We start from the raw sequence: 72,089 nt of genomic DNA on the forward strand, positions 1-72,089 counted from the left end.
TTACATTTACCAAGGTGGGAGACTTCATTATCAACTCTTCAGGGCAAATGCAGTTTAATCTCAATGATCGTGACATTCTTTGGCACCCCAGCTTAACACAGGTAATACCTACCAGACGATTGTTTGGAAAATGTGGTCCATAACGGACAGAATACAAAGAATGGTTTTCAATTAAAAGCGAGTGGATTATTCAGTTATCAATGCTTGGGAATGTGAGGGATATTTCCTTTTTCCGAAGGAAGAGGAGTGCATCAGGTTTACACTCCAGGCCCAATCTGGGAACACTCAAACCTTTTGTCTTAATCCAGGATCGCTGTGATCATTTTAACTATCCAGGTACAATCTGGGAACAATAAACCCTTTTATTTTAATCCAGGTCCGCTGCCATCAGCTTCACTATCCAGGTACAATCTGTGAACAATCAACCCTTTTAACTTAATACAGGATTTCTGTCATCAGCTGCACTCTTCAGGATTTCAGTAATTAGCTACAATCTCCAGGCACAATCTGTGAACAATCAATGCTTATTTTTAGTAGTAGGGTCTTGTTCATCAGCTTCCCTAGCCAGGCAAACCTTATATTTAGTAATAGGCTCTCAGTCACCAGCTTCAATATCCAGGCAACCCTTATTTTTAGTAGTAGGCTCTCGGTCATCAGCTTCAACATCCAGTCAACTCTTATTTTAACTCAGGATCTCTGCCATCAGTTTTCCTCTTTTAGTACAATCTGGGAAAGGTCAACCGTTTCTTTTTACCCAGGATCTCTACCATCAGCTGCACTCTCCAGCAACACTGTGGGAATTACTATCCGTTTTATGTCAAACCAGGATCTCTAACATGAGCTTTACTTTAAGGGCGCAATCTGAAAATAATTCAAACGTGTTTTTTAACCCAGATTTATATGATCATTTTTGGCTTTGGAACATATGACTGTGCCTGTACCACATGTGCCAAAGCATTGGTAAGACAAAAGAGACAATGAAGATTAGATTTCGAAGCAAAATACAGTTGGGATGTCAACTGGTAATGGCCTGAAGCCAAACTTAGCAAACAGGGATGGGTTGGTTTTGCAAGGATTCTGGTGGACCTCCTGCTTACCACCTGTTTTCTGTTCATTTGCAACGTGATGGGCTGCAGTGCAGCTGTACTTCATTCTGTTTCTTGGACACTACTCCCAGGATGGGCAGAGCATAATGATGGACGGCACAGTATGCATCCTCCTGACTCACAGTCTAGCTCAGGCCTTCTGTGAAATTTACCCTGGATGTTGCCCGAGGCAATTAGGAGCCATTTATACATCTAGCTGCCGCTACGGCAATGTAGTAAAGACGCAGAAGGATTCGACAGTAGGGATGCATTTCACAGTGCACCTACAGAAGTCCCCTGCATTGTGCTAACAGGCACACAGCTACCCACCACTATCATGTGTAGAGCCCCCTAGGAAGCAATACACAGTGATTTAAAAAGATTCAAGCTACTCTGCGGATCAATAACGCAGACCTGCAGTGTATCGGTCATGTCCAAAGGTGTGCCAGAATATGCAAACTACCCCCACTCTAGAGTCTATCTAGAATGTAGCCTAGTGGGCCAGTGCCGTGATAAGATATTATATGATGTCATTCATAACGCGCCTGTACACAAGTTTTTCTAGGCGCGACACGACAAGGGAGGGAAAACAGAGGCAGGACAAGACAATCAATCTTACTAGGCCATGTGTCATTCAGATCATGCAAGTGCGAGAACGAGAAGTGCAATGGGAAAGGGAGGGGGAAAACAGGACAGCAATGCTCTGAGTAAGTGCAGCCAAGGCAGCGTGGCTCTGGGTAGTGCAAGGAGAACAAGGGACTGTAGGGTTACAGTTACAGCCCCCAAGTGCGTAGTAGGCCCGGAGGCAGTGCAAGGGAGACTGATCAAGAAACAGACTGGTAACCAGTGAAACTCTGAGGGTAGCAAAGCAACCAGTCGGTACAGAAGACAGGTCAGCAGGGGAGGTAGAGAGAGAAAGCAGAGGAGAAGAGGAACGTTTTGAGCTGCTTCCGTTGTGCTTCTGTGGTGTTTGCAAGGATCCTGGGCCCAGGACGGTGGCCATTATTGTCCACTTTTTGCTTTAAGCATGGATTATTGTCTAAGTTTAAGTAATAGACTTCGTTCTCTTCTATGAAGCAGAGCATGTTGCCTGACATCTCTGGAGTCAGGGGAGTACACAGCTCCCTGGAAGTTGTTTCTTTCCACGCCCGTGTCTTTACAGGTAGCCTAGTGAGTCAGTGCTGTTGTGTTTGCAAGTTTCAAGGGCTCATTGACGGGCTGTCATTTCTTATCACTGCTCCTAAACATATTTTAACTTTTCTTGCTCTGTGCACCCATTGCTCTCTATATTAGGAGGCAACTTTCTCTTCTGCACAGTTCTCCCAGTGTTAGGGCAGAGGATTTCAAATATGTAAAGTTCCCCTTGAAACACTCAACCAATTCCTAGAGACCATCAGGCTAGCTTGTTACTGCATCCTTGGCAAGCATCATGTGTGTGACAAAATGGATTCTGCTGTGAAGATGTATAATGATGGGTAGGGGCTAAAATGCCCATTTGACCCTCATACTGCTACAAAGCAAGAGCCAAAACAGACATAAAGGTAAAACAGGCACAGTTAAGAGAAAATCCTCCTTTGTCTTTGGTGATTACGTGGGCCGAGGGAAGGCTATACCCTCAAGAGCGGTGTGAATGTGATTCAGTAGCGACCCAAACAGCAAGGTATAACAGTCCAAATAAAGGGGATGTCCAATCAAGGTTCTATATAAAAATAGTTTAATAAAACACAAACTGCAAAAATATCTAAATGGAAAAACACTACACAAAACCCACCCTGGAGGAAAGAACAGAAAATAAGCAAAGATAGCACAATGCAGGACTCTGAGTAATGAATCAGGGATGTAAAGGAAATAAACCACAATTTTCTTTAAAAAGAATATGGTTTTTGAAAGTAAGAAGAGATTTAGTGACCTAACCAGTGTCTAGGACCGAAACTGGACGGAGGGGGCAGTTAAGAGTCAGTTGCACCTCCTTAGTTTACATGTTTCAAGCTGTTATACAAGCAGGTAGGACCAGGCTCGAGGATTGTACGTTGTATTTGATCCAAGCGTAGAGCAGGCACACAAGCTGGGTCCAATACAGGAGCTCAGTAGTTCGAAGGTGGCACTCAAGCAATACGGGGCAGAATGCGTACTAGGGCCGGTTCAAATTCAAACGGTTTCGAGAAGGGTATACCTGCTGGTTTGGACCGATGAGAGACACTTCAGCAGTTTGGTCCAAAGTTGAGCGGGGTAAAGTCATTTGGTAATAACCAGGAGGATGTCGGTGAGTGACATACCACTGGTTTGAATCAAAAAGCCAGCAATGAGCTGTTGATTCGAGCTGTGCAGGTGACAAACTCAGTGATGTACGAAGCAGCATTGGGGTAGTTTGATCCGTGCAGACATGTCAGATTGAACAGTTTGTGTGCAGCAGCTGCATGGTTCCTGGCGGCGAGCAGATATCAAGGCGAGATGACGCAGAAGTACATTGTGGTTCAAAACGGTGCTTGGTTTGGTGTGGACTGTGATAGCCACCAGTGTCAGTCCGACCGTCCAGGTGACAGCGAGGATGCTGGTGACTGGTTGCACATATAGATTTGAGCATTTTGAGGTGGAGTTTGAAGATGCTGTTCGAAGGAGTGTCCCAGTTTCTGGTCGACTGTCAATTTGGATCGCAACAAATGTGCTGGTGGTTCAACAGCAGTACAAAGGCTGATGCTGCAACAAAGATGTTCTGGTTTGAGCTGAGGCAATGACACACCCAGCTGGCGTGGTGCAGCGATTAACATGTTCGAACATGGGGCAAAGCGGTTTGAGGTGGTAGAGAGTCAAAGGCAGCTCCGCAAGGTCCTGTAGGTTCTAAGACTTGGAATCATACTCGAATCACGGTTCAAAATCTTTGAACCTAATGAACCATCCTAGCTAGATTGGTCCTCTGGTTGAAGTGAGTATCAAATCAGGGTCTCAAGAATATGTTTCGGTCCTTGTTCTTATTCCCCAAAGCATTAGGGAGTATGGTCCACAACAGCAGGTGTCCTACAACACAGTGAGGTCCTGGTTTTTGTTATGGCTGGCAGAGGAACAGGCTTTGTCCCAGCAGCAGGTCATCCCCAATGGTACCTGGGGATGGTTAGGGGACAGAGCTTGCATCTGACTTGGACGCCTAGCCTTCACCCCACGGTCGTACGACTTTGGAGAGATCAACTCTCAAAACAGAGAGGGGTCAAAGACCCCTTCTTTTTTAAAGGTAAAATTCAACAGGTAATTGGACCAAAACTAGCCTGCCTTATTGGTCCAATCAATGTTCTTGAAAGAAGGGGACTTTGTTCTGCTGACATCACACCCAAAGTGCTTTGCTCTAGAGTTGGTGGAGAGGACATAAATGAGAAAGAGAGGCAGAAGTCGTTGTGGAAGTTGTCCTACATTGTGCAGATCCCACTTATTTAATCTAAGCCAGCCCCCTTCGCTTCTCACTAGAATCAGAATGCAACACGCTGGTACGAGGCTACTCGCTTTGAATATGTATGATGCTTTGATGCCTGGGCCCAGGGCCGCTTAATGTTGTGCAGCTGTCTCTGAGGAAAAAGTGTTACCTACCCTCACAAAGGGATCGAAGAAGAGGCATGGCAATTCAAGTTGATGTCTTGTCATTTGGAAGGCCCAGCCTTTCTATCCAGTATACACATTACCTTGCACAGCTAAGCTGGCTCACAGGAGTTAACACATTTGTGATATTAAATTCAATGTAGCTGCAATGATTATAAGGTGTTGCCAGGCCTGAACTCAGACACAGATTTATCTTTAGAGCTTACCCTGCCACCTTGCCAGCTACTTAGATGATCATAGTTTTGGTATCGGGGTGCATCTCTTAAATGTAGCCCTTGCACTGCAGAGACTCGGGGGCCACTGCAGCTGCAAATGGCCAACTGTGATCTCTGAACCTGCTTTATGCCAATGGTAGAGCAGGCGCTGCATTCAAGATACTGATGCAGCAGTACGTAGATACACACTGTCCTTTTGGGATGGAGCTCATGAAAGAGGAATCTGATCAGCAGATTACCCATTCAGAGATAGAATTACCCAAATAATATTATTAACTAATAAAAACAAAACAGCATGGGCTTTCACACCTTTGCCAAAAGGCAGTCCGACGCAATGTTCAACATGTAAGTCCCAGGCTTGAATTCCAGCTCAGCTAACTCAGTCTTTGTCCTCTGACATCTACTGAGTTGGTTAATAGCAACACCTCTTCTTTACAGCAAGACATGGGGCCTCAATCGGAGTGTAGTGGTCTGGAAATAAGGGGGCTGGTTGCACCATACCGGCACCATTTCTGGACTGCCACACTCCAACTCTGCCTTCCTGGGCTGTTGGTCTGACCTGCTTAGAAATGGTGCTGGTGCTTCTGTGTCCCTGTTCCCGTGGAATCCTATTGGATTCCTTGCGAATGTGGACTTATACTTTCCGCCGCCTGATATCCTGGTGCGACCGGGACTTGTCCCGGTGGCACCAGGATATCAGGTGGCAGAAACATTGTTACGAGTTTGGCGGTGACTTGCTGGTAGCACCAGCGGGTTTCCGCCAAACTCATAATGAGGCATATGGCGGTGGAATGGTGAAGGCAAGCACTTTATGAAAAATATGTTATTAAGAGTGTAAAAAGTTCTGTAAGATTTCATAGAATGCTTTGCAAGTGTCAGTTAACTGGTATCTGTTTTGATGCAGTCTAGTTGATTCGTACATTGACAAATGGTACAGTGCTTATTAGTGTTTAATTTTTGTAGTCAACTGCAGGACATCATTAAAAAGAGAAATTAACAGTATGGAGAATTAACAACCGACTTGATATTGTCTGTTGAGCCATGTCCTTGCTGTTAAAGGTATTATGTCCTGTGAGTTCCACCCTCACTGCATCATGCCCTGTGACACCCACTTCAGACCCCTCGTTGTGCTATCACCTGTGTCTTGACACCTATGTGGACCCTACCACTGTGTTATCACATTGGTCCTCCCCCTCTTCAGACTGCTTGGCATGTTATCATCAACCTTTTCATCCATCTTCTCCTTGTATGACCACACACTCTGTGGCATTATAAACTTCATCCTTCATGCCCCAGCCTCATACCACTTGCTCTTTGTTATTATCACCTGGGCCCCCTATCTTCTCCTCCTCAAACCCATACCCATGTGCTATTTGTATCTGTGTCCTCAGACCTCTCACTCTTTTGTATTATCAGCTGTGTCCTCCATCCTCTCCTCCTCAGTCCGTTCACTGTGTTTTTGCCATCTGTGTTCTCAGTATTCTATGCAGATGCCTCACTCAGTGTTATCGCCCAAGTCTTCCATCCTTTCCTCGCATATTTAATACTGTATGTTACCATCAACTGATTATCTCGTTGCTTGCTCCTCAGATCACAGCACTGTTTTATTACCAGCTTTGGCCTCCATCTTTCCCTCCTCATACTCCTCGCTATGTTATTATCATCTATGCTTGCATCACCCCTCCAGTTACTCTTTGCTCTGTTTTATTGTCACCTGTGTCTCGATAGCCCCCTCCTCAGATTCCTTGCTCTATGTCTTCATCAGATGTATCCCTATTTCCCCTTCCACAGATTCCTTTCTCTTTGTTATTATCACATGTTCTCCATCTTCTCCTCAGACCCCTCATGTTATTATTATCGCCTGAGACATCCATCCTTTCCTCACATTTGTTTTGCTTTCTGTTACCATCTACTGATTATCTCATTGCTTGCTCCTCAGACCACTGCTCTGTGTTATTATGAGCTGTGTCCTCCATCCTCCCACAAAGACCACTCGCTCTGTGTTTATCGTCACGTGTGTCTTTCATCTTCTCTCCTCAGATTCCTCGCTCTGTGTGCAGTGAGAGCTGTCCTCCTGGATTCTGGAAGGTCATTCAGAAGGATCGGCCAATATGCTGCTATGACTGCGCCCCAAGCCCAGATGGAGAGATTACCCACTTAAGTGGTAAATTTGATACACATTCCTTTGTGTAAAAATGTACTTATTTAAAACCTCCAATGGGAATCCCAGTTAGTACAGTGCCAGATCCATTGGGCACATCTACTTTGATGAACAACCTGCACTTTATCCAAAGACTTCAAAGAGCAGCGGCTGTATTTTGAGAAAGGCTTCAATTCCTCAAATGGCCTTTGTTACACTTGGTGAACTTGCGGCCAGGCTTTCTTTGCAGCTTCATCTCTGACCTTTTATGCAAGTTCCCAGGTAGCAGTTTTGGTGTTCCAAAAACAACCAGCACCACAATTCAGCTGCTGGGTTTATTCAGCAAATAACCTAGTGCTACTTTGGATGGGGTATTCGATGCAGTTTCATGCTGAGTCTTTGGTGCAAACTGAAATGTAGCCGCAATGGTGTGGTAATAGATCCATGGCACTACAATTCATAGGTGGTCTGATTTCCATGTAATAAACCAATGCTAAGCTTTGGGACCTCTCAGTCCAGAGTATTAATGATGCTCTGTCCAGGTCAAGGCCTCTGGGCAGTTACTGAAATGGTGAAGATTTACTTGTAAAGCATTTGACCTGGTCTTAGTGCTGTCTGCAAAGTCTCTGGATGCTGGATGGAAATAGGCAGGCAAGAGGGATGCATCATGAGCCGAAAAATGTCCCCTTCCAGGGTGCACATTCGCTCGCCAGCTTTTAGGAAGGTTAAGTTCACCAACAGGTTGCAGACACCACTTACACAATGTACACACAGGGGTCACAGACAGTGGTCTCGCGGCAGAATGTCAGGGACTCGAGGCCTGCAAATTGTTTGCTATTGAAGGTGGACAACGAAGAAAGCTGGCATTAGCACACTCTGGCAGAGCTTTGCCACCAGAAAGGAGTCAGTCAGTCATACAAACCTGATTTGGCATAAGCCTTGAAAGTGCATCGCATTTGAAAGAAAAACATGTTTAACATTAGTAAATGGATAACACAATTACAAAATTAGCACCTTACGGTACAACACATAATATATAAAAGTAGTTCCACATACTTATGGGGAAGCCAGTGACCTGTCTATGTATCGATTTCTCAGCCTTATTGCAATACAAATATAGATTTGTAAAACTGCTAAAACTGTCACCTCTCAGGCAGCTAATAAATATTTCTAAGCCAACATAATGGTTCTAATACCCATATGCCTAAACAGGGGGAACAGGCTCTTCTGCCTAATCTTCTTGTATAACAGGGTCATTTGTTGCCGAAACACACCGACAAACAGCTGGATGGAATTGGACCAGGTCAGAAACAACTTGGGCACAAAGCATTGTTTTGAGGCCTGTTTGTGGTTTGGGCTTACTCCATCCAGTAGTTATATTTTACATTTGAGGGAGAAGTGGGTGCCCCCTACTCCAACACAGATAGCTATATCTCAGATAAATTGCAGAGAAGCCTGGTTTTTATAAATGAAACAGCCGCCGTCTTTCTTTTTACTCAATGCAAGAGATAGCCGTGGCTATAGCCGAGGGTATCACAAAATTAAATGCATTAAAAGGCCATTTACAGATCAAAAAACATGCAAAGGCCATGTTGCCTAATAAATGAACCCAAGTTACAAAACCACTTAGAGCAACATAGCCTGAGGGTGCCGGCCCCTTCCTCGTTTTAAATAGGCAGGGTTGGCCCCGGTTACTGCATGGATGGGAGACAGTACACAGTCCTGGATGCCGTGTGTTTTCTTAGTTTTAAATATCTCATAAAACAATAAGACAATGCACTTGATCCGCATTACTTTTCTTTAAACCGTGCTATTGGCAGTGCTTAAATGTATATCACCCAGAGACAATTTGTGTTGCCTTTTGCTGATTTTAATTCTGGTATTTGTAGTCACACGGTCAAGATGGGGGCAATAATGCCACGATTGATCACTTTTTGCTTAACATAGCTCTATACGGAATTATATGTTTGAGTGACACTGTGGTATGTGTATTTTTCAATGTATCTTTATAAAGCAGAATATGTTTTGTCTTATCTGCCAATCTTTATATAAACTTGCTTTAGCACTCCACTAGGCCTGAAAATTAATCCCCATTATTCTTGTTCTTTGGCCATGACAGTCCTTTGATTTCCTCCACCGTGTCATGTTTGGGTTTCACCCCATGCCCTGAAACTTCATGACCCAAGTAAGTCACTTTGTCTGCACTGAAAGTACATTTCTCACAGGCAATTGTTAAGGCCACCTCTTTCAGAATGTCAAGCGTTCTTCTCAAATGCTTATCATGCTCTTCCAAGTTCACTCCACACATTAACACATCGTCCTGATAAAACAGCATGCCCATTTCATTTCCCAACAACCTGTGCATAACATTTTGAAAGACGCTTTCCGCCATGACAAATCCAAATGGCATCCTTCTGCACCTGAAAAGCCCAAAAAGAGTTGTAAAGGTTGTTCAATCCATCGAGTCTTCATTTAGTTCAGTCTGGTGATACGCCACGCTTAGGCCTAGAGTTGAGAATATTTGAGTGCAAGCAACACCAGCCCAAAGGTCATCAGTCTTACCGATCCGTTGAGATTACTTACCACAAATATCAGGCTAACTTATTCAGAGGCCTCCACCTTCTCCACAATCCCTTCCATTGCCATCCTTGAAATTTCTGCTTCTACTTCTTTGCGTAAGGCTAAAGGCACCATCCATGCTTTGCAAGAGACTGGGACTGCTCCTTGCTTGAGTCTTATGCCCTTATGTCTTATGTACAAAGCCCTTTAGACATCCTAGTTTTTTCAAAGACTTCCGGAATCCACTCCAAAACCTCCAGTGCATTGTTGATCACCTCAGTTTTTTTTAATTCTTAGTGCCGCGAGATACCACATCACTGAAAGATTCTTTCACTTTTTGTCACATTTCTTTCTGCTCGCAGACCATTGTTTCTGAGTTGCCTTTGATGTTTTGTTTATCAAGCCCTCATCCATGCATGCTTTTTGACTGGCACCACTCTTCTCTGAGTTGTAAGGAAGGCATGGTATCAAACAGTAAGAAAGACACAAGTGGTCACAATTCAAGGGTGTTTATTGAACTTCAATCGGGTTTGAACAATGCCTATCTAATCCCAAATTTAAGAATGGGAGCAAGCTACGACCATCAAATAGTAATAACGCAGTCCTAGTGGTGTCTTGTTATGCAAAAGAAAAGTGCTCAATAAATGATATGTCCAGGATATTTAAGCCGTTGGCTTCCCTTCCCCACGTTTTCAGCACGGGACAAGGTGGCACACTCGAGCTTAGCACAATCTCTGGCATCTCTAGCACGAGGGAGTAGTTCAAAACCTCAACATCATGGCCTTTTGTGCCAACGTCTCTTTGCCATTCAAAGACTCTTTTTCAGATGGCCTGATGCAACATGAAAAACCTCAAAGTTCCTTTCTTGCTACGATTTCACATGTATGATATGATATGATATGGCATTTATAACACGCCTATCCACAAGTGTTTCAAGGCGCGATGGGGCAAGGGAGGGGAAACATTGCGGAGACAGACAACGATCCTACAAGGCCAGGTGTCATTCAGATCGTGCAAGTGCATGGGAAGCGGCCAGGGGGAAAGTGCAGTACAAAGGATAATAGAAAAAATAACAATAAATAAAAGTAAGACCAGCAGGTGGCAAGTGCAAGGGTAAGTGCAGACAGCAGGTGTCAAGTGCTGGAGGTGGGACTGTAGGGATACAGAACAGTCCCCAAGTGCGGGGTTTGCCAGGAAGGCAGTGCAGGTGTGTGTGACTTGCGGGGGAGGGAAATGGGCCCACGTCAACAGGTTGGTCAGGTAACCAATGCAGTTTAGGTTTCAGTCAGGAGGAAAGCAGGGGAGGGTGGGGGGAAGCAAAAGCAAAGAGAAAGATTTTGAAGTGCTTCCGGAACCAGAGATGATTCTCCTCGTGTTTCAGGGAGTCAGGGAGGCTGTTCCAGAGGGAGGCCCCAGCCGAAGAAAGAGATCTACCACCAACTCGTTGCTTGGAGAAGCGACTGACCCTGAGGGATTTGGAGGTGGATGAGCGAAGAGCTCGAGAAGGAAGATATTTAGGAAGAGAGAGTTGGAGGTATTGAGGCCCCAGGCCCCAGAAGGCCTTGTGGACAATGCAGAGGGGTTTGAACTTAATCCTTGCAGCCACTGGGAGCCAGTGAAGAGATTTCAGTCCTGGAGAGATACGATCCCTGGGCTTGAGGTCAAGGACAAGTCTTGCAGTGCTGTTCTGGATGAGTTGCAGAGGGCGGAGAGTGGAAATAGGCAGATTTAGAAAGAGGCTATTGCAGTAGTCCGGCCTAGAGAGAACCAGAGCTCTGGAGACAGTGAGCTTCTTGGGGAAGGAGAGGAAAGGAAGAATACCTCTGAGGAGGTGCAGCTGGTAGTGTGACTTCTTAGAGACGTCAGAGATGTGAGGAGAGAAGGAGAGTTTATAGGCGAAGATGATCCCGAGGTTTTTAGCCTCACAGGTGGGAGCAGGAAGAGGGCCAAGAGGGGCCAGCCAGAGTGTGAGTGAGGAAAGGAGGGAGCGGGTGTGCCGATGAGGAGAATCTCAGTCTTACTGTCAACACTGTCAATATTCTGCCAGGATACTTCACTTTCAGGTTCCCAGAGATCCACCAACCCACTTCCTTGCGCATCCTCCTCACCTGAGCTGTCAATTAAGACTGCCTCCACATCCAGGTGTCTTCGGGTAAGGTAGTCCTTCTGCTTCTTCAGCGGTAAGTACCTGCCTCGGGTAGAAGCCACAGTGACCACTTGTGAGCTGCAGAACTGTGGCTCCTATCCTAGGGACAGGCGAAAAATGAACAAGGGGAAAAAAGATTTCGCCTAAAAAAAAACCTTTACTGAATGAACCTCCAAGTGGCACAATAGTGATGCGGGAAGTCATTGAACCTCAGACTGCTTCCCGAAGAGTTTGTGATCCAAGCGAGGAGGAAATGGCTAAGCAGGGAATCCAAGCGGAGGAGCAGCCGGTTCCGAAAAGAAAGTTTAACCGGAAGTAGATGGAGCTGTGAAAGGAAACAGGTAGGAGGCAGAAAAAAAGGAGAGAGGATACCGGAGCGACAGTAAGAGGAAAGGTAGAAGAAAAGAACCGGGCTGGGCACCGGAGGAAAGGGTGCCAGAGCGCTAAAAAGGGGAAAGGAAAGCTTTGTGCGAAGCGAAAATGAGAGCACTAGCGTGACAACCAAAGAGAGCTGCGAGTCAAGATGGTTGCAACGCCAGGACCGCTGGGAGCGGAAGAGTAAAGTACCCCACAGCAGTCACAGCAATGCAAAAGACTAGACCGCGGAGAGCAGAGAGAGTGAAAACGTAAAGGCTATCCCTCCAACGCGGAAGCACTCGCCAAGTGCGATCGTGCATGACAGTATTCCCCCCTCTAGGGCTGTAGGACCCTGGTTTACCAAGATGTAACTGGTTAAACCTTTTCAACAGCCTGGGGGCATGGACAAAGAAAGCCGGTTCCCAAGAATCCTCCGACTCTGGATACCCCTTCCATGACACCAAATATTCCAACCAACCTCTGTAATAGCGAGAGTCGCGGATGGAAGAGACTTCAGATTCTGTGGGGTCTGTACCCATAGAACGATCAGGCTGGAATGTCCTACTACGAATGAGATCAGGCAAAAAAGGTTTGAGAAGGGAAGCATGAAAGACAGGATGAATGCGGCTGAGGCTAGCAGGTAGTTGGAATTTGTAGGTCACAGGATTGATTTTTGATAGAATGGGGAAGGGCCCCAGGAAGCGAGAGAAAGTTTAGATGGGTGGACCCATCTGGGGAGGAACCTAGTAGACATCCAGACTTGGTTGCCGGTGGACCACTCAGGACCATCCTTGCAATGTTTGTCAGCTTGAGTCTTGCAAATATTCTGGCTTGCTTTCAAGTTAGCGGCTGCTGCCTTGTGTGCTTCTGAATGAGTAGCCAATAACTCTTCAGCAGTGGGTGAGCAGCTAGGGTTCGGAAGCAGAGGAAAGATGGAACGCAGATGTATACCATAGGTACAGAAGAATGGAGTCATACCTATGGCAGAATGCCTGGAGTTGTTATATGTGAATTTGGCCATTGGAAGTAACTTCACCCAATTGTCTTGAGTCTGGTTGATGTAGCATCTCAGCTACTGCTCCAGGGTGGCATTAAGGCATTCTGTCTGCCCGTTAGTTTGGGGGTGAAATCCGGATGACAGTGCCCTTTCGATGCCAAGGCGATTACACAGTGCTTTCCAGAAATTGGAAATAAATTGACTCCCTGTATCGGAAATTACCTTGTTAGGAAGACCATGCAGACGAAATATATCTTTGATAAACACGTCAGCCATGGTTGCCGCCGTTGGTAAATCAACCAGGGGAGAAAAATGGGCCAACTTGGTGAGGGCATCCACTGTGACCATGATGCAAGTACAGGATTCAGAAACGGGAAGTTCTACCACGGAATCCGTGGTCGAGAAGGAACTGGGGCTTGTGTGAGAAGTCACAATGGTCTTCTGGTTTGATATTTAGCCATTGCACACACTGGACATGCCTCTAGATAGGCCTTCACTTCCCTCCTAAGAGTAGGCCAGAAGAAGGATCTTTCTATTAACTCTGTAGTGGCAGATCTCCCTCTGTGTCCTGCTGTAAGATGGTCGTGACACCAACTTATGATCTGTTTCCGTAAAGGACCTTCAGGGATATATAGTCTGTTATGATGGAACCACCAGCCGTCTTTCATGACATATCCTTGTTCAGGAATCTTAGCAGACCTGGGTCCTTCAGTAACCAAAGGGTCCTTAACTTGTTGTAAGAATGTATTAACCAAGGTCACAATCTTAGTCTCAGGAAACATTAGTTCTCTAGGTTGACGCTGTCCTAGGAGGAAGTTGTCTTTCCGAGAAAGGGCATCTGCCAGCGTATTCTTAGAGCCAGGTAGATAGGTGATCTTGAAGTTATATTGTGCAAAGAAGTGAGCCCAGCGAGCTTGGCGAGAATTTGAACACTCCATAGCTTGGAGAACTTGCAGATTCTTATGATCTGTGGGAAGCACGAATGCATGTCGAGCCCCTAAAAGTAAGTGACGCCATTCTTCGCAGGCTTGCTTCATAGCAAGTAGCTCCTTTTCGAGCACAGAATAGTTCCGTTGACTGGGTGACAGCGTCTTGGAAAGGTAAGCCACGGGGAACTCCTTCCGATCTTCTTCCTATAGGAGTGCGGCACCAATGGCAGATTCGGATGCATCAGTCTCCACAATGAACGGTCTCTCCTGGTCAGGTTGACTTAGGATCGGTGCAGAGCAAAACAGCCTCTTGAGCAGGAGGAAACTCTTCTTAGCCTCTTCAGTCCAGAGAAAAGGTCACAGACTCTTCTTTAGCAAGGACGTAATGGGGCGAATCGTTTCAGAAAACCCCGGAATAAAGCGTCTGTAGAAGTTAGACAGTCCAACAAACCTTTGAATCTCTTTAACAGATGACGGAGCGGGCCAATCCAGGATGGAAGAGACCTTGCGAGGATCCATGGAAATGCCATCCTGTTAAACCACAAACCCCAAATAGGGAATCGATGTTGCCTCAAAGACACATTTCTCTGGTTTGGCGAGGAGTTGGTTGGACTGCACTCTATTCAATACCTCCTTGACATGACCAACATGTTCTTCGTGGGTAGATGAAAATATGGGTATGTCATCCAAGTAAATGATCCCTGAGACAAATAATAAATCAGAAAATAATCGATCCATAAAACGCTGAAATACAGCCGGTGCATTCACAAGTCCGAAAGGTATCACCTTATATTCTTACAAACCAAAAGGGGTCCGGAATGCTGTCTTCCATTCATCCCCTTCGGCAATTCTCAATAGGTGATACGCATTACGGAGATCCAACTTGGTAAACTACTGAGCGCCTTGGACTGATTCAATAACATCTCTAATGAGAGGCATCGGGGAGCAGTCACGGATGGTAACTCGATTGAGGCCTCGGTAGTCTATGCACGGGCGAAGGTCTGAAGAATACCTTCTAGATATGGAAAAGAGTGATGCCCCCGCAGGTGATTTGGAGGACTGGATGAGACCGTTTTGTAAATTCGTGTCCAGGTAACTCCATAGAACCTGTCTTTCTGTTTGAGAAAGAGAAAACAGTCTCCCAAAAGGGACCAGAGCGTTGGGTTCTAATTCAATGGAACAATCTTCTGGCCTATGGGGAGGCAATGTTGCTGGTTTACAGTCTTTGTTTATGTATTTATTTATTAATTAGATATACATCTAGCCAATAGGCTTTGTATAACACATAAACAGACAACATGTATACACAAAATCTAAAAACATATTACATTTCCAATATATCCTATACAATACATTTTAAAATTGCCACAATCTTCAGATAAAAAACAACAATAAAATATATCAGATTAATATCATTTCCTCTCATAAAAAGCATCCATTGATCGGATATATCAGTCAACACAATGCCATTATTATAGGATTTAAAACACGTGGTTCGTAGTTCATTTAAGCTTTCACAACACATAATAAGATGGTGAAGGGACTCAACAACATTTACTCCACATAGACGACAATACTTTGACGTAAGTGGAGAACCCATTTTGACACAATTTGTCTCTAATGCAACAGTCCAGTTGAATTTCATCATAAGGTAAGTGCGAAAAGTACCTGTGTTGGGATAGGCTATAATGTATTGAGGAGACAAAACTCTACTCAAATACTCATCTAAAAACCAGCCACTGAACCTTTTAGATGCTAAATTTTGAAGGCTAGTAGAGACATAGTTCCTGGGACAGACCCATTAGACCATATGCGATGGAGCCTTTGGATAATACCAATTGTACCAATCAGCACATTACCTTCAAGAATAAGGTAGGCTTTAACATATGGGACAAAAATTGTATCAGTGGAAAGTGTCACAGCTTTCTCATACGACAAAACGCATTGACAAATATATGCATACAAATAACTTCTGATGTTAAATTCCAAGTATAGGTATTCAACACTCACATTTCGGGGTAGACGCAAGAGTTTTCTTAAAAGTTTGGATTCAAAAACCACGCCACGTTTGACAAACTTGTGACCCCATATTTCAACAGCATAGAGGAGCATTGATCTGATTTTTGATTTTTGACAAGTAGATATTAAGAACTGCAATGGCAGAAAAAAAACAATTTCTACCAATGAATACAGTCAGAGCATTTGCGGCCACGGTGCAACGGCTTTTTGATTGTAGACCACTGTTCATCCCAATTCAACCTTTCATCAATAATAACACCCAAATATTTGTAGGATTTTACCTGTTCAACTTTTTTAAGGGCTAGGTTCCACAAGTGTTTCTTAGTTCTATGTTTATTTGAAAAGACCATTATCTTACTCTTGTCAATATTAATGGTCAATCCATTTTCAGAGGAATAAGTGACCAGGGAGTCGAGCATATGTTGAAGACCCGCCGGAGTATAATCCAGTAACAGCAGGTCGTCAGCATAGGCAAGCCAACCAATAGTCACACCATTAACTCTCACGGGATTAGCCTCTGGGATAAGAAATGCTTTCATCATATCTGACAGATAAAGGTTGAACAGGATGGCAGCGATCATACAGCCTTGCTTCAAACCACAACTAGTGGCCATGGGTTTAGAAAGTTTACCAGCCGCGTTAAGTCTTATGCGTACAGAGGTCTCTGAATGTAGTAACATAACCATCTTTAGGAGACCTTGTGGGATCCCCCATGAGCTGAGTTTTTTCCAAAGTCTATTTCTAAGAATAGTATCAAATGCCGCAGAGAAGTCGATGTATGCGCAATAGACATTAAGATTTCGTGTACTCCAGGCATGCTCAATCGATGATGTGAGTAGTAGCAGATTTTGTGTGGTGCTTGATTTGGCACGGAAGCCAATTTGGTTGGAGGGAAGAATATTGTGTTCACTAATCCATACATTAAGTTCCTGGAGCAATACCTTAGTAAAGATCTTAGAAGAAACATCTAACATAGCTAACATTCTAAAGTGTGCCGGGTTGTCCCATGACCCTTTTTTGTGCACTGTTAGAATGTGGCTTGTCTTCCATGATGGAGGTATTGGACCAAGCTTCCCTATTTGTTTGAATAATAGCATAAGTGCAGCACCCCACAACTCAGGCTGCTTTTTCAGAACTAAATTACAGACCCCATCAGGTCCAGCTGCCCGGGAATTCTTAAGATTTTCAATAATCTTGACTATGTCGAGTTCGGAAGATTGACAATCCCATATAACTTCAGGTGGTAGAGAAATATTAGCATCTAATTCGACTTTACCCAGTGTACCATTTATATAATGGGCCCATACTTCTTCAGTAATACAATTGATTGTCAAATCACGTTTTTTGTGTTTCCTGAGCAGGTGCCAGATACCTTGTTTGTTGTTAGACAGGGCGACCAATGCAATTTTTTTCCACAAGTTGGTTTCACATTCGCGTTTGTGCATTTTAAGCCAATCTTTATAGTTCTTTTTAAAAATTTGAATATGGCATGCAACTGCGAACTCTGTCAACAGAGAATCATTGTTTCTTACTACATTGCGAATTTCCTTACGTAGGTTCTTTTTTGCTTCATTAATCTTTTTGTCATTCCCAGGCCTACGCGGAATAACCATATTAGAGCGTTCACCAGATGATTTGTATTTTCTAGGGTCACCCACTTGTTTCTGTATATTATGCATAAGCTCAGTAAAGTTTTGCAAGATTAAATTACCAGCATTCATGCCAGACACCCCCTCCTTAATAAACTCCGGTAGTAAAGTAGATACAAGTTGGGATACATGCTCAATATTACGACTGTGCCAGACAATTCTATTATTACCTTCATTGATGCTAAGCATCCCATTTTCATCATAGTCATGGCTCTATACTTCTTTTCCTGGAGTAGCAAATAATAAACACAGGGGTAGGTGGTCGCTCTCATCTCTCTCAACAACACCCATATCAATAACGAAGTGAAAACCATACTGATTGGTAAAAATATAATCAAGTGTGGCTGCAGATCTACCCTCCACCCTAGTGTAGTTCATAGGCACATCACTGGGAGTTAGGCCATTAAGTTTCACAAGATTATGAGTCTGTATTACATTTAACCATTTTTTGCCTTGTCTATTGGACACCGGGTGAATTTTAGATTTAGACGAGACGCTCAACAGCTCGTCCGATTGGCAGTAATCTCCAATTTTAGCATTCAAATCACCCTGAAGCTTTAAAGGGTAGCGATGGTTGTATAGTTTCAACACAGTATCAACCGTCATAATGTTCTTTGCCGTATTAGCCATTTTAGGAGGATCATATATGTTGATGACAATTAGAGCGACCGACAGCCAACTTATTTTAGCTACTAATACATGCTCGGTTGATAGTGTGACTTTCGTTATCATCCATGGTGATTGCATAGATATCAACAACCCACCTTTCGGACGGCCAAGGGGGCCCTTAGAGGCAAGTTGATGAACGGTGTTCCTATCATCTATCTGTATTTCCACAGTCAACCATGTTTCCTGAAGTGCGATGATGTTGAAGAGTGCCATACATTCGATCAAGCCCTCGTCCTGGAACAAATGCGTGTGCCCACGGGTATTCCAGGAGTAGAGCAACTGCAATGAATCTGGTCATTTGCGAGATTCAGCAAAGTGGGGCTTGAAACTCAGAGGCAACCATTGCCAATAACCTTCAGGGATGGCATCAGTATTGTTTGTCACAGTATTAGTGCCTTGAATAGGTGGACGTTTCTCATATACCGCACTTGCTTGTGAGTTGGCAATAGGAACAAATAGGATAGTAATGTTAGGCCTCTGATCTACAGTGCGATTATGCGTTTTTACAGTAGGTATAAATACTTTATGGATAGCATAGCCAAGACGCAATAGCTCAACTTCAAAACCCATGATATAGTTCAGCGTAGCTTCAGTTTCAAAACACACATTTGTAATGTATTGATTCGGAATTTCAAGTTGATCAACCAGACGGATATCACTGGAGGTGATTACCCTTAATGGAACAATGGTTTTGAATAAGCTCAGTACCGCAGCACGGTTCAGAGGGGAAGGGCACTTTTCCATATGAACTAACGTAATTTGAAGAGCTGATAGCCTTCCAGTACCATCCCCACCACTGCAATTGTTTGCATTGGATAAAGAGGCATCTACAGTGTTTTTTAAAACCCAGGCATCGGGTAATGTGGATTGATTAGATATCACGGGCATATTGGTAGGTCCTGTTGCCTTTGACGGCCTTGTTAATGGCTCAATTGCCATTACAGAAGACTGCAAGGATTCTACTAGCACACAATTAGATTTTGGAACAATCTGGATATTATTTGAGGGCAACTCATTGACCCAAGTGATATCAATTACTTGGTCACCGATATTCACTGCTTCTTCTACAAAGGGAACTTCTGACCCAATCACAGGGATGGCATTTGGTAATCCATCAGCTAATCCGATGGCTTGGTGTTTGTGCTTTTTAACAATACGCTTACTGTACATAATGGCCTGGTGGACGGTACTAGGTTTCCTTTTGACCAGTCTTTTTCAATACAGTCGCACATTGACCTTTAAAGTTTCTCTTAACGTGTACTTCAGGCAGGGTTTTTTAGGGAGAAGTACTACGCTTACTTGCACACACTTCACAACGATGCTCTTTCAATGAGGAGTGAATTAGTAGGGATGGACATCGATTTTAGTTTCTAAGTGTGCACATTTTTCAAGTAACATCGTGAGCAAATTTTCAAGGGCATTGAACATTTCATCTGAATTCATACTTGAATCCACATCATCATTTACACGTGAACCTTCACCATAGTCAGTAATAACATTGTGAGAAGAGCAGTGTTTTTCCTTAGGTGATGACATAGTGTTAAAACAAAATATAGATGGGATCTCAATGTCAAAGCCGCCATCATTCTTCTATACGGGATTGCCATTGGGAGCAATAGGATTATCAGTTCCCAATGATAATGCCATCTTAGTTGGCGGAGTATAGAATATTGGGGTAGGAGCGACCTCAGCTAAAGAAATTTCGGGATCAATGCCCATGTACTCAATATCTAGTTCCTCAAGCTCGGAGATGGATATATCAATAGTGCTCGTACCATTATTAATATGCCTCCTATGAACGATAGCGTTAGTACTACCATTGGCAGGTAAGCCACTAATACTTGTGGCCCCAAGCGTTGCGATAGTAGGGTTAATGGTGCTAGAGCTGCCTATATCAGGCACAAAATCATCAGCATTAGGGTCAAGATCACTAGGGATGACACTAGGATTGGCATTATTGTTACAACCCTTAGCCTCAGATAGATCCTCACAATTGGTATTTGGGTGGGCACCAAAGACATCGCAAAGGAGCTTGGCACTCACACATCCAAGGTCACTTGTCAGGTCAGACACTAAATCAACAGATGCCATATTTCGAAGTTCCTTATCACTGGGCACATGCTGTGTCTTTATGGTAGGGATAGTGGTTGGAGTTTTTGCAAAATAATCAGTAATAGGGTTACCCTGAACAAAACCTTTTTTAGGGCGTGTGATAATTTTCGGAACACATACGCGCCTATTGCGCAAATTTTTGTGCATAGCAATTTCATTATCATAATCATCCATTCCTATGTATCGGTAAGGCGCACCACAATAGCTAGCAGGAACAAATGCAATCCTATATCAATCTAATTACAGGACAAGAAAAAGAGAGAAAGAAACAAGGCAGATGCAAGGTTAAACGACTTAAACAGAGCGTTAATATGTGTCACTGGCTAAAACCACACCTATCTCAGGACACGCTGACTACACAGAGCACACTGAGCTCAGGGCACAGAGCCCAAAGATCAAATCACAATCACAAATCACAGTATTCAAAAAGACCAAAATGCTTAAAGTACATTAAAATTGAGTCCCTTCAGCAAGACACAGTAATCAAAGAAAAAAAGCTAAAATAGCAGGCTTTCATGATTACTGCGACGATTAAAACAGGCAGTGATGCAAACAATAGGACATATGAAATGTATTCTGTTAACATTAGATTTCCAGCCACAATCGACTCACCCCAAAGCTGCTACGAACATAAAACGATGTTCAATCATAGCCATAACAACACGGGGGGGGGGGAGTGATAACAGAGCCTTAGGGCAAGCGCTGTGGCGCTTGCACGCTTGCAAAGCAGCCAAACAGCACAACAGCCACTTCTGAGGCACTTCTCGGAGCGCGCAGTCTTTGAATACTGCCTGAAAGGGAATACAAAACTTGGGTAAAGCATGGATGCTGAGGTTGTCTTCTGGAGTGGCTAACACCGCCAGAACCTTGGTGTATTGAAGTGGATGGAGGCATTTTTTTTTGCAGTAACTGGACTCAAAACTCAGCTGATTGGTCGCCCAATCGATGCGGCGGTTATGCTTGCGAAGCCAGGGAATACCCAATATGATTGGGAAATGGGCCGCCCGGATAATGTCGAACCGTAGGTGCTCTGTGTGTTGGAATATGGTCACTTGCAATTCTTCTGTGGTGTGGATAATGGGCCCTGAAAATAGTGGAGACCCATCTACCCCTTCCACCTTTTGTCCTTCCTTGCGAGTGATACCACAGTCCAACCTGGTCTTCCCATACAGTATCTACAAAGTTCCCTGCAGCCCCGCAATCAAGTAGCGCCAAGGACTCTGCGGGGCCCTGAATGAGGTCGATAAGCACCGTGATGACCATCAGTCTGGAGTACTCTTTGATATCCGTCGCCGAGACAGACAAAGAAACATAAGGACTAAGGCTGGTTGGAGATTTCCCTTCGTGACCCGTCCCTACTTGGACCGAGGGTGTTCGTTTCCTGATCTCTTCGGTGGCAATTCTGAACAATCCTTAAGCAGATCCTGGTCTGATCCACAATAGGCGCAGAGACCTTTTTCTCTTCTTCACCTTCTTTCTTCGGCCGAAAGTGGGGCTTTGGTGGTACCAATCTGCATAGGCTCCTCCTTGGCAGGTACTGGGTAGTGGGCTGGTGGAGATGAAGTTTCACCAAATGAGAAGCCGCCTCGTTGTTTTCTCCTCTCCGAACGTCTTTCTTGCATTCTATACTTAATCTGAAGGGCCGCAGACAACAAGTCAGTGAAAGTAGGGGGTCCCGAAGAACGAGCCAACTCATCCTTAATCTCCTCTTTCAAACCCCTTCGAAAGATTGCATATTGTGCTTGTTCTGGCCAACCGGCCCCAGTGGCCAGAGTCTTGAAGGCCGTGATGTAAGAGAGTACGTCCGATGACCCTTGTTTGACGTCCAGCAAATCTTCACAAGCCGTATATGTAAGTTCTGGTCGCTCGAATGTCTGCTTGAGAAGGGTCAGAAACCCTCCAAAGTCTTGCAAAATAGGATTTGCGCCCGTGACTAACGGGGTTGCCAAGGCCAGTGCATTTCCTGTCATATTAGAAATAATGAACCCCACCTTAGCCTGGTCTGAGGCAAATGCACGGGGGCGAAACGTAAAATAAACAGTACAAGCGTCCACAAATTCCTTAACCCTCTTAGGGGTTCCGTCGAATTTCCCCGAAGATAGTGCCATCTGTGGTAATTCCTGGGGTAATGTTACACGAGCTGTGACAAGCTGTTTACGTACCGCATTCTCCACCTTTACGGTTTGTAATTCTTGAGATAATCACCCCTTATCTCTCCTTCTACTCCCCCTCCCGTTCCCTTCGGTCCGCTGACCATTTCCTTCTCACTTCACCCTCACCCCCCTGTGCCTCCTCCCGTTTTCGCTCCTTCCAACTCTTAGCACCTCTACACTGGAACTCCCTTCCTCTTGCTATGCGTTCTTCCCCCACCTTCACTTAATTCCGCACTTCCCTTAAATCTTGCCTTCTCCATTCTCCTCCTTGGAACTCCTACCCCCTTCTACTTCCCCCCTTCCTCACTCTTTTCCCCTACTTTCTCCCCTCCCATTTCCTACCTCCCCTCTTCTACCCTCCCTTTCTTCCTCCTGCCCTCCTCCTCCACTCACCCCTAACCTGTCCCATCTCCCTTTCCTCCCTTTCCCCTTCAGTTAATTGCTCTTCTCACTGTTTTATTGTGTGATTGATTCATAATGTAATTGCTTCAACAGTTTTATCGTTCATGTTTTATGTATTATGTTTTTCCATGTACAGCGCTTTGGCGTAAGGTGCTTTATAAATCAATAAATACAAATACAAATTGCCATCCAGAGTTCCTGGATTTGCTCTGCTGAAGCCATGGAATCTTATTGGCGTTGCAAACTGTCAACACCGTCAAAATTCTGCCGGGATACTTGACTTTCAGGTTCCCAGAGATCCACAATCCTCCTCACCTGAGCTGTCAGTTAAGACTGCCTCCACATCCAGGTGTCTTCGGGTAAGGTAGTCCTTCTGTTTCTTCAGCGGTAAGTACCTGCCTCGGGTAGAAGCCACAGTGACCGCCTGTGAGCTGCAGAACTGTGGCTCCTATCCCGGGGACAGGCGAAAAATGAACAAGGGGAAAAAGCTTCCGCTTAAAAAAAAAACCTTTGCTGAATGAACCTCCAAGTGGCACAATAATGATGTGGGAAGTCGTTGAACCTCAGACTGCTTCCCGAAGAGTTTGTGATCCAAGCGAGGAGGACATGGCTGAGCAGGGAATCCAAGCGGAGGAGCAGCCGGTTCCAAAAATAAAGTGTAACCGGAAGTAGATGGAGCCGTGAAAGGAAACAGGTAGGAGGCGGAAAAAAAGGAGAGAGGATACTGGGCTGGGCACTGGAGATAAGGGTGCCAGGGCCTGAAAAAGGGGAAAGGAATGCTTTGTGCGAAGCGAAAATGAGAGCACTAGCGTGACAACCAAAGAGAGCTGAGAGTCAAGATGGTTGCAACGCCAGGACCGCTGGGAGTGGAAGAGTAAAGTACCTCCCAGCAGTCACAGCGATGCAAAAGACTAGACCGCGGAGAGCAGAGAGAGAGAAAACGTAAAGGCTATCCCTTGCGTCGGAACCTGCTCCTCCCATCCTACAACGCGGAAGCACTCATCAAGTGCGATCGCGCATGACATTTACTGGCATTAAGGCAGAGATCATTGGCGGCACACAACTACTGGATAGCAGTCAGACAGTCAGAGATGAGAGAGGGAGAAGAGGTGGCTGAGGGTAGCCTGAAAATGAGCTGAGTGTCATCCGCATAGCACTGGACATTGGGGCAGATCGCTGCAATACGGTGGGCAAGAAGTGCCAGGTATTGGTTGAACAGCAAGGGAGAGAGGTTGTACCCCTGGGGAACACTACAGGTAGAGATAGAGATAGAGGACAGGAAGGACCCAAGTTGAACCTGGGAGGGTCGGTCAGAAAGGGAAGAAGTCAGCCATGCAAGGGCCTGACTGGTGATCCCCAGGTTATCACAGAGACAGTTGAGCAGGATGGCATGGTTGACCGTGTCAAAGGCAAAGGAGAGATCAAGTAAGATGAGGACGCAGGGGGTGTTGGAATCAAGGTTGGAGAGAAGGTCTTCACGGATGTTCAGGAGAGCAGTTTCCGTGCTTCTGGCAGCTCTGAAGCCAGACTGATGATCTTGGAGACAACCAACAGATTCGGTGTGAAGATTGAGCTGGGAGATGGTCAGCTTTTCGAAGAGTTTGCCTAGGAAAGGAGTGATGGAGATTGGACAATAGTTAGGAGCGCAGGACAGGTCGGCAGAGGGTTTTTTAAGAAGAGGGTGCACAAGAGAGTGCTTCAGGGGTGAAGGGAAGACTCTGGTGGCGAAGGAATGGTTGCAGAAGTCAGCCAGGGCAGGAGCCAGGGAGTCGATGTGGTCCTTGATCGTTTTTGAGGAACAGGGGTGAACCTATTTTGATGAGACTTTCACAGATTGGACTTGCCTAGAAACCTTGTCTGGGAAGAACAGGGGAAAGGCAGAAAAGGAGGGAGGGAAGGTGGTTGCAGAAGGGACAGAGGAAGAGAGGGTGATTCTCGGGTGATTTTCTGTTCATCCATGGTCCCCCTCCGCCGGGTTCAGACCCACTTTAACACAAAACCTTCATCTGTGATTTTTGCTTCACCCCGTGTCCACTCCACCGGGCTCAGACCCATAAAACCTTCTCGGGTGATGTTTGCTTCACCCCAGGTCTCCCTCTGTCGGGCTCAGACCAACTTTATCTACTTTGTCACAAGCCTCCTTTACTGTATCAACATTGAAGACTTTCAACTGTGCGCAGGATTTAACATGACCCGACACAAGGCCACTTTTATTTATTTATTTATTCACATTTGTTAAGCGCACAGCAGCCTGTGGGCATTGTGGCGCTGGTTACAGAAGAAGTTCATATCTTAGTTACAGTAGTCACGTGAACACATACAGTATAGGTGGCATTGTGGCGCTTGTACAATAGGTGCAGAGGGCATGGCTGTGAGCAAGTACATACGGTGAGCTAACAGCTAATTGAAGAGTGTCATTTTTTTATTTTTGCGGAAGGCATGGGGAGAGGTTTCAGCTCTGAGGGCTATGGGTAGCGTGTTCCAGAGTTTAGGTGCCAGATAGGGGAATCCTATTCCTCCTGCTTTGGCCCTTGAAATTCGTGGCACAGTGAGTTGGTTGGTGTACTCTAGTCTGGTGGGTCTGGTGGATTGTGTTCTGACTAGGGTGTCATATAAGTAAGGGGGTGCGGTAAGGTTGATGCATCTTGAAGGTGTAGAGAATCTTGAAGGTGATTCGGTCTTTAACTGGTAGCCAGTGAGCATTTCTTCTTGCTTGAGAAATGTGATCTCTTTTAGGAATACTGAGAGCTGCTCTGAGGGAGTGGTTTTGAGTGGTTTGGAGTCTGGCTAGGGTCTTTTTTGATGTACCAGCTAGTAGTGAGTTGCAGTAATCCAGGTTGACTCCTTTGGTGGCTCTCGCAATGGAGAGGCACTTATCTTTTGTTAGAAACGGTTTTATGGCATTGATCAGTTTGGTATTCAAGGCGGATGCCGATACAATGGCGCTAACTTGTTTATCCATAGATAGAGTAGCATCAATGTGGACTGAGGATAGGACTGGGATGACATTTGTCCACGCAGAAGTTTTGATAAGTCGGACCCAATTTGGCTAGTGTGGATTTCTACCGAGGATGAGGGTTTCAGTTTTATCCCCGTTGAGGCATAGGCCATTGGGGGCCATCCAGGCTTGGATTGTGGAGTAAATTTGTTGAAGGGTAGAAGCGTCTTGGAGATAGCTCACGGTGAGGAGAAGGAGCACCTGGATATCATCAGCATAGTTTGTGTATGTGATCCCAAGTGCATCCAGTTTATCAAAGAGTGGCTTTGTGAATAGATTGTAAAGCGTTGGGGCAGTGCAGGATCCCTGGGGAACACCACAGTGTATGATAGTGGGTTCAGCGTTTGCTATATTGGAGAACACTTTCATGGCTCTGCCTTCTAGGAAGGTAGTGATCCACGTTGCTGCGTGTTTGGAGAAGTGACCTGCATGCGTGAGGTGGTTGGTGAGGGTGTTATGGTCGACGAGATCAAACGCTGCTGAGAGGTCTAGGAGCAGGGGTAAGGCAGGTTTACCCGTGTCAAGGATGGAGGTGATTCGGTTTTCAGATCTAGTAAGGTGGTTTCCGTTCCGTGTCCTTTGCGGAACCCTGATTGTCTCTTTCCAAGGATTCAGTAGGTTTCGAGGTACAGTTGGATTTGCCTTTGGGCAGCCTTATCTAATATTTTAAGAAGAAATGGGACGGTTGTCATTGGTCTGTAGTTATTAGGTTGAGAAGGGTCTAATGTAGGTTTTTTTAGGAGTGGACGTACCCAGGCCTCTTTGAGGCAGTTGGGGACTATACCTGTTTTGAACGAGGCGTTTATGAAGGCGGTAATTATAGGTGCGAGTTGCTCAGCGCATTCTTTGATGATTTTAGGGGGGCATACAACGCCCTTGCATAGCGATGGTTTGAGATGTTTTAGGATGTCTAGGACATCTATCTCAGATATTTCAGTGAAGGAGAATTTAGGAAGGTTATTACCTGTGCGCTTAAGGTGTGTTTGCTTCTGGAACTTCTGTTTAGGTAATGATTTGTAATGGTCAGAGATTTTGTTCTGGAGGAGGTCTATTTTTTTTATCATGGCGGCTTGTATGCTGGTGCACCAGGCTTCATCTTTAATGATTTCGTCAGTGCAGGTGGGAGGTACTGTTAATTCTTTAAAGATGGTAAAGAGTTCTTTATATTGTGAATTGGCCCGAGGAGATTCTATTGTTGTAGGATTCTGATTTGGCTTTGAATATGGAGTCTTTGTAATTTTTTGCGATGGTTCGGAAGTTATCTTTAGTGGTGTCACAAGGGTTAGCCTGCCAGGTTTTTAGCGCCTGACGTTTGGAGTTGCGCAGATTTAGGAGCTCTTCTGTGAACCACAAGTTGGAGTGGAATTATTTCTTTTCTTTTTTGTTTTCTAACGGGGCGACTGTGTTGATGGCGCTGGATAATGTGTCTCTGAATAGTTTCGCTAGTATGACGGGGTCAGGTGAGAATGGTGGCGCTAGGCATGGGAGATTGAGATAGGCACTGATGTTCTCTGCAGTGAGTTTCTTTGCGCTTCTGGCTGCTGTAGCCGGTGCTGGAGTGGTGGGCTTGGCGCATGGAGTTATGGGGATGGTGAATTGTAGGCAGTTGTGGTCTGTCCATGGGAGGGCAGTATTGGAAACCATGTTTGTGTCGCAGTTGTGGTCTATAATCCAATCTAAGATGCAACCTTTTGTGTGTGTGTGAGATGTTACTTTCTGAGAGAAGCCAAGGTCACTAAGGTCTTTTGTGAAGGATGTGGCGGTTTTCTAGTTGGCGTCGCTGAAGCCTAGATTGATGTCACCTAGGAGTAGGGTCTTGGTAGATTTTTTGATATTGTTTCCTAGAAGGTGGGTGACTTGTTCTATGAAGTCTAACGGGGTTCCTAGTGGGCGGTAAACCACATGTATATTTATGGTACTTTTTGGTGATAGGGCTATTTTGGTGGATAGGATGTCTACCTTTCCTTCTCCCTTGTAGGGTATAGGTCTGATAGCTATGCTTTCTTTGAATATTAGGGCTACTCCTCCTCCTGTTTTGGCTAACCTGTCGGGTCTGAGTATAGAGTAACCTTTGGGAAGCGCAATTGTGATGGCTGGGCCGGAGGCCTCGTGGAGCCAGGTTTTAGTGATGGCAATAATGTCTAAGTCTTGGTTCGTGATAAGATCATTGACTTCTAACGCATGGGCATTGAGTGAGCGAACATTGAGTAGGGCGCATTTGTATGGAAGGGGTTTGTTCTTGATTTTAATAGGCTCTGTGGTTTCTGACTTAGGAAACGAGGCAGATTGTTTGGACTTAATGTGGATGGGAGTCTGGTGGCGCACCTTAGTGCTGCTAGTGCTAATGTTAGTTGGGCAGAGGTGACTGAGTTTGGAGTTAGCTTTAATGTTGCTCCTAGATCCTAAGTGATAATTTCTGAGTGCGATAGAGGAGAGTAAGGTAACAAAGTTCATAGGGTGAGTGCGGTTCCTAAATCTGTGTAGTCTGGAGTGTAGTGTAGTGGGGTGCGTGGTTGTGAGCGTGGTGTGTTGGCAGGGAGTCCATGGTGTTGGAGCTAATGCTGCTTTTGTGCACATGGTTGTCTGGCCCTGGCCTATGATAGCGTGTGAGCAGGGTGCCTATCATGTATGCGAGTAGAGGCAGGGTGTACATGTTGGATGGGAGTGACAGTCTAGACCGATAAGTCTAACTGGCGTTTATTCCCTCGGGTAGTAATAGCCTGAGAGACTATTAGAACTATGAGCCTTATGCGGTCACTAGAGGGTAAGGAGCAGTACTATTAAAGCAATCCTACTTTGATTCCCAATTCTCTACAACTCTTTCACTTTCAGATGGATACCTTACAGAGACCTGTGATTGAGCACACACGCGGTGCCGGGCCACTCTGTCAAAGGTATTGTATCTTGGTTTCAAAGTTCAATCACTCATCAGCAGTTCATCTTTACTTGTGTCTTTTATCATGCGTATTTCAAAAAATGTTTGTTCCAGCGCTCGTCTTACAATGTTGCTGCTTTCAACCTTTGCTTCAACACAGACCGGTCTTGTATCGGATTCCCCAGCTCACCGGCTGTGTTGATTTCACTGATGCTGCTTTGTTCTTTGAGCCAAAGATGTACCACAGCGGCTGGCAATTCTCCCCGCCTTGATTATCGATGCAGGAGAGCCCCGGGTACCTCCGACACACAATGCAGGATTTGTCAGCCTGTTTTCCTGGTCTTACGCTTTCCAATCTCGAGGGCTCATGAAAGTAACGGTTCCTTGTCGAAAAGGTCAAGGGAACTTCCCTGCTTGCGATCCCCTTCTGCTTTGCCGTCTTTCTTCTGTTGTTAAACTGCCACCTTGGAACTGCTGTTTCCTTGTGTGTTTTGCCTCGCTCAGAGTGTGCTCTCTTGCTACGCCTTTTATCCGTGTTGGGAAGTGTAATGAAAGTCAGGTCTGAGTGATTTTCGATAATTTCCTGACCTCGCCTGACCATGGTACTGGGACATGTCAGGTATACGGCTCGGATGTTGGTCTGTTTTCCTTGGCTGTCAGTGAGAAAGTGTTTGTGTTGCAAAAGGGGGGGTAGAGTTCCTAAATATCCTACCGGGTAGGATGGGGTAAAGGTGTTACAAGGAAGGGGATACTGTGGCTCACTATACAGTGTCCTGCTCCCACTCCCCAAAGACCCCTCACCCAGGTGATCCACCCGCACTGGTCCTCCCCAGGAACTGCATCCAAGAGCAATGGCCGTGTCTTGGCCACCTGGATAACAGATCCCTGGGGACTAGTGGGTGAGACACCTTCTGTTTTCTCACAGAGCGGAGTGCCTTAATGCAGAGCTCAGTATGTTGTATTTTTTTTGCAATTTCAATGGCTCATCCAAGAGTTGGATTGCGCGCTCTCCACATCTCTTCCCTGATTTTGTCATTAATGCACTTAATCATAATTTGGTCTCTGATGGGCTCTTCTTAGCAGTGAGTGAACTGATACTTAACAGCTAAACCTCATAAAACTGAAATAAATTCTTCAATCGATTCCCCCATTTCCTATTCCCTGATGGTGAAGTGGTAGCGTGCAAGTATTATATTTTCTTGTAATTCATAATATTTGTCAAGCTTGGCATTACTCCTCTCATATAGCCCCACCTCACCTAGGCCGACAGGTTCAGATAGTTTCTTTAGTATGTCCGGGTCCGCCAACCCAAGACAGTGAAATAGTGTTGCCTCCTTTCTATCATTGGAATAGTTAATGCCAAACACTGCCAACACATATTTTGGGAAGCAATCTCTTCAATCCGTCCATCGCACCTTGGGTTCACCAGGAGATGGTAGAAAATATAGGTCCAGGTACATTGCCCATTGCACAGTGGTACATTGATTGAGCAGAAACAGTAATATTGTCCCAGAGCCTCAGCAGATGATCACTCTCAGTATTGTGCTAACTACGTGCTGACCTCAAAAGTGATCCATCAGTCAATTGACAACATGCCTTTTATGTGCACTTTATTATTATTTGTTGACTGTGCTGTAAACTTCTGAGAGCCACAACGTTCCTTGAAGTCTCTTTGTACAATTTGAGTGCCACTATGTTGCTCTTGTGAGCCTTTCAGGGAGGAGGAGCGCTATGGTAACACTAAATACTGTGCTGAGTAATGGTTACAATCTGCGTGTAAACTCACAAAATGCGGCCTAGGGCTCTAATTAACAAAAGCAACAACTTCTAACAGGGTTAACTCCTAAAATGGTGAGTTCTCTTGCTAACATGACCAACAGCCCTAATACTAAAACAAGCCAATATTGCACTTGCGCTCGAGCAAGTACCCTCAAGTACAGCTTAGCCGCATAGCTGCGGCGCTGCGGCGCTGCGGCGCTGCAGCGCTGCGGTCCACGGTACTAAAATAAAGAGGTGTACTTTTAGAGCCCCCAGCTACCATAGCACCTATAAGACTCCAAGAATCTACCTTGCGGTAAAAAAAATTCTTTGATATATCTGTGAAAGTGTTTGAAAGCTGTTAGCATTATACCTACTTTCATTGTGTCTTCTTTTTTCTATGTTTACCCAAAGTGTCAGCTTGTCTACTAAGCTTTATTTATAATTCTTTTCAAGTGTATGATATCAAATTAACGAAGTAGGACTTTAGTTCCTTAGCAACTCCTACCCCTGTCTTCCCTCAGATTTACGTGGGTTGCATGACAAAATACAAAATCAATATAAAATCAATACAAAAACACAGAGTGGTGTATAGTAAAATCGTTAATGCAAGTATACACACTGAAAACAAATATGCCAGGGCAAACAGCATTAGCGTTGACTCCGGTAGCCAACCAGGCTAAACAACTAACAAAAACGAAATGAGCGACAACACGCAAATCAATAACATTAACACCCATCCCCCGACCGCCGACTGCAACCAAGGACATTAGGTCGTTTTGTGCTAAGCAGAACGAAAATGAGACTCCAAACAAAGAAGTCTTAAACTGCTACAAATTCAAACAATGGATTAGTGGAATGGATGGACAAAAACTCTGTACATTTTACATATGTAACTCCAGCCATGCAATTAAGTGCTACATCTTCTATGAATGTTCAGTTTCCACAAGACAGAGTACAGGAGTCAACCCAATCTGTTTTACCAATCTTTACGCACATAAACCACCCGGTAGAAGGTGGCGAGGCTGCAGTTGCAGCACTAGACTCCTCATGGATCAGTCTAGACAAAGAGCCAATTGTCATATCACCACCACCGAACAAAGAAAATTATGATGTGTTTCAGCAACATCCACCTGCTAAGAGCTGTCCAAGACATTTAATGTCAAAGCCATACCAGAATCTCCCAAAGGCAAAGAAAAACATGAAAGACAAAGCTAGAACATTGGTAGCAGAATCTACTCAACCAGTACTAGTATCAAAGCAACCTGATGCATTTAGAAAACTGACCACGCCAGAGAATAATATTCTACCAAGTTGCAAGGACAGACCTGTGCCTGAAGAGCCATCGACAGTAAAGACCTTATCCTTAACACACCTGCCATTGGATCAACTCGCTGAAATGGTTGACAATATAGCCAATGAATTACCGAAAGATCCAAAAACAAATGTGCCGCTGTCCCAGACAAAAAGATCTAATCTCCTAGCATCATCTCAAACTTCAAGTATACAGGCTCTACCTCTTCAGGCATTGAGCCCACAGGCAATAACTCCTGCAACTAACACACTGGCAGGTTTACAAGCACAATTAATGGAAGAGGAGCCAGCGCAACAAATCAAGGCAGCTGTTGATGCCTACTTGCGACAACGATTAATGGAGGGTCCACGCTCAACTAATCCTCAATATACATCTCTGAGAAAATGGCAAGCAAGTAGCGAAGTGGATCAGAGAAATCTTCCAATACAAACGACACAAGAACAGACTCAAATTAACTATTGCACAAGTCACCAACATTTACAGCAACAATCCAATACACAGAGGACCAGCAATTATATATACATAGTTGGAGCACCTAACAAATTGAACACAATGGGGAAAAAACACAGGAAAATTCAGGACGAGATGATACTTCGAAAATTCTTAAGAATGAACAAAAAACAAGACATTTTGCAAATCATCACACGCTGATAATTAAATGCCGAGAATCTCCGCATGCAAAGTACGATCTGTGCAGAAGCAGTATCTTAAATATTTTCTATGAAATACATCAATTAGAAGATATTTCATCTGCTGATATTGATCAGGTCGAGTTCCTCTGTGACAACAATCTATCAGTAGTATGACAATGGATCAAATCAGGCTTAGTGATGAACACAATCTGGAAAGCTAAGATGATCCTGTTTGAAATGGACTTCCTACTAGGCCCAGGATCTGGAGCGTTTGGGCCAACAGCCCAACGATTACATACTTAAGGAAAAGATGCAACAAAACTGCAGCTGTGTGTTCTGTGATCATGCCCAACAAACATAACCATTACTAGACGTACACAAAACCACTGCCACTCTATTAAGCTGGAACACTAGAGGAAATAGTCATCTGCAATCAAACCTAAATAAAGATCTCAATGAATTCGATATCACAGCCCTTCAGGAAACATGGATGATAAATCCACCTATATGGGATGATCATGAAATCTCATTGATTCCAGCAATACCTGCAAATAAGGGCATACCTATGGCAGGACTATTAGTAGCAGTTAAAACAAGTGTGGGACTTATGTTACAACCTTGGATGTCACCGAATAAGTTCTTACAACTAGTTAAAATCTCAAATGGAGAGCAAGAACTGGCATTGATCAATCTGTATAAAAACACAGCAGCAGTTGCCGACAATGTTTTCTACAAAGAGCTATCCACCTTATTGGAAATAATATCCAAAACAGATAACATCATATCAACAATAACAGTGGGTGACTTCAATCCTGACAGCATGAATATTAATAAAAAGATTGACTTTCAAGGTACCGAAAGATTGAAAAATTTTATGGAAGACAGATGTTTCCGAATGACTAATGGTTCACTTCCCGGAGATATCCAACCCCAACCAACATGGGAGAGAGGAAAATTGAAAAGCATCATTGACTACATATTCCTCTCGGAAAACCTTTTCATTCAAGCGACAAAATTAGAAATTTTAAAACACGCTGTTAGTGATCATCATATGCTAACCTTAACTTGGCCCTGGGGTGCTCCTCCCAGTAATCGACATAAATGATGCCAAGAAACCTAATCATCAATAATGCAAAAACGCGTTTCAGGTGGACACCTGATAAACTGCAATCGCTGAATGCGGCCATACAACATCAACAAACGAACATAGGCTGTGAGTCCTATGTAGGCACATTAGATCCATTCAAAACCAAGAAACAAGTCCATTTACAAAACTTCAAAACAAAGACTAACTGCCACACCTATCATCCTTATCTCCAGCAAATGAAAACAAACAAAAGAAAGGAATTGAGAGCTGCTGATAGATTGCCAAAGGAGGAAAGGAAAAAAAACGAGTCAATCCATCAAATGTAAATATAAGAATTGGATTTGTTCGTATAAGGCAAAAATGTTCCAGAGGGACAGTGAGACATTCATGTCTTCAATTGCAGGGAAGAACAGTTCACAAATCCGGTTACTTCTGAATGAAAGATCGGGTCAAAAGCAAGTAGACTCGCAATTAAATGGTGTTTCCGAAATTAACTGGATAACACATTTTTCCACACTATACATGATTGAAAAATTCAGAACTTACAACTATACTAGGCAATCAGATGCAGCATGGATGTTACTCTGCTCAGAAGAGAATATTGAAGAACATACCATCAAATCCTCAAGCTCACGGGCAACAGGTCCTGACGGCCTATACTTTATGTTGAAAGAACATCCTAAGCAACGGTCCATCATATTGAATATGATCTTTCAACATATTCTACAAATTCAAAAGATTCCAGATCATTGCGAACATCATTGATAATCCCCAGTGTTAGGGAGAATTCTCTATTTAGGCTGAATTTCCTAACCTAGTGAGTCCCCCAGCAGCATTGCTGGATTTCTGGAGTTTGTTTTTTTCCTCCTGCCAAGAGTGAGACTCTTTTTCTCCCACTCTTGGACATGATTCATGGTATTCCTTTGATTGGTAATGTGTTTTATGGGCTATGGGGTCCTTTACTCCATAGGGTCTCATGTGTTTTTCCTATGTGTGTTACACAGCACCCTCCGTGCAGTAACACAGGGGTGTCATAGTGACACCCCACCATTGTCATGACCACTGCTTCCAAGGAGTCAGGACCTACCCAACATCCTTGGAAGCAGGCTCATAACATATACTATCGGCACCAGCAAGTCCCAATAGGGACCTTTTGGACCTTGTCCTGGCACCGGTGGTGCCAGGCTCATAGCATGGACCCGTCCCGGCACAGGAAGCGCCGGGCTCATAACAAGTGTGAAAGTGCTTGGGTGGACCTACCTGCAGCAGACCATGCTGCTTACTTACCAGCAAGATGATGTTTCACTCTCTTCTGGCAGGGACTACTTTTCCTTCTGGGTGGGGCAGGCACCACTCCCTGGATCATTGATGCTGGACCCCTTCTGGAAGCAGGAACTCTTTTGCCTGGGCGAGGCTGTGGAAGAAGACACCTAAGCACTCCTATGGACTATTTAAACCACACCCGATTGGTGCAATGTGCTTCGCGTTATTCTGCATCTGCAGCAGGACGCTCACCGTGTCAGCTCCAGCGAATCTTCAGTTCCGGATCCTGTGAATACGAAAATTACCTGCTGGGAACCAACCCTCAGTCTTCAGCAGCTCCTGCAAAACAAAAGGCACAGGTTAGGCAAAGGCAAAGTTAGCGGTTCAACTTACCCAATCCATCGGCAGCATTCAAGGCGTTTTTTCTGCCTATCTCGTCCGGCATCAGGCCTGCAAAGACAAAGAACATTGGTTAGTAACGCTTAGTTACAAAACTGCTTACCTGTGTTACGCTCGCTCCAACTCTGCTTGCGCTGCATTCCGTCACCTGTAAAGACAAAAGAGACATTAAGGTGCATTCTACAGCCCTAGAGCAGCCTTTCTACTTACGTGCCTTCGTATTCACCATCTTCTTGTTACGCTCTCTGCCACGAACCTGGGGGGAGCATCTTCTTCGGCACCGACAGGATCTGAAAGGGAAAAGACATAGGCATTAAGGAGATAAGACATTTGAAGAGAGCAATCTAAAGGGAACTTTAATACTTACAAGTCACGCTCGTGCAGCACACGGCGGCATCGCTCTCAACTTACCCTCTGCAATTAAGAGGCTGAACTCATATCCAGTGAAGTAACTGGACCCAGCGCCCCTGCATGAGACGCAGGATGGAGAGCCCAGCATTCACCTATTTAAGGTGAGCACAACAATCGACCGAGTACCACGGGCAGAGAGGGAGAGAGGGGCTTGGAACTTCTCCCAACCTTCCAGCCACTAATACCTTGATTTTCCACTTGCAGACACCTCACCCTTCAGGTCAAACTTTCGGTAAGAAAGGGGCCAAATCCGGGAGCCAAACGAATCCTACGCCTGACGTTGAAGACGGTTTCACCGCCCAGTCAAGACCCGCGCCTCCGAGTGAACCAGGTGAGCGTTACAACCATAGACTCCATACCCTGGGACTGACTACTGTCTCCCAGGGCATGTAAAGTCACCATTGGCTTTACTAGCCCCAAATTATTAACAGAAACCAGTACAAACCATCATATTGTGGACATACTGGTCGGGGCAATTCGATTGCCCCGGGGTCTGTTAGTCGAGGGGGCACGTCTCCGTCCCCCCTGATCGAGTTTTGGCTGGTGGCAGTGGAAACTACTTTTTATATTCGACCGCAAATATTTTCCTATGGGATTTTCCCATTGTTCAAGGCTACCAACTTTAATTATTTAATTCTCATAACCTCGAACATACCGCCGGTTTATTTAATTAATATTAATTCTCTGGTTGGTATTTTTTGCCAAGACTCAATTCTAAAATGGCGTTTGTGTTCTCTTCTGTGACTCCAACCCAAGTCGAGCCCTTTGTTCCACTATTTGGTGGGCTTCTCCACAGAAGCCTCCAAAAGTGGTGCCACTCTGTCTGGTTACCACAGGGGGTGTGGGAGGGGGTTTAGGCACCCTGGACCGAGTTACCTTGGTAACTCGGGTCACACTCTTGTGTGATTGGCCCAAGTGGTGAGCCGGCCGGCTCACCACTTAGCATGTTTGAGTGACAGCTAGGCTGAGTGAATGGGGGTTTTCTGCATAAAAGCAGGGCTTTGGGGACTGGAACTTCAGAAGTCACCACAGGACCTGAGAATCCGACGAGGGAGAAGCTGAGCCAACCTACCACGACGACACCACCGGTGGAGCCCTGCAGAACTGACTCACCACTTCCCGACGACAGAGAAGATCTCCCGGCTGGAGAGGCTTCTTCCCCTGACTGGTGGGCACAACCAGTTTTCCTTTCTTTCTTCGCACCCCAGCCCAGTTTGTGGTCGAACTGGCCGTGCCAAGCACCCCGGCAGCCGGATAGCCACTCACCACTGAACCGCGAATCACCGGACCGCTCCATGTACCTGAGAAACTCCACGGCTGGTTTCTTCCCTGGCAGTGCAATGGACTCCTGTCTTCCTCCACGACGAGATCCTCTCTTCCCCCGGACGAAGCACCGACTTGCACCCGCTGCCAGGAACAACTGCCCCCGCTGGAGCGTTCTCACCACTTTAAGGTACTGTGTCCGCCAGTCCTCCCTTTCTAAAGATTTCTACAAGGTAATAATAACTCCTTAACCTTCTGGACTGGGCTGGCCGCCTTGACCCTCTAAATGGTCCCTTTCTGTGGTCCAACTCCTTTTTGAACCTTTACAAGACCTTTGTGCCCTGCAACTGTGTGACCTTGGACACATTTCGTTTGGATCCTCTGAAGGTGGATCCGGCTTCTTGAACTCTAACTTCACGGTTTTACTTTGCCCTCCTACCTTGTTGTGTTCTTGAAAAATTGTTGGGATCTGTTTCAATTTGTTCTCTGCTTTTCTCTCCCTTTTTAAAACGAACTATTAGAGTACCATCTACGTTAGGCGCTCACCGCTGTCTGAAAATAAGTGGGGCTTTACTTAAGACTTGTCTAATATTCTTTTAAGGGAGTGTATATCTTTTAGTGACCGTGTTTTTGAATTGCTTATTATTAGTGCCTGTGTGTTTTTCTAGATGTGGTTTTAAATAAATCATTATATCTCTTTTACACCAAGCCCTGGTCAGTGTTTACTTGTTCTATTGTGTGCTCTTGACCTATTGTGAATACTCTGTATACTGCCTAACTCTTCTTGAGGGAAGTCTGACTGCTCAGCCACAGCTACCAAGTGAATCTGTGTGGTACAGACTGCTACCAAGTGGGTTTACTGCCAAACACCTGTAGTCCTAAATCTTTTGCAGTGGTCCCAGAGGGAACTGCACAGGTTTCTGCCAAACACCCATCTTCAAAAAGGGCGACCGAGGATTACCATCCATTTACCGTCCCATCGCCCTCCTCTATACGCCGGGTAAAATCTTCGCACGCTTGGTGTTGCGTGACTTTAATCAATGGATGGACAAGTTTAAACACCGGGCCTCAAATCAAACGGGTCTTGTAGCAGGTATGGGGATGGCAGTAAACCTCCTCACTCTGAACACATTGAAAAAACAAGCCCACAATACAAAAGTCCCAATCTGTTTTGCCTCCTTGAAAGCGGCCTTCGATTCAGTGTCGAGGGTCAAACTAATCGATAAACTGATACATTGTCCAACAAGCTTGGTAGATATTGGGCCTCATTATAACTCAGGCGGTCCGGAAATAACGGTGGCGGTAAACCCGCCGCCACCATTGTTTCCGGACCTCCTGATCCCGACTCCTGCAGGCGGGAGGTGATGTTCCTGCCAGGTCTGACCTGGCGGGTTTAACACCGCCCGCCTGCAGGCGGCCAAGGAAACACCGGCAGCATTACATGATGATTAACACCATTCCGCCTCCGTGATTCCCAGAAAACTGGGGTTGTAATGCCCCGGTAATTCCGGGAATCACGGAGGCGGAATGGTAATACGAGTCCGGCGGTAACCAGGCGGTTTTACCGCCGCAGTTACAGCCGGACTCGTAATGAGGCCCATTATCTATCAGGTACACTCCTGTACATCAGTACAAATTAGACTCTCCATGGCTGGTCTACTATCAGCAGCAATATGCACTGCAAGGGGGCTGAAGCAAGGCTGCACACTTGCTGCAGCCCTCTTCAACTTCTTCATTCACAATGTAAGATTTTCTTTAATGAACATTGTCTCTGATTCACCAAAAATGAATAATGTCATGTTACACGCTCTCTTGTACGCTGATGACCTAGTGTTAATCTCTAAGACTTCATCTGAAATTCAGCAATTAATTTGTGCACTATGTCAGTATTTTGACAAAAAATTAACTTGTCATCAACATAGAGAAATTTCAGGTAGTTATGTATGCACCTAAACATACAGCAAGAAATAAAATGGAGTGGAAAGTTAAAAATGGTAATCTTGCAACTATGTCAAATTACATCTATTTAGGTCTGGCTTTCAATGGCCATCTGGCTGCACAATCACAAATGACAATCATTAAAAACAAGCTTACCTCTGCCATATCTGAGACTAAACTAATCCTGTATGAGTTTGGAAAATTTTCTGTCTGGCCAGCAATCATCTTCTGGCATTAAAAATTTACTCCTACACTGCTATGTGGGTTAGAAGCAACTGCCATTATGAAATGCAACTTTTTGAAGAAACTTGAGGCCACATTTTGGTGTGCAATTCTAAATGTCCCACAATGTATTCAGGGAGCTTGCTTGAGATACGAGTTGGACTCACCTCTCTACAAGCCAAATATCAATGGCAACTTTGTGCCCTATTTCGAAAATGCTTGACTTATTCCAAGTTTGATTCCGTACTAACAATACTTGCCAACTACATGCTCACTTCCAAACATCACTTTGTGCAAGAGTGGTATAACTATATTGTGGAAATAATGGCAGTGGCCGACATTAACCTGGAGACTTTGATCAATGATCCAAAAAAAGCTAAAAATAAGATCTTCCTGCAAGACTGGATTAGCACTCGATCTACTTGCTTAACCTATAAACATTTTGACCAGCAGCTTTTTGGTGAAAAGAAAATGGGATCCACTGAACCATACTTGCGTAAGGCCCCGAATTCCCAAATACGGTCTGCTATACTAAGGCTGCGATTGAATTTATGGCCAACTCGTGATCTAATGGCCGAAAGGAAACTGATCAGTCACGACAAAACATGTTGTTGATTGTGTGTTAATAAATTACAGAAAGAAACATTAGAACATCTGATCACAGAATGCATAGCCCTATCTGTGGAGAGAAACAGATTTTTCTCCAAACACATGGTTACTATTGCAAGCATCGCACCAGAATATAGGTGGGCTACAATATTTGCAACACCTAACATGAGCATACGCATAGCAACAATTAACTAGCTTTCTGTCTAAACTGCTTTGCAGCTTGCAATTCTTGCGAATTCTGCTTACTATGCTCAACTGTTAACATTGTTGTCTGAATATGAAAGGGCAAGGTCGCAGGACTGAGGAGTTCGTTGAAACTCCTCATGAGCAGCCCAGAAAGGAATGCCCACGCTCCCTCTCCGTAGCCTTGAGAGAGAGCTGCAGTGCATTTAATCATTTCACAGCTGCCAGCCAGTCTCGTACTGTGGTAGAATATGTTAGAATAAAGCAGCTAAAGGCTTGAATTATGCTCTTCTTATGGACCCCCTCACAAAACCCTTTAGAGCATGTCGGCTCCCAGGACACGAATAGCACCTCATATATAGCAAAGCTTGGAATGTGACTCTTCCCCCGTGTGCAGCTTGCTTCCAAGAACAGAACACGGTATATGCCTCTGCACTTTCTAAATTGCACATTGTTACTAGAATAGACATCGAACGTGTCATAATTGTCATACTCGTCGGAAATGTCCATCATCATCCCGAGTTCAAAGAAACTTAATAAAAGGGGGGTGTTAAACATGTCATAGCTGATTGTATGATATGCATTTTGTATATATGTAACTGATGTACATAATTCTCTCTCTTGCGTCCCTCGAGGTCTAGAAAATACACGTCGCGGGGCGTGAGACCACAGTTGGCCAATTGGGACTATTTTGCTTGCAATAAACCCTAGCATTGGGAATTTGAACCTTGTGTCTGGCACATCCTTTCGTGTATGGTTATTGCCTTGTTTCCATATCGCGAGGGACCCCTAGGGGCCCCTTCGTAGACATTGTAATGGAGTAAAGGCGGAAGAACGGCGAGGACGGGATGATCGGGCCGGGATCAAGAGGTGTACGGGGCGCCCTGTAGAAGTGAGGAGAGATTCCTTCTCAGATCTGCACACATCTGATCCCTGATCGACGTACCGGGTCAGAGGACAAAGAAGGCGAGGGTCCCGAAACGAGGCAGAAGCCAGAGAAGCGCAGACACGACGTTGGGAGAGGTTGCGTCAGGACAGGCGACTTGTTTTATCAGGTGAGTCATTCCCCGATTCAAACGAAACCCTGATTATTGGTAGAGTGTTGATTTTGCAAATTCAAACATCCAGGTTAAGGATAGTTAACCAAGGGGAGGGTTAAAAACATTCCTGGAGTACTGTCCACTTTAGCGGGGCTTTTCCGCTGTGGTAGACAGTCCTTGGAAAATGGCCAAAGTGCACCGCCTGGGGGAACGCCGGCTTATGACATGTATGCAAAATATGGTGTGGGTGCGATAATATTTTGTGAAATTTGGCATAGGCAAACTAGAAAGCATCAGGACCATCAGTGGCCGATTAATGGTAGCTTTGAGATTGCGAGGATAGATAACCTAGAAAGGGTGTTGATTAGGAAAAAAGCGCGACCCGCAGCTTTTGAGACTGTCAAAGATTGGAGGAGGGAAGTAATGCTCCGACTTAGGAGTCGAGAGAAGCATGCGCGTAGGCACAAATCGAAGCTTGAGCTAGCAGAAGAAAAGGAGGAGGAGGAGTGGGCGGCAAGTCTAAGACGGAAAGGGAGACGTGAGCAAATGAACATAGAAGAAATATACCCGCAGCGGGAACTACACATAGCAGACGAATTAATGGAACATTTGTTAACCCATACGGGTCGAGGCCCAAAACCAGGATTGAAACCAAACACGCCAGTAGTGACTGCGCAGGCCCAACCAGTAGCTCTCATACCCCCTCCCGTTGCCCAAGCACTTCCCCTCGCAGAAGCATTAACCTACGCCCCACCCACAGCTGGAGCCCTCCCACAAGCGCAGACGCACAATTTCCCAGCACCCAGCAAGGCCCTTCACAGATGCCACCTGTGTCACTTGTCCCATCCGCACCTTCCGCTCTAGAGACAGATTCAGCACCATCCGCCCCTCCCGAAGTCGAAATTGAGACCGGGGTGGCAAGAGGCGGGGCTGAAGGAACAGGATTTGGACGGGTAACTCGAAGCGCGATCAGCAAAGAAAGAAAGGTTGAATTACAGCAAGAGGCAGAAATGTACATAGAAGGAAATGATGGGACGGCAGCATTGGCCTCATTATATGGGTACCGAAGAAGCAACGAGAGACAGGTAGTGTTGGAATGCATGGGGGAATTTTTGGTGGGAGAATGGAAAAAGTTACTTGAGAAACTACTGCCACAACGATTGTTAGATTTTAACCAATTAGCACGTTGTAGAATAAAAGATGAAGAAGTAAAGGAACATGTGAATGGACTTTTTGATCTTAAAAATGAGTTGGATAATGATTATGCTGAAATGTTTGCTGCACCTGGGCACAGGGGTTGGGATATCAGAAGAGATAGGAGAGGGACGGTAGAACCATACATACAGTGGAGACATTCAATGTCATCTGTACAGAGGGGTGACAAGCTGAAAGTATGTATACGGGAAGCGATAAAGTGGATGTCGAATCCTAGTATCCCAACAATGGTCATACATGACATATTTGACGAATATTCCATGCCAATGAAAAGAAAGGCATTGCAATCGATGGCTGAACATTTAATAGACAAGGATATAAAAAACAATAAGGCTAGCCCACCCGAGATACTAGCGGTATACAAGAGAGCATTTGAGCGAAGTACAGGAGAAACGGGCCTATCACTGGACTTAGGAATACTATTGAAACTAAGAGAAGGGGGAGGGATCGTGAGTGGGGCATTTCCAATGAGAGAGGTTCCTCCCACGTTTGTACCATAAGTAGAGGTCCCTGCGACGGGTACAGTAGGAGCGCAGGTAACACCAGCCCATTTCACCATCCAGTATGTGCATGTCCCCTTTTCCAGGCAAGAGGTGAATACTATAAAACAGATGATTCCCGATATAAGAAAGAATCCAGCAGGTTTCTACAAGCATGTAGAGTCAACCCTGAGATCAGAAGTGCTTACTATGAGTGATATAGATTTGATTTTCCCAGTCATTTTGCCAGCAGATATATGGAAACAGATAAGGACGGTAGATGACGTGGGGGCTTTTGGCGCCACATGGGCGGAGTTACTATTGGAGGACAAAAATAAAAAAGTAGGGGAAAATCCAGGAACCCGCATGGCAGATCTACCAGACGGATAATGTGGAGATTGAGAGAAATAATTCCAGAAAAAAGGATTCAGTGGGACAAATTAACTACATGTGTACAGGGCAAGGATGAGCCAGTAACAGATTATTTCAATAGATTTGAAGGAGTATTCACAGACTTCAGTGGGCAGGATGTGAGCACAGAGTCGGGGGAAAAAGCTATTTGTTGATAAATATGTGAGGGGACTAATATTACCAATTTAAGATATGTTAATGGCGTCGGAAAGTGCCTGGGCAGCAAAACCGGTGAGTGAGATATTACACATAGCCCAATATTACGAGAACAGGGTAAATGTGGCGAAAGAGAGATGAAGAATAGAGTAAATTTAAAAACGAGGGTGTTACTGCAGCAGGTAATTGGATACAATAGAGGTAGAGGGACCGCACAAGGCAGAGGAAATTTGAATAATATGCACGGGGTGTCATTGGGATTAAATCAATGTGCGTACTGTAAAGAGGAGGGACACTGGCGAGCGCAATGCCCGCACCTACAGAATAGAGGTGGGTTTGGCCAGAGAAGGCCTCATAGAGGACATCAGGAGTCAAATGGACCAAGCAGAAATAGCATGCAGCAGCAGGGATATACCAATGGAGGTAATCAAAACCAATCCCATGGTCAAAACCAAGCTCAACAGAACCAGGCATTGAACCAAGGTGTTCCGAACCAAAATCAGGGCGGGCAGGGCCAACAGAGAAATGATCAGAGTGGAGGAAACAGAGGGGGAAATGGGAATATTTTTGATACACAGCCAAACACGTATTATAGCAGACGATGTGTTATTTTCACAATAGGACAGCCCACGGCAGGGGTAGGAACCAGTGTCTATTCCCGTGAATCAGAGAGGACCCTACGTAGAAATAAGAGTCGGGAATAAGGAGCACCGTTTCCTTGTAGATACAGGGGCACAAAAGTGTTCGATAGACCACCACTTGGTTCCGAGATCCCACTGTCGGGGCAAAAGAATGTTTCTGTAGGGTTCGCAGGTACACCAGTAATTAACCCCATGTCCGAAGCTGTCCCAATTACAATAGGACCATTTATGGAACAGTGTCCATTTCTTCTGACAGAAAATTGTGGGGAGAACTTGCTAGGATTAAACTTGTTGAGAAAATTGGGGCCAGTTATACATTGTACGGCAGATGGGGTGTTCCTCACGATTTGGCCTCACGATGCACCGGTGACGGAATTTATGTCAGAAGCGTTACCAGAAGAGCTAAGTAGAGTACCAACCTGTCTATGGGCAATGCATGATAACGATGTAGGATGCTTGAAAATAGAGCCAGCAAAAATAACTTTGAAAGAAGGTGTTACATTACCACGAGTTCCCCAGTATAAAATTCCTGTTGAAGGTGAGAAGGGATTAAAGAGTATTGTTACTGACCTGGTGAGATTGGGGGTGGTTGAAGAAATTGCAGGTAGCACGTGCAACAGCCCGTTTCTTCCAGTTTACAAGAAAGGAGGCAATGAAGTACCATATCGTTTCATAATTGATCTGCGCGCATTGAACAAAGTGGTAGACCCACAATTCCCTTTGGTCCCAGATGTCACAACAATACTGACAATGATACCGGCCACTGCAGAATACTTTAGTGTAGTTGATTTGAAGAACGCGTTCTTTAGCATTCCAGTGGATAAAAGCAGTAGATATCTGCTCGTGTTCACTCTAGGAGGTCGATCATTCACATTCACACGCATTCCACAAGGATACACAGAAAGCCCGAGTATTTACAGCAGAGCGCTAAAAGAGCAGCTAGATATGCTAGAATTACCCGAAGGTTGCGTACTCTTGCAGTACATAGATGACTTGTTATTAGCTGCTGACACAAAAGAGATCTGCAAAGAAAGTACTATTTTACTATTGACACACCTAGCGACCCATGGTCACAAGGCAAGTTTGAAGAAATTCCAGTATAATCAAAAGGAGGTGTCTTATTTGGGTTACCTACTTTCGAAAGAAGGGAGAAGATTAACACCAGAACGCATAGAAAGTATTTCTAGTATGCCTATTGCAAAAACTCAAAAAGGAGTGAGAGCTGTAATAGGCATGGCCTCTTATTGTCGGCAGTGGATCAGTAATTTTGCATTGATTGTGAAGCCGATGATAAAATTTAATAAAAAGGATGCAGTGTTGCCTTTACAGTGGGAGGAGGAATGTCGGAAAGCGTTTGAGCAATTGAAAGCTGCATTGTGTGCTGTGCCAGTTTTAGGCACTCCTAACTATAAAAAGATCTTTAGACTATTTGTGAGCGAGAGTGAAGGATGTGCATTGGCGGTTTTGACACAGGAACAAGGTGGAAGAAATAGGCCGTGCGGCTATTATTCTTCCGCGCTGGACCCTGTAGCGCGCGCACTACCATGATGTTTACGATTTGTTGCAGCGGCTGCTGCGTCAGTGAAACAAACGGAAGGAATGGTATTGGGGCACACTTTAATTCTGATGGTGCCACATGCTATAGACGTTCTATTGAATAGAACACAGACACAAAACCTCACTTCTGCCAGACTAACAAGATATGAGCTCATCTTGTTTGCACCCCACATCCAAATTATGAGGTGTAGCGCCTTGAATCCTGCAGAATTAATGCCACTACCCATAGCAGAAATTGGTGACAATGAATCACCACCCCATGATTGTTTAATGGTCACCGAGGAAGAAACGAAGGGAAGAGTTGATCTGAGTGACACCCCACAAAAAGAGCCGGATGGGGAGTTGTTTTGTGCCGCGTATGCTATCACTACTCTAGAAAGGGTTGTGGAAAGTAAAAGAATCCCATATAATTCAGCACAAGCCGTAGAAAGTATAGCCTTGACTAGAGCTTGTGAACTCTCTGAGAATTTGAACGTGAATATTTATACTGACAGCCAGTACGCCTTTGGCGTGGTTCATAACTTTGGCCGACTCTGGGCTGAGAGGGGTTTCTTGACATCACATGGGGCCAGGATTCAGCATGGGCCTTTGATTGTACGATTGTTGTCTGCACTTACGTTTCCAAAGCGCCTAGCTATAGTAAAATGCGAGGCCCATAAAAAAGTAACATGTAAAGTGGGAGAGGGAAACGCATTTGCAAACAGGATTGCGAAACAAACAGCCACTGATTTAGGAAATAAAATGATGACAGTACAGACTGAGGAAGTACCTTGTATGACAGAGAATGGAGTTGCCACAGTCAAAGAAATGCAGGCTGAGGCCACGACCAACGAGATTCAAGGGTGGGCTGAGGGCTCTGCTGAGTTAGATTTGGAAGGATGTTGGGTGGACAAAGAGACCAAGAACTGGATGTTGCCAAATTGTTACATAACCGCAATGGTTACAATGGCGCATAGCCCTACCCACATTTGCGCGAAGAAGATGGTACAGCATTTATCCACAGTATGGAAAAATAAGCACATAAAAAAGAATGCAGAAAGGCTATTGCAGAATTGTATTACGTGCCTGCAACACAATGTAGGGAAGGGAACCGTGACTCCATTAGGTAGTTTTGGCCCACCCTCTATGCCATTCGAGGTGATCCATTTTGATTTCATAGAAATGGAAAGGTTCCAGAACTACAAATATGTGTTAGTGGTGATTTGTGCATTTAGCAAGTGGGTGGAGGCATATCCTTTAAAACACTGTACTGCCATGTCAATGGCAAAAGTAATGTTGAAGGAGTATTTCTCCCGGTTCGGGCTGCCCCGTGTCCTGTGGTCAGATAACAGCCCACACTTTGTGGGCGCAGTGGTGTTACAGATCTGTGCAGGTCTACAGATAGAGAAAAGATTCCACAGTTCCAGGCATCCCAGTTCTGCCGGGCTTGTTGAGAGACATAACGGTATCTTAAAGTCAAAGATAGCTAAAATCTGTGCTGGGAGCAAGTTGAGTTGGGTGGATGCATTACCCCTAGCGCTATTGTGCATGCGCATGTCTGTGCAGGCTAAAACTGGGCTCTCTCCCTATGAAATTATCATGGGGAGACCCGCAAATGTATGGTGCGCACCGCAGCCCAAAAGATTATGTGAGGTCGAGCATCCTGTGTTAAGCACGTACTGTGGCCTTTCAATGCAGAAATTGCATTTGATTCATCAGCAGGTGCAGGAGGCGTTACCAGTGCGATTCACCGGACCGGGGCACGCGCTGGAGCCTGGAAGCTGGGTCCTGATTAAGAACTTTGAGCAGAGGACAGCATTAGCACCCAGGTTGCGATGCCCCTATCAAGTGTTGCTGGCGACGCAGACGGCCATACGGGTGGACGGCCACAAGGCCTGGATTCATGCTACCCATGCCAAAAGGTTCCCAGCTTCACTGAAAACTTTGCCTGATCCAGACGACCAGAGAGAGACAACGGTCTCGGAAACAAAAGAAACTGTTGCCAGTCCACTGCCACAGCATCAGCCTGAGCGAGAAGTAAAACTTGAAACAAAGCCTGAGCGAGAAGTGAAACTCGAAACAGAGCCTGAGGAGGCTCCCAGAAAGGGGAAAGGGTGAAAAGTGCCCCAACGTTGCCCAGCAGAAACAACACCACTGCCGAGCGACACAAACTCTGCATTGCAAACACCATCAGAAACAACGCGTGTACCACTTTGGCGCCCACCAGCTTCTGCAGACGCACCAGAGCCAAAGAAAGAAACTATATCATTGCCACGGCGCTCATCGCTACTCATCATTGTGCCGCAGGCTGACACTGAGCCTGATACTGGAAGTGCATCGGCACTATTTACAGATCACACAATACCAGGAGTGAAACGTTACGATCTCAGGCCTCGAAAGGCAAAGTGATCCACAGATCTTTGGTGCTTTTCTTTTGCCTTTGGTTCCACTCACGGACAGAGTAGGAACCAGGGGTGTAGAGGAGAGAAGTGTGAGAGTTGTGCAAGTCGGACAATTCAAGACTCACGGCTCCTCTGTGCGCTTATAATAGAGTACATGTGTCGGGAGCCAGAGCAGGACAAGCTGGACACACATAAGTACTGAGGCAGACAGAGTACATGTGTCCTAAGCCAGAGCGGGACAAGCTGGATGCACATAGTACTCTGTCAATAAAGAACTGTTCAGAAATTGTCTGAGCAGTGGGAGAAAGAACAACTAATCTTGCTCGGAGTGGATAAGTGATCTAGGCTGTGAAAGGGCTGACAGAATTGAACTGTGACATTTTCATTGAACTTTTCTGGCATCAAGAACGAGAGACATTTGCAACAAACTTTGCTAGCAAGAAGAAGGACGATGAAGAACAAATCAAGACCGGTTTCAGCCTCCTCCTGCACCCCTGCTGAAAAGACGATAGTTTTAGAGACTGTAAATTTAGGGAAAAAGCATGGTAAAAGGAATAAGGTACTGATTTGGACATTGGCCTTGTGTTCTCTAAGTATGGTAGTACCAACAATAATAGCTATTACACTATGGTTCCTGGAGTCCGCGCACCCATTAGAAACACTTTTGCCAAAAGCAGCTACTGAAAGCCTGGTTCATGTAATCACTGGTACTTTGTCCCCAATGGAAAAAAGACATAGAGAAGGATATGGCAACAATACATTGTTGCTCATCATGAACATGACCCATGCGGTTTTAAAGAAAAAAGATTGCTGGGTTTGTGCCCATTTACCACAGCACAGTGGGAAAGGGATAGGCTGGTATGTACAACCGTTATCATTGGTTTATTCATGTGAAGTATCGTTGAGTGCAATGTTCTTTTGGGAAATGGAACAAGAGTAATACGGGTCAGCTAGATGAGACCAATATGAATGAATTTGAGGAAGTGATCATGAAACCTGTGGGTTGTTCCATATTCCACAAAGCTTGCGTATTTTCACCAGATCCCATGAGGAAGAATACACCAAAGACAACAAGACTAGATAGATTACATAGGCAGAATAGACTGACCCCGCCAGCAGAAGAAACATCAGTAATGACATTTCGAATGAGGGATGAATGGAATGAAGATGCTGTGCCTATACAGTGGATCACAGCCCCAAAACTGCTCCCCTATGTTTAAAGAAAAAAGGTTCCTATAAAGTAGGAACGTTTAGCAGCTGCCTGAACACAGTGGTTTTAAAGCACGAAATAGAACCCGTGTACGTAGGGGACCCTGTTTACTTTATATGTGGGGAAAAAGCATATCCATGGTTACCTAGGAACTGGGGAGGTACATGCTACCTAGGTCTACTGTTTCCAGGAGTGTTCCTCTTGGAAACAGCGGAAGTAGCCAGACGAACAAAAGGTAGAACTCAAAGGAGTAGTGAAGATGGAATGATAGCAATGGATGTAGCCAAATCGTTTATACCATTATTGGCCCAAATAGAAAATTCCTATAATATAAGAAAACTGTCTAGAATATTAAAAAAATACAATAGATTCAACAACGGATATATTTTATTCAATATGACGTTAGAAGAGAAAGGAATAAGACTAATGGCACTACAAAACAGGATGGCTCTTGATATAATATTAGTTGATCGTGGGGGAGTTTGCAAACTTGTAAAACCTGCATGCTGTGTGTTTATAGATGATTACTCCCCTATGATATTTAAAGCAATCCGAAAATTACATGTCCTAAGTTCCACACTCTCCACTGAAGAAGGGGGTTGGGGGATAGGATCCTGGTTTTGGGGACTATTGCGGTCCTAGGGATGGAAGTTAATTTCGATACTAATGGTGGTACTTGGTATATTCATAACAAGTTGCTGTTGCATACAATGCCTACCAATAGTTTGAACTGAGATAACTGAGGGATGTACTAAGGGATGAATGCACATGGTGTCGAGAGGAAAACAAATGCATGGCCGAAATAACAGAGACACTGATGAAACAAAAACAGTAAAACAATTCATGGCTATAGACATTAATAATGAAGATGATGCTTATGATAGCATGAAAGGTTCAGACATAGATACCCCAGACTTATCCTCATCAGTGGATGATACAATGAATGAATAAGACGTTTGGCATACGGCCAAAAGGAGGGTTTGTCAATCTGGAAAAGTCAATACCCTTCATTTGAATGATAGACGTATCTTGATGGCCGAAGGCCAACCGTCTTATGCACAGAATTATAGAAATACAGACTGCTATGCTTGACCAACAAGCGGCCATTTTAAACGTAGCAAGAATCGCCATTTTGCCTGTTGACCATTGCTCATTGCTTTCTGTCTAATGAATTCTGCTTACTCTGCTCAACTGTTAACATTGTTGTCTGAATATGAAAGGGCAAGGTCGGGGGAATGAGGAGTTCGTTGAAACTCCTCATGAGCAGCCCAGAAAGGAATGCCCACACTCCCTCTCTGTAGCCTTGAGAGAGAGCTGCAGGGCATTTAATCATTTCACAGCTGCCAGCCAGTCTCGTACTGTGGTAGAATATGTTAGAATAAAGCAGCTAAAGGCTTGAATTATGCTCTTCTTACGGACCCCCTCACAAAACCCTTTAGAGCGTGTCGACTCCCCGGACTCGAATAGCACCTCATAGATAGCAAAGCTTGGAATGTGACTCTTCCCCCGTGTGCAGCTTGCTTCCAAGAACAGAACCACCGTGTTCTGTTCAACAACTAGAAGATGCCTCTGCACTTTCTAAATTGCACATTGTTACTAGAATAGACATCGAAAGTGTCATCATTGTCATACTCGTCAGAAATGTCCATCATCATCCCGAGTTCAAAGAAACTTAATAAAAGAGGAGTGTTAAACATGTCATAGCTGATTGTATGATATGCATTTTGTATATATGTAACTGATGTACGTAATTCGCTCTCTTGCATCCCTCGAGGTCTAGAAAATACACGTCGCGGGGCGTGAGACCACAGTTGGCCAATTGGGACTATTTTGATTGCAATAAACCCTAGCATTGGGAATTTGACCCTCGTGTCTGGCGCATCCTTTCGTGTATGGTTATTGCTTTGTTTCCATATCGCAAGGGACCCCTAGGGGCCCCTTTCAGTCTGCTGACTCAGGAAAAAACTGTCACAGCGAATGGTTGGCTTGATCAAATGGCCCCCGGGTTATTTTCACATATCCCATTAGCTGGAATTAGGAGGAAAGAGGAAAGTAGGGCCGTTGTTAACACTAATTTGACTAAGAAGATCTATGGCATCTAATGTGGTTCAGCGTTCTTCAACTTCTTTATCAGACAGCCGGCGAGTTGCTTATTCTTTCGAAAAAGGTCCGTAGCGATGGTGTCATTGCTACGTAACACTAGTCATGTGATCTATTTATACTGAATGCGAGCGTCATTCACGGTGCCGTGCAAAAAGCGTGGGGCGCCATCTTGGAATGGAATCAATCCTGTATGTGTCCGACTAATGGTCTACCTTATGTTTCTTATCAAAAAGAAAAAGAAAAAGTGGATCAGGATCCATTATTATTCTGGATGCTAGATCCTAATTTTTGGCCATGGTCCCCGGCAACGGGGGTACAGCACATTCAGGAACCGTACGTGTCGTATAGGTCACCATCTTAAATTGGGGCAATCCCATATATACAGAGTGCATATTTATCAAATATAATGGGATATGCTATTCGCAGTGACAATAATATCAATTCTCTTTACAAATGTCATATAATAGATCACATCTTAGTGCATGTCACACTTATTTATGTAGGAACAAGCTCCACTCGATGTACAGGTTGAAAGCATGATTGACAGAGTCCAATTTATATATCAATTTTTGCTCCAATCTTCAGAGTTTCAGGTCCCGGTCGCCACCTCGTAGGTGTGCTTTTACAGTTTGTAAAATAGACCAACGAATCTCTTTATATGTATGCTTGGCTTTTTTAAAGTGTTCAACAAGTGGTTTGTCTTGGATTTCATTTTTGACACATGATCTGTGTTCTCCAATTCTTTGGTTTATGGGTCTTTTGGTTTTTCCAATGTAAATAAGATTACATGGACATTTTATGCAATAAATGGCCCATTTTGTGTCACAATTAGTGAACGAGTTTAGGTGCCATTTGATCCTGTACAGATCAATTGTTTTTAGATTTTGTGTCAATTCACAAACCGAACAAGAGCCACGTTTGTAGTGTCCCGTCACTGGTGGAATATTCCAGAGTGTACGTTGTGTGGGGACAGTACTATTAGGTGACGGGTAGGTATGGACCAATCTGTCTCGTAGATTTGACATACGTTTAAAGGCGAACCGTGTGGTGGCAATTTGAAAGGTTTCAGTATTTATCATGTTCCAATTCTTTAAGATAGTTCTTCTGAGATCATTACTGATCGGAGAGAACGTGGACACACAGGTGATTTTGTCGAGAATGGTTTTTGGACGTTTAGTCAGACACTCACTTCTGGGAGTGTTGCTAGCTCTTTTGTATGCTTGACGAATAGTGTGCGACTGGTAGCCCCTTACTTTCAAGTTGTTTTTTAAGACCAAACTATGTTTTTTGAAGTAATCTTTTGTAGAGCAATTTCGTCTTATACGTAAGAACTGCCCAACAGGAAGATTTTCCTTGAGGCTCAGGGGATGGAAACCTTCGAATTTCAACAAAGTATTTTTTTAAGTTGGTTTTTTATATAGGCAAGTGCCAATTGTATTTTTTTCCATACAGAAAATCTCTAAATCCAAGAATGCAATTCTATCTTTGTTGGTCTTTAGAGTAAAATTGATCGTTCTTTCTTGTTATTTAGCCATATGCTGAAGAGTTTTAGTGTTTCCATGCTCCTGTTACGCTCACCTGGCTCCCACAGGGGCGTCGATCTGAACTGGACAGCTGCGGTCTCCACCAATGTGACGCGTAGTGCCAAGATGACGGACTTGACTGGCCCACCTAGCTTCGTTTGCTTGGCCCGTAGGAATATTCTTCTGCAAATGGAGAAAGGGAATTAACCACCCGTGGAGTTGAGCGTTAACCCCTCCCACTCCCGCTGTTCTCCCCACTGATCACCTTTGATGTCCCCTCTTATAGTCTCACCTGATGGTTTGGAAAGATGAGCTCTCCATCCTGCATTGAGTGCAGGGGCGCGTAGATAACCAGTTGCTTCACTGGCTCGAAGGAATTGGTGAGTTCCAGAACAATATTGACTCTGAGATGCCCGGCAAGACGCCGTAAGTATGTAGTTCGTAAGAGTTCAAATGTCTGACTTTCACTCTGTCCGATTCCTTGCAGGTTGCAGCTTGACCCTAGCGAAGAGTTCCTCGTGGCAACCGTTAATATTCAGGTAAGGATTTGTATTATCCAACACAGTTCGATAAAATAATGTCAATATGTAACCTGTTGCTTTCTCCCTTATTCAGGCGCTGAGAGAAAGTATGAAGTCTCGGGGAATAATGCCTCCGGTGGTAAAATCAGGTAAGTCTATTGTGGTGAGGAGGTTTCCCCTTGTTTGCACCTTTATTTCACCTTGCTGTCCTTTTGTTTCCCCTTATGGGCCGGGGTTCGGCGAGGATGCAGTGGAAGCTGCGCCGACCCGTGAAGAGGAATAGTACCCCCGGTGGTAAAACCAGGTAAGTCTATGGGGGTAACTAATATTGCCTCTGTGTATTCCCTTGGCTCACCTTGCTGTTCTTGTCTTCCCCTTAGGTGCCGGAGTGCGGTGGGAACATGCAGAAGGATGCGGTGGAATGTGAAGATGCTGCGAAGGCCGGTGAGTTCAGCGTGGCGCTGCAGCGGGCGAGGCGATGCGTATAAAATAACTTCTTTCTTCCAGCTCGAAGGTGCGATGGATCGGGAATTCAGGTAAGGATCAATGGTATTGCTCTTTTTCTAACCTTTTCTCCTTATTTCTGCCTTTTTCTAGGAGCTCCAGACTCGAGGCGGGCGTGGCAGAAGACTGGATGCAGACTTGCAGGCACGGTGAGCGTTACGCTTCTGGATGCAGAATAACGCGAAGCGTGTGCTGCTCTTCGGGTGTGGTTTAAATAGCTTCCAAAGTAGTCCCATGTAAGTATTCCTCCCCAGCCCCACCCGAGTAAAAAATAGTCCCTAGGTAAAGTAGTCCCTTCCAAGCCTCTTTTGGCTTGGAGCTCTTGCAGCATGGTCTGCATCAGGTAAGTTTGCCGCACGGTCTGCATCAGGTAAGTTTTAATCTATGAGCCTGGCGCCTATGGTGCCAGGACTGACTCTCCATATGAGCCTGGCGCCATAGACGCCAGGACTGCACCCAAATAGCCCCTAGCAGGGGTGGTTGGGCTTGCTTGGAATAACTTGATGCCTGCTTCCGGGGTTGCTGGACTTGGTCTGGGTCCCCGGAGGTAGGCATCATGACAGCTCCCTCGCCAGTTCATGAATATATCGCCGATATAACGATACCAAGCAATCATGTTTGCCCTGTAGGGGTTATTTTCCGCAAGGACAGATTTATTCGCAAAGTGGTCCATGTATAGATTGGCCAAGTTGGGGGCGAAGGTCTCCCCCATACTTGTGCCATGCAGTTGCTGAAAAAACTTTCGATTATAGATGAAAACGTTTTTTGTTAGTGCAAGATGGATGCATTCAACTATAAACTCTGAAGGAGGATGTTTATCCAGCCTTTTCTCTAAGACATGGAACATGACTGTGGTACATTCAGATTGGGGAATGTTGGTATATAAGGACTCTGCATCTAGAGTTACAAGAATGTCGTCTTGACCCAAAGATAAAGTGTCAATTATGTTTATCATAGAAGTGGAGTCCTGAACAAAAGACTTCATTTTGTTGACAAAGGGTCTAAGAAAGACGTCCGCATAGATGGATAGCAGTTCCAGGAGGTTAGCCAATGGCCAACACAATGGGTCTAACTGGGGGCATCTCCACATTTCTATGTATTTTTGGGAGACAGTAGAAGGCAGGGGTAACAGAATGTTTGTTGATGAGAAATGCAAATTTCGTCTTCATTAATCCAGGACTCCTGGAGAGCATGTGTCATAAGGCTAGTGATTTCTTCCAGAATCATGGGGGTGGGATCGATAGCGATTGGTTTGTACACCAAATTATCAAATACTTGTTTTTCGACTTCAGTCTTGTACAGGATAGAATCCCAAAGGACTATCCCTCCACCTTTATCCGCTGGTTCTATGATAAAAAAGGGGATTGTCCTCAAGTTCTTTTAGAGCTTGCCTTTCTTACTTACTTGAATCTCTTATGATTTTGTTTTCAAATGCCAGGATTTGTTATCATCTTTTTTTGATTGTTGCTTTTTGTCATGGAAGAAATATTTAAGTCTGAAGAAGTTATGCATCTCAATCTCCATTTGAAACTGATCAGCTTTTTTAGCTGGAACAAAAGACAATCCTTTTTCAAGGACAGCCATTGGCGCGTACACATTGCGCGGTTTCGCCACTGTCTGCTCTTGCCTCTGTTCCCTCTCTGCTGAAATAACTGCCTCAAGGGTAGCCAGCTGGGTTTTTCTGTTCTATGATCTCTGCATGGTCATGGATAGTTGGTTAGTTGCAACACAGCAAAAATACAATTATTACCCAATGATAAAAGGGACTGTCCAGTCAAGGTTGTATGAAAATATCTACATTACTATCATTACAACAGGCAGTTCTAGCACACTACAAAATACAACCCACCCTGTAAAGGAACACAGAGGAAAGAAAGTTTCACGAAGGAAAGGGATGCACTCTGGATACTGACAGGAGCGTAGTCAGTAAAGCAATCAGTCTTAACTGTTCAAGGTTATTTGGTTTCACCAGCAAGGGAGCAAGGGTTTGTAAATGTCACTAGGGGCCTTCAGAGAAGGACCAGGGGGACAGAACCATAATGTAACTGGTGCTTGAGATGATCTTGGCGTCTCAGACGGCTTTAGTGACTGCAGCGTGACAATAGTCAGTGGTGCAGCCGGTCGCGGTTCGAGGGCTCGACTGCCTCAAAAATGTCCTTAAAAGATGGATGCTGGTTGATGCTCGTTGTGGCACTCCTCCTAGCATCTTCACAGGGCTTCTGTCATCCTTTAAGGCGGACGGCTCAAAGCTAAGAAGTGTTTGCAGGCAACAGCCTTGTCCTTTGTTCAGATTCTCTCTGGCACTTCCCACCTAGGAACCTTGCTGGCAGAACCTAGTAGGGCATGCTGCGTGATGGCTGGGTACCGGTTCTGGAGGGGACACCTGAGTCCGGTATCTCGCTCTGTTCCCTGGGAGATAATAAGGGGAGGGATACTGCTTCCCTCTTGGAAATCCTGGCCTTCCTACACTGGCGGAAGTTGTAAGGCAGACTGTACTTTCAGTCATGGTCCAAATGAGTCCTTCTTCTTACTCTTTCGAAGTCGTCGGATGAACTTCCAAAAGAGGGGCTTAACCCTCTTTTAAAGCCAAATGGGCCCCAGTGATTGGTGCAGGCTAAGCCTACATTAATGAACCAATCCTGGGTCCCACAACAACAATCTTCTGTTATGTGTGAGGTCATAACCAGAGTGCTTTGCAACAGGAAAGGTAAGGGGTGATAACATGTACTACTAAGTCCCACCCATCTTCCTGTCTGTTGTGGATCAAAGTGTCCCTCTGGTTAATTGAGCTCTCTGTGAGTCTTGATCAAATCATAGGTCTCCCTTGAAGATTGTGGTGAGAACAGACTTCAGTCTCCATCAATTCACATACTTCTTCCCTCTGATTGGGGATCTCCCTGCAGGGGTTGCCTACTGTAAACAGTTGTCTCAGACATGCCATTCATTGCCCTTCTTACAGAGGGATGGGAGCTCACTTCAAATTGACACATTGCATATCAAAAAGGTGTTGGATTTCCTGTCCCTTTTGTCAGTTCTGCAAACAAATCCCTCCACAGGACTGCTCAAATTAACTCATCAGTATGCGCTGCCACCAGCAGAATTTAGACAATAGGGAGGGCGGATCCATGGATCCTTTGATATTTTAATTAGGCTGGCTATGGCCTGAGGAAGGTGTTGCCTTCCCCCTTCCTGAGATGCTTTGAGGTACCTGTAGCTTTCACATTCCAGCTAAATGTGACAGGGAGGACTGCACCTGTAGGCTGTGTCCCCCAGAGTACACACAACTATCTGTTTGTTGCGCGGTGAGCAAAGGAAAATGTATGTGGATTAGTCCCACACATTTTCTGAGGATGATCTGCGATCATTCATTTCCATTACAAAACTTTAAAAAAGCCCAGGCGAGCGCACACTCCCCATGTGGATGATCGAATTCCTCACATGCCCCCCCAGCCTCAACATGTGAACCACCACACTACTGAGGGTCTGGTTCATCATCAAGGCAAAAGTACCAGCTGAGGCCATCTGCATTTCCATGCTGGGAGCCTGGCTTGTGCTGGATGTCCATACCTAATCCCTGTAGGGATTTGCCCAACGCAAACGCTTAGGGTTCTCCCCTTGCATGGCCATTAACCATCACAGAGGTCGGTGGTCTGTCTGGATCATAAAGTGAGACTCAAAGATGTAGGGTTTCAGCTTCTTTACGGCCCACAAGACCGTGTACAACTCTTTTTCAGTGACAGCCCAGTTCCTTTGCCTTTTTGTAAACCACCTGCTAATGTAGGCGACAGGTTGCTTTACCCCTTGAGAGTTCAGCTGCGCTAACACTGCTCCAATTCCAAAATCACAGGCGTCTGTCTGGATAATGAACTCCTGACCATAGTCTGCCACTTTCAGAACTGGGGCCCTTCACAATCCATCTTTTAAATCCTGGAAGGTGGTTTGCAGGCAGGGGTCCAACTTAACTTCTTCAGCATCTTCTTGGAAGTTCCATCATTCAGCAGCATGGCAATGGTCCCATACCGTCTGATGAATGACCGGTAGAACCCTAAAAATACTCCCACCTGCATCTGTGTGGTCGGGATGTCTCAATTCTTCACAGCTGTAACTTTGCCTCGAGATGTTGTTGCTTACCTCCACCGATCAGGTGGCCTAGGTAGGTCACTGTGCCCTGTGCTATCTGGCACTTTGTGGCCCTGATAGTCAGACAAGCATTCTGCAGTGCCTGATGCACTTGTTTCAGGTGGGATAAGTGATCCTCCCAGGTGTGGCTGAACACAGCAATGTCATCTAAATAGGCTACAATGAGGTTTTCCAGACCAGACAAAACCTGGTTAACATTCACTGAAAAGTGAAAGGGGCATTCTGCAATCCGAAGGGCATCACAGTGAACTGATAACGTCCTTCCGGGGTTCAGAATGCTGACATCTCTCTCGCTCCATCTGTCAAGCCGACCTGACAATAACCGGTTGTGTGGTGAAAGGTACCCATGTACTTGGCAGCGTCGAGCTTGTCAATGAGCTCATCTGCCTGAGGAATGGGGTGAGCATCTGTCTTCGTCACAGAATTGAGCCCTCTGTAGTCCACACAAAAGCAAACCTCAGTCTTCCCACCACTGGTCTTTTTAGGGACAAGTACCACTGTGCTAGCCCGGGGGCTCAGGGAAGGCTCTATCACTCCAAAGGACAGCATCTTGGGAACTTCCTCCTGGATGGTGTCACTGACCATATCGGACATCTGGTGAGTCCTACTCTTCACCGGCTTACTGTCTCCAGTGTCCACATTATGGGTGTACCAATCTGTGCGACCGGGAGTCAGTGAAACTAGACCAGCAAACTGTCCCAGTAAACAGCGACAGTCTATCAGTTGCTGTTCTGACAGGTCTGTTGCAAGGTTGACACCTTCAACTTGCTGCCTTAAAACCAGCACTTGCCACTTGCTGGCTGCACTACCATTGTTTGTTGACTTTATTATTTATTATTATTTATCTGTTTTCTTCTTTCTCCATACTCTCCTTTTCTCCCCCTTCCATGCACTTCTCCCCCTCTCCCATGCACTTGCACGTTCTCAATGTCACTGGGCCTAGTAAGATCGTTGTTTTGTTCTCCCCTGTTCCCCTTCCCTTGCCTTGTTGCGCTCTGAAACACTTGTGCATGAGTACGATAGAAATAAAATATCAATATCAAAAACTGACCCATCTGTGGCTTCAGTGTGCAAGAGGTCTGGGAGGGGATCGGTCTCCTCCTCAGCCTCAGTCAGTCACTAATTCCATGACCAAGTCATCCATGCTGTAATGGGGTTTTAGCCGGTTGACATGAAAGACCTTGCACATCTGTTTAGGTCCTTTCACGTCAATGAGATAATTCACCTCACTGGCCTTTTCCAGCACACAGTAAGGCCCAGTCCACTTGTCCTGAAGGGCACTGGGTTTGACAGGCTCCATAATCCACACCCACTTGCCTGGATAATAGACTGTCACTGTGACCTTCTGGTTGTACCAGTGCTTCATCAGCTCCTGACTAGTCTTTATGTTCTTTGTTGACTGTTCCGTGTACTTTGCCATTCCAGACCGAAGGCCGAGTACATAGTCCGCCAGATCTCATGTAGGGGATGAGGCTATGCTTTTCTATCCCTCTTTCACTAGACCGTGGAGACCTCATACAGGGTGTGTAAACAGACGCTCAAAGAGGCTGAACCCTACTGCGTTCTGTGGTACCTCCCTATAGGCAAACAGAAGGCATGGCAGGAGACTATCCCATTTTCTCCTCAGGAGCTCTTCCAAGCCACTTATCATGCCTTTCATGGTCTTGTTGAACCGTTCAACAAGCCCATTTGTTTGTGAGTGGAAGGATGTAGAGAACCTAGAGGTTTGATCCCCTGTCAGAAATGACTTCCTTGGGGAATCCAACACAAGAGTATATCTCAATCAGCCTGCGCAACCACAGGGGCTTTGATGCTCCTCAGAGGGACAGCCTCAGGGTATCTTGTGGCGTGGTCTGCCACCACCAAGATATGTCTGTTCCCTGAGCTGGTTTGAGGATACAAAGGACCCACAATATCCATGCCTATCCTCTCGAAAGGCTGCCCAACCACAGGTAGTGGAATTAAGGGGGCCTTTGTGGCACCACCTGACTTGCCAGAAGCTTGACAAGTTGGGCAGGACCGGACAAATTTATTAACTTCTATGCCGAACTGCGGCCAGTAAAAGTGCGCAGACACCCGGTCTGATGTCTTCATCACTCCCAATTGAACCACTTAAGGCATTTGGTGAGTCAAATACAAAAGGAACTTTCAGTGGCAGTGGGGAATCACCAACTTCCTGGTGCCCTGGCCCTCACAGTCTTTTGGCTCACTGTACAGGAGTCCATCCTCCCAGTACACTTTGAACAGGCCAGGGACCTCGCCCTTAGGCTGCTCCTCTGCCTGCTTCTGCAGACACGCCAGAGTGGAACACTCTTTCTGAGCTGTGAAGAAGTCAGTCTGACCTGGGTTCCCAGCTGATGCAAACTCATCTGGTTTGGGCAGGCCCTTTAGATCTGCGCCTTAGACCTGAAGTTCCTGCGCTGCGCCAGGCATCTCTGAAGTTACTGAGTCCCCTGCTATCAAAGTAAGGTCCTCAGTGGCTACTGGGCCCTCTCCTGCAGGAGTATGCGACTCAGTAGTCTTTGGAACTGGGCTAGGGGCTACCGGCCAAAAACCGGTCCTTCCAACAAACCCTCTGATGGCACTCCAGGCCCTAAAGCCCTCAGAATGATCAGATCTGGCACTCTCTTTGGCCCTCGATTGGGTAGCCGCTGCAACTATTTCAGGATCAGGAAGATCATTACCCACCAGACATGGGACAGGGATGGAGTTTTCACTGCTACACAGTTAGGGTATTTCACCTCGTCAGTTGAACTCTACGAACGCCAAGGGGCACTTACTTTTTCCGTCAAACCCACTGACGCACAAATCAGGCCCATCAATATACTGGCCTGGCTGTATCCGCTTCCGGGTGTCATTAGTGACACTAGCCACAGTGTCGCGGTCCGCAGGACTTTTGTGTCCATTGATATACACACGTTCTAGAGAGAGTTGAGTGTTATTGGGAACTAGGGTCTCTTCTGGAGACATGGTACCGTTCCCACTCAGTATAACCAATCCACATTCTGCCATTCCTTGACCTAGTGGGAAGTCCTCCTCTAAGAGGCTCACACTAAAGATGGCCTCTTCCACGAATCCAACATTCATTATGGCTTGCTTGGTGTTAGGGAGAATTCTCATAAATGTGCTAATTCCCTTCACCTTAGAGGCCCCCAGCAGCCTTGCTGCATGTTGAGTACTTGATTTTTTTACCTGGAAAGAGTGTGAGCCTTTTTTACCACTCTTTTATGTATTTTGATGTATGTTTTCCTCTTGTGTTCTTTGATTATGGAGTTTTAACTCCATAGGTATCTTTTCATGTGTGTGTTACACAGCACCCTCAGTCCAGTAACACAGGGATGTCATTTTTAGACTTCCCAAAGGCTTAAATACCTTCTCTGGGATAAACTACAGTTTCCCAGAGAATGTAAGTTTAAATTGACTTTACTGGTCTTTTACAATCCTAGACCTAGCACACACTATCTTCCTATAGAGTGCTGGAGGGGTTACCTAGTATCCCCTGTGTCTAGAAACTCATGTAGCAGTCAAATGCTACCCTTTTCTATCGAAATGACTGGTGGCAGTGGTTTTAGAATGAACTACCATGCATTTTCCCGACCGCGAACACCGGTAGCTAAAAAACACGGGAGCCATGTTTTTCAAGATGACACCTTAAACCCCTTTGTTTAAACAGGTCCCGGTCTTCTTTTTTCGCTATTTATTTTTTGGAAAGGTCCTTTAGTGTTTGTCTCTGCACCCCAAACCATGTTTGGTCCCATGCCTTTGGCGGGCTTCAAGACTGAAGACCGCCTCTGGCGTCTGAGTGTCTGGGGTGGGCAGGAAGTGAGGGAGGTGCCCGAAACTCCCTGTGCGTGATTGGCTGGCTGACTGTCCGGCAAGGACAGCCACCCTGCTGGGTGAGTGGCAGCTAGGATGGAATGAATCGGAGAAAACTGTTTACAGTAGTGGATGACTCTTTCTTCAAGGCTGAGGATGTTGCTAAGGCACCCAAAAGCCTCACTAAGCTTGCTGGAGGCCCTGTCCAAATGCTTCATAGACTTCAAGACCAAGGAAAGGCTTTCTCTATATTTCAACTGGCCTACGTTGGGGTCTGATGTAGATAAATTCTGTAGGAGCTGTTACACTTGTCAGATTTCTGGCAAGAGTGGAGCCAAGAATGTGGCACCTTTAGTGCCTCTCCCAGTGGTGGGAGTCTCTTTTGAAAGGGTAGGAATTGACATGGTTGGTCCCTTAGACCCTCCAACCTCTTCAGGCAATCGATTTATATTGGTTATAGTAGACCATGCTACTAGGTATCCTGAAGCCATACCTATGAGAACTGTTACAGCTCAGGCTGTGGCTAAGGCCCTACTTGATATTTTTACCAGGGTAGGTTTTCCTAAGGAAGTCATCTCTCACAGGGGATCCAATTTTATGTCCCACTACATGCAGGCCATGTAAAAAACTGTGGAGTGACTTACAAGTTCTCAAATGCCTACCATCCCCAGACGTATGGGTTGGTAGAGAGGTTTAACCATACTATGAAGAGCATGATAGGCGCCTTTGACGAACCCCTTAGGAGAAAGTGGGACCTTCTACTGCCATGCCTTCTATTTGCTTATGGAGAAGTCCCTCAGGAGGGAGTTGGATTTAGTCCCTTTGAGCTTCTCTATGGTCATCCAGTTAGAGGTCCATTGGCCCTAATTAGGCAGGGGTTGGTGAGTGCTCCTTCTCCCAAGCCAGTGAGAGTCACTGACTATGTGTTAGGTCTCCGGAGGAGAATGACACACATGATGACAGAAGCATATGATAACTTAAAAGCAGGTCAGGCTCTGGTGAAGCATTGGCATGACCAGAAGGCCAACATGGTTGAGTTTACTCAAGACCAGCAAGTTTTAGTTATGGTTCCTACAAGGCAGAGGGCCTTGCAGGACAAATGGATAGGACCCTTCAAGGTTGTGTGAAAACTTGGAGAGGTCAACTATCTGGTGGACTTAGGCAATCCTAAGGAGGCCCCAGGTCTTTCACACCAACCATCTAAAAGGCTATGTCTCAAGACCAGAAGTGAGAGCTTTTCTTCTAGCTTCAGCTCAAGAGGAGGAAGAGAGTGAACCTCTACCTGATCTCCTCAGGGGACAACCTTTAGATGAGAAAATAGAAGGCGTTAATCTCTCTTCTAATCTGACACTGGAACAACAGGAGGAGTGCAAGTTTCTGTTAAATCAGTTTGTCTCCCTGTTTTCACTATCACCAGGCTTGACCCCGTGGGGCCAGCATGATATTCTCACTGGTGACTGTTTACCTGTTAAAAGCAGAGGTTACAGGATGTCAAATAATGTCAGAACCCGCATAAAGGAACAGGTCAACAAGATGCTTGATCTCGGGGTAATAGAACCCTCTACCAGTCCATGGTCTAGTCCAGTTGTGCTAGTGCCAAACGCAGGATCCAAGGCGTTGGATTTTGTGTGGACATTAGAGCTCTAAATGCAGTCACTAAGACTGATGCCCATCCTTTACCTAGGACAGATGATCTGGTGGACAAACTTGGTTCAGCCAAGTACTTCAGTACATTTGACCTAACATCAGGCTATTGGCAAATAGCCCTGACAGACCATGCCAAGGAGAAAACTGCATTTTCAACAGCAGCAGGCCTTTACCAGTTTAATGTAATGCCTTTTGGACTAATGAATGTACCTGCAACATTCCAAAGGATGGTTAATCAAGTTCTGAATGGGATGGAAGAATTCTGCATGGCATACTTGGGTGACATTGCAGTGTTCAGCCCTACTTGGAAAGAACATGTTGACAACTTAGGATATGTTTTGCAGGCTCTTGAGCAGGCCCATCTGACCATAAAGGCAAGTACATTTCAAATTGGTCAGAGCAAAGTGGTCTACCTTGGATATGAGTTAGGAGGAGGTGAAATAAGACCATTGCCTAGCAAAGTACAAGTTGTGCAAGAATTGGCAAACCCTACTACTCAATCCCAAGTGAGAGCCTTCTTAGGTCTCACTGGTTATTATAGGAACTTCATAGAGAACTATGGGTCCATAGCTTCTCCCTTGAATGTGGTCTCCTCACCCAAATTCCCTAAAAAGGTTAGATGGAATGAGGAGTGCAACAAGGCATTTGAAGGACTTAAGAAAGCCCTTTGTCAAGCTCCAGTCTTAAGAGCTCCTGACTACAGCCAAACCTTAATTGTGCAAACAGATGCTTCCAATACAGGTATAGGTGCAGTTCTGAGTCAGCTGGATGAGAAAGGTATGGAGCACTCCATCTGCTTCATCAGCAGGAAGCTGAAGGAAGCAGAAACAAGGTGGGCAACCATTGAAAAAGTATGTTTTGCTACTGTGTGGTCACTGAAGAAGTTTAGGCCATACTTTTATGGATCTACTTTTGTGATTTAGACTGACCACCAACCCTTGAGATGGTTAATGCAGATGAAGGGGGAAAATCCTACATTGTTAAGATGGTCAATCTGCCTACAGGGGTTTGATTATACCATTGAGGTAATCACCGAAATGTTGATGGTCTCTCCAGAATGTTTGACCGACTGGAGTAAGGAGATTCATCCAGGGGTGGATTACATCCTCCTGTCCCTTAGTCTGGGGGGATGAGTGTTAGGGAGAATTCTCATAAATGTGCTAATTCCCATCACCTTAGAGATCCCCAGCAACTTTGCTGGATTTTGAGGACTTGATTTTTTTACCTGGAAAGAGTGTGAGCCTTTTTCCCACTCTTTCATGTATGTTTTACTATTGTGTTCTTTGATTATGGAGTTTTAAGATAACTCCATAGGCATCTTTTCATGTGTGTGTTACACTGCACCCTCAGTGCAGTAACACGCAGAAGTCCTTTTTAGACTTCCCAAAGGTTTAAATACCTTCTCTGGATTAACTATTGTTTCCCAGAGAATGTAAGGTTAAATTGACTTTACTAGTCTTTTTAAATTCCTAGACCCAGCACACACTATCTTCCTATAGAGTGCTGGAGGGGTTACCTAGCATCCCCTGTGCCTAGAAACACATGTAGCAGTCAAATGCTACCCTTTTCTATCGAAATGGCTAGTGGCAGTGGTTTTAGAACGAACTACCATGATTTTTCATGACCGCGAACACCAGTATTAAAAAATCGCAGGAGCCATGTTTTTCAAGATGGCGCCTTAAGCCCCTATGCTTAAATAGGTCCTGGTCTTCTTTTTTCGCCATTTCTTTTTGGAAAGTTCCTTCTAGTGTTTGTCTGTGCACGCCAAACCATGTTTGTTCCCTTTGTTTCCATGCCTTTGGTGGCCTTCAGGACTGAAGACCGCCTCTGGCGTCTGAGTGTCTGGGGTGGGCAGGAAGTGAGGGAAGCGAGGGAGGTGCCCAAAACTCCCCGTGCTTAGTGTCCTAGGAGACCCAAATGCACTCTGACGTGATTGGCTGGCTGACTGTCCGGGAAGGACAGCCACCCTGCTGGGTGAGTGGCAGCTAGGATGGAATGAATGGGAGAAAACTGTTTTAAAGGCAAGTCTTCTGAACTGGAATGCAGAGGCGACCACTGGAACGAAAGAACCGAAGACGATCTGGAAGAGGACGGATGCTGCAACCCCTGGACCGTTGGTTTGCCCGGTAAAGCCCTGCTGCAGGTCCGAATTGCCAAGTTCATCTCGACAGAGAAGCCCCTTCAAGGACAACTTCTCCCTTTCAGTTGGTGGGACCAATCAACTCGTAAGCCACCTGGATACCATTCTCGAAGCTGGTTAGGATTAACCAGGGGGAAGGACACCAGCTTGTGTGCTTGATGAACAGCTACTCGAACTGAAGTGACTCAATTTTGTCAGCGTTTACTGACAATCCCGTGCAGTGCAGGAGTCCCCCGATGTCCTCACTCTTGTCCCCACGACTGAGGCTCAGGAACAGTGAGATCTGCCGGAATTGCCAAGAACCAATGTCTTCAGCTGCATCTTTTGCTTCATACTAAGGTACTGTGCCAACCCGATTGAGAGAACGCTTCTCTCGCGGTGAAAGTTCGTGGAAATTTCCCAAATTGCAGGCCTAATCAGCTTGTGACCCAACATATGCTTCTTTTTCATACAAACTACTTTTAAGAACTTTGGCAAAGCCTTTACTGTTTACTTCAAGAACTGCTCTTTCCTATCTAAGACACTAGTCCATTGACTTTGGCCTATGCCTATTAAACTGAATCGACTCCTCTAGTGAACTATAACTATTTGCACTGCCTAAGAAAGTATTTGTGATCTATTCTGCTTTTCAACAAGGAGACAGTGAAGTTCATCAAGTTTTATTTCATGTCTAACTAAGTCTGACACAGAGCACAAACAACATCGTGGTCAAGTACACAAACTCCACCACACCAAGCTCAAACTGGAGCTCTCTCTTATATCTAGTCAGAGGGAGAATCCAGCCCCCACTCTCTCAACTCATGTTAGGCAAACTTTTCGTTTAAGCATTCGCTCACCGGGCAATTATTTTTTAATTGAACTAAACCTTCAAAAATGAAATACAATCTGGCGCACATTCTTACTTTTTCCCGGTGCCCTGCCCAAGTATGGTTAATGCAGGTGGAACCTTTAGATACATTTCCAGACAAGGCCCAATTAATTTTCTGGATTCAGCACATTTGTCTAATTTCTGACAGCATGGTAGCCTTGAATGTTTCAACTTCAGAATTACCTCACAATACACGCTCTGAACCATTACTTAATTTCACTCATTTTAGCCACAATTTCAGTTACATGCATTTCCAGTAAAAGGCATTTGTCAGAGCTCTTTTCTGTCTGTGTACAGAAAACCTTATTCTCCATTCTGTGCCTTGCCACCTTACCACATCATGATAAAGACATTTTCAACCTTATAACCAAGTCATCCTTTAGACTACTAGTATATACTAACATTATGAATACCTTTTTCACATAATTACAACACCAAATCAGTCCATACAAATTTCTCAGCATTATTTTAAGTGGGGGGGGGGCTTCCCCCCACTGCATTCAGTTGTTGATTCCTTATCTTTATCTCAGTTCCTCCAGTACAGTTTTCCCAGAGGGTAGTGCATGCAATTCTGCCTAACACTTGGGTAAACCCTTGCACGCAGGATCCCCTTTCCTATGGCCCATCTCCTTACACACAAAACAACCTTTGGGTGCCGAGAACGCAGGTGTCCCGGTGTTAGGGGTGCCTGTGCTCTTCTTTTCAGTGTGTACAGCCGAACTAAAGTTTTGGAATTTCCCTTTGTTCTTTTGGGGACCTGACTTCGAATAGGATTGGGTTGGATATTTGTCCTTCCCCTCCTTGTTTACTTTTATGTCCATCGATTTCTCTTCCAGTTTGGGTGTGCTCATCTGAGCCTTTTTCTGGACTTGAGTACTCACAAACCTGCTGGCAGCCTTTGCAAGCTCCCTAGGGTCTGTGATGGTCTTGTCCACAAGATGCTGGTGTAGGTCAAACTCGCAATGTTTCAATGCATGTTCACACACAATCAAATTGTACATCTCTTTAAATGTGTCAACTTTGTTACCAGTCACCCACCCGCTCAGATATTTCAACGACAAGTGCGTGAATGCTTCAAATATCTGCCCACTTTTCTTTCCAAGCTCTCTGAAGGTCTTGTGATACTGTTCTGGGGTTTTACAGAATTTTCCTGAGGAGGGCTGCCTTCATGCTCTCATAAACAGGCCTTTCCTCAGGAGTTAACTGAAGAATTGCATCAGTCCCTGGTGTCTGTAAGCGGCTCATCAAGGGGGCACCCCACAGTACCTCATCCACCTCCTGTAGCTGGAAAGCCAGCTCGCGTGCTTCAAACCAGTCAAGAATATCCTTCCCCACTTCATAAGCTTGCACTAAATCTTTGGGGTTGTGCCGCCGAGGCTTATCCCAGCACTCCTTGGTCTTGCCTTTTATAGTCTCCATGTCGAAATCCATGACTATTACTACTGCCTAGTAGTGACTAAACATTTCCTGCAACAGTACTTTTTTCATTGCTGTGTTATGTAGATTTCTTAAGCGCATGGTCACCCGAGGGTATCTTGGCGCTAAAGAGGGAAGCATGTTTTAAACAGAGTCCTATATGGATATCAACAAGGAAAAAGCCAGTACCTAGAAGAGCTCCATTTTAAGTGCTGTTCTGAAGGCCAGATGGTTCGATAGTTTCCTCATCGCTAGTGCTAGTCCATTCCATAAGTTGGCAGCAGCTATGGAGAAGGCACAGCCACCCACCCTCAAGTGCCGGAACCTAGCGATAATAAGGAGATCAGCAGAGGAGGATCGTAGCAGGCGGTCAGGGTGATAGTGAGTAAATTTACTCTGAAGAGATTTGGCGCCTTGGAAATGAAGAGCCCAGTGAACTATGCACAGGGCTTTAAATTTAATACACTGGTCCACAGGCAGCCAGTGCAGGGAATGGAGCAAAAGAGTTATGTGGGCACCATATGGGGGTGCCCGTGGCCATCCGGGCAGCCAGGTTTTGGATACGCTGTAAGCACGGCGTAAGACCCTTAGGTTGGGTTAGATACAGCGAATTGCAGTAGTCTAAACGTGATAAAACCAGAGCCGTAACCACCAGGGAGCGGAGAGGCTCGGGTATACAAGGGAGCACTTTCTTCAAGACCCTAAGTATGCTAATGGCCTGATTGACAGACTGCTGCAACTTGGTTCGCCATGGACAAAGAGGCTGAAAGGATAACCCCCAGGTTTTTCACTTTATCAACCAGAGTGGGTAAGAGGACCAAAAGTGGAAGGCCAGAAGGAAGACACCCAAAGTGAGGGATCAGGGGGACATCCCACCACCAGGACCTCCGTCTTGTCTACATTCAATTTGAGCCAGTCATAGCCCATCCACTCACCAACGGCAGTCAGGCAACCCTGAAGGCACAACGACGCCCCGTCCGGATCCTGATCAAGACAGATCAGGATTTGTGTGTCATCGGCACAGGAGTAGCAGTTCAAACCGTGGGAGCGGATGAGACACACCAAGGCCCAAATATAGATGTTAAACAAGATTGGAGACAAGGAGCAGCCTTTGGGTGACTAAGCTGTGTGCAAGGCTCCAACTGATTTGATTGCTTGCCACCAATGTGACGAATCAACTTCCGGGGCACCAGTGGTCCAGGGATGAATATCGGTTTCACACCTCTAGTACACCAGATGTTATCCAAAACAGATTGGAAAAACGTCAGTTATAAACCTCCTTGTCCGATTTTGCTAACGTGGATGGAACAGCAGGCTTATCTCCACAAGGTTGTGGATCATTGGTTAGTTGCAACACAGCAAAAATACAATTATTACCCAATGATAAAAAGGGACTGTTGAGTTAAGGTTGTATAAAAATATCTACTTTATTATTATTAAAACAGACTGTTCTTGCACACTACAAAATACAATCCACCCTGTAAAGGAACATAGAGGACAGACACTTTCATGAAGGAAAGGGATGCACTCTGGATACTGACAGGAGGGTAGTCAGTAAAGCAATCCGTCTTACTGTTCAAGGTTATTTGGTTTCAGCACCAAAGTAGCAAGGGGTTGTAAATGTCCAGGGGGACAGAACCACAATGTACCTGGTGCATTAGATGATCTTGATGCTCGACAGCTTTGAGTCGGTTCCAGGACGCTTTGCAGCTCCTGCGACAGGTGACAGCTGTGGGTATCAAGCGGCATGCAGTTCGGCAAGTGAGGCTTGATGGACGGCTGCAGTGTGGCACTAGACGGTGGCTCACCAGGGTCGATTGTCTCTGGGGACTGGAGTGGGGGCCGGTTTCTGGCCATGCCTGTGCCGGTTTGGGAACAAAATAATCTTTGAAAAAAAAATAATCTTTTTTAAAAAAAATCATATTATTAACTTCATTAATACTTCATTAATTTCATTTGTGTTTCAATAAAGGCACAATTATACCCCAACATGCTCGGAGCCTTTATTAGCTTTATCAGGGAAGCAGAAAGTAGCCCACTTATGGGGTTATTTTATAAGGCCCCTGCGGTATAAAAGTGATCGATACAATCGATTTACGCCTCGCTATTACACTGCCAACAATAATCATGGAAGTAGCAAGATCGCCTGCGCGTTACGTCTAAAAAATTATGCATTAACAGAAGACGATGCAAATGTGTAGTGTTTACGCCTTACATTTGTGCCTCACATTTACACCTTGCAAATACACCAAGCAAATACACCTCATCCCATAATGGAATGGGCTTACAGCTCATGTAGCACCTCATTTACCACCCATCTTTACACCTTCAAAATTCACTTGCTGAAGGAGAAAAGTGGCCAGAAATTAGGTGTGTGAACTACTTCAACAATCCCTCACAACATCTACGGGGTACAAAGGCGGAAAGACAGAAATGAAGAGTGTGGGTGCAGCACATGATAGGGGGGATTCATATTTTAACACAACATGGAGAGAGCAGCATCTTTATGTGTGCCTCTCAGCATGCTATGTAGACTGCTGGCACAGCCACAGATGGACACCATCAACAAGATCAGGTAGCCCATCAGTGTGTGCCCTACCCCCATCAGGCAGCCCATCATCCTGTACCCTATAACCCCTCTTAGACATCTCATCATCCTGTGCCCAAGCTTCCATTCAGGCAGCCCATCAGCCTCAGTCCCAGCCCTGCAAATTGCAGCCCATCAGCCTGTATCCCAGTTCCCTTTCAGGCAGCCCAATAGCCTGTGTCCCAGACTTCCTTAAATACTCCATCAGCTTGTACCCCTCCCACCAGGCAGTCCATCAGCATGTACTTCGGCTCCCACTTAGGTACCCCAGCTCCCCTAAGGTACATAACCAGCATGTATCACAGCCACTTCTCTGCAAATCCATCAGCCGATTTCACAGCCCACTCCCAAAGGCAGCCCATCAGCCTATACCTCAGCCCCTGTAAGTCACTGCAGGCCAAGATGAGATGTATTTGAACCTGAAGACCCTACACACTGCAGATGTAAAAGCCCCCGTGTCCGGGCCAAAATCATCCCTGGGGAGTGTGGGCCGGTTTCTGCCCACGCCTGGGCCAGTTTGGAAAAATAAAACACCTGCAACGGCATAATTCATCAAAGCAAGGTAACAAGTTACCTTGCTTTGATGACTGATTTGCATGCATTATGTGTGCATCATAAATTCTGATGCATGCATCATTCACATGCTGATGCAGCATGCAAAGTTGAGGGGCCGGGGCCGCTGCCGGGCCGGCGGCTGTCACAGTGCACCCTGGAGTGGTTGTCCTGTTGTATTAGTGATATTAGTGATAAACGATCAATTTTACAGTAGAATAAGCATCCATTTTGGACTGTGGGGGTCATTCCAAAGTGGGCGGTAAGGGATACCGGGCTCCGGTAAGGAGACCGGTGCCGGTAATCCATTACCGTCCTACTACAAGGTCCCTTAGAGGGTCCCTCCAGTAACGGCTGGTCTGACCAGCCGTTGTGGACGGGACCCGTTAGGGGACCAGGGCGCAAATAACAGGCTTGCCATTCGCGAGCCCCTCATTTGCGCCCTGCCCATTCCCATTGAGCCCTATGGGGGCTCAATGGGAATGGGGAATGGCATTTTCAATGGGGACTTACCGGTCCCGCAAAGGTCGGGCTACACCGGTAAGTCCCCATTGAACTATACCGGTGCAGGACCCGTTATTGGTGGCAGTCATGGTGCAAATAGCGCCATGGCTACCACCAATCTCGGAATGAGGGCCTATGTATTTTGCCTTTCGCAAGCTGCAGTAATAGCATGTCTTTTTTTTCTGCCGTTGTCTCCGTTACGATCATCACAAGACATTCCATCTTGGTGTCCTCGGTCACTTGACAAAATCCTTGTGCCTAAAAGCTTCTGTACAGTGTAGAAATATTTGACCATAGCACATCAAGTGGTCATTGACTTCATTGTGCCACAATGAATGCTTTGTTGTAATGTGTCTATCTTTCCAATCTCCCTGACATGCTGTTCAGGATGTTTGTTTGCATGTAAGAGGTAACGAGTGCTCAGAGCATTTTATTTGATTTTAGTTTATTTTTGGATTTGTAGAGCGCACTACAGCCACGGGCATTGAGGATATTTACGAGTGCTTGCTTAAGGGTTACAGGAAGCTGCCCAAGGACAGATGCTTAATACAGTTTGCTCAGTTACAGTTGGGTTGGTTACAAGCTCAGAGGTTACATTGCATAGTACAGTGGATGGGCAAATTGATGGTAACATATACATTGCATATCATAGTGGGACAGGTTCTTTCAAAATACAGTGGCAGGGCAAAGGGATAGTCACATGTATAG

This window comes from Ambystoma mexicanum, chromosome 2p, assembly GCF_040938575.1.
Source record: "Ambystoma mexicanum isolate Mex_15411 chromosome 2p, UKY_AmexF1_1, whole genome shotgun sequence".
Lineage (NCBI taxonomy): Eukaryota > Metazoa > Chordata > Amphibia > Caudata > Ambystomatidae > Ambystoma > Ambystoma mexicanum.